This window comes from Salvelinus sp. IW2-2015, linkage group LG1, assembly GCF_002910315.2.
Source record: "Salvelinus sp. IW2-2015 linkage group LG1, ASM291031v2, whole genome shotgun sequence".
NCBI classification, from domain to species: Eukaryota; Metazoa; Chordata; class Actinopteri; order Salmoniformes; family Salmonidae; genus Salvelinus; species Salvelinus sp. IW2-2015.
This window is the reverse complement of record NC_036838.1, coordinates 23367058-23436246: the sequence shown is the minus strand read 5'-3', so window position 1 is coordinate 23436246 and position 69189 is coordinate 23367058. Positions and strand designations below refer to the sequence as shown.

At 43.4% G+C, this 69189-nt stretch overlaps 1 pseudogene; it reads left to right on the top strand.

Moving 5' to 3' along the window:
* Window positions 1-38434: 38434 nt before the first annotated feature.
* Window positions 38435-64344, top strand: LOC111962979 (transketolase-like; annotated as a pseudogene).
* The last annotated feature ends 4845 nt before the right edge of the window (window positions 64345-69189 follow it).

Below are 69189 nucleotides of genomic sequence, written 5' to 3'. Positions count from 1 at the left end.
GTTGCAAAGAAACAAGCCTGAAACCTTGAACAAAGACTGATGACATCTAGTGGAAGCCATAAGAATTGCAATCTGGGAGCTGGAATTGCATATGAAACGAGAAAGAATTTTGAGTTTTGGTACTGGGAGTCAGAGTTGGAAATCAGTCTGTGCACGTGAGACAAAGAGGACACGCACCTGTTAATTGTACTTTCCTATTGAACATACTTCTTTCCGTATTAAATATTATAGTTTAATTACATTTTAGGGTAACTTAGGATTTAATAGAAATGTATTTTGACTTGTTWWAACAAAGTTTAGCGGTAGCTTTTTTGATTCCTTTCTCTGCATGTTGAACGAGTGGATTACTCAAATCGATGGCKCCAACTAAACAGACTTTTGGGATATAAAGGAGGATTTTATCTAACAAAACGACCATGCATGTTGTAGCTGGGACCCTTTGGATTGCAAATCAGAGGAAGATTTTTAAAAAGTAAGTGAATATTTAATCGCTGTTTGTGATTTTACGAACCCTGTGCTGGTTGAAAAATACTTTGATGTGGGGCGCYATCCTCAAACAATCACATGGCATGCTTTCGCTGTAAAACCTATTCTAAATCGGACAATGCAGTTAGATTAACAAGAATTTAAGCTTTTAACCGATATAAGACACTTGTATGTACCTATATGTTTAATATCCATAATTTTTATGATTATTTATTTGAATTGCGCGCCCTCCAATTTCACCGGAAGTTGTCGACAGGTGTCACGCCTATCCCAGAGGTTAAATAATTTAGCCAATTATCTTCAACTGGCTGGTGTACGACCTTGGCAATGTTGGTTTGACTTTGGATAGCCTATCTCTGGGCCTAGAAAGGAACCATCAATATATTATTAAATGTAAATTAGACAATATTTTCATGTTGCATATCTTTTAGTTCTCATTAAATGCTTTCAATATTTCTTTACCACAAGCATTACAATCTAATAGCAGAAATTCCCTAAACCACAGACTATGTTCCCAGAAATTAAACACCAAGACAAAAGAAACATCCACCAAGTGTTCTATGACAGTAGTTGTACACATAGTAGGGGTGCTGAGGGTGCTGCAGTACCCCCTGAAAAATATGAAAAATAATATAGTACCAGTGAAAAGTTTGGAGACACCTAATCATTGTTCTTTTTTTTTTTTACTATTTTCTACATTGTAGAATAATATTGAAGACATCAAAACTATGAAATAACTCATTTTTATTTATTTAACTTGGCAAGTCAGTTAAGAACAAATTATTATATAAAATGACAGCCTACAGTGGAGCAGTAGTTTAACTGGCTTGTTGAGGGGCAGAATGACAGATTTTTACCTTGTCAACTCAGGGATTTGATCCAGCAACCTTTTGGTTCCTGGCCAAACACTCTAACCACTAGGCTACCTGCATATAGAATCATGTAGTAACCAAAAAAGTGTTAAACAAATCAAAATATATTTTATGTTTGAGATTCTTCAAAGTAGCCACCATTTGCCTTGATGACAGCTTTGCACACTTTTGGCATTCTCTCAACCAGCTTCATGAGGTAGTCACATGGAATGCATTTCAATTAACAGGTGTGCCTTGTTAAAAGTTAATTTGTGGAATTGCTTTCCTTCTTAATGCGTTTGAGCCAATCAGTTGTGTTGTGACAAGGTAGGGATGGTATACAGAAGATAGCCCTATTTGGTAAAAGACCAAGTCCATATTATGGCAAGAACAGCTCAAATAAGCAAAGAGAAACAACAGTCCATCATTACTTTAAGACATGAAGGTCAGTAAATACGGAACATTTCAAGAACTTTGAAAGTTTCTTCAAGTGCAGTCGCAAAAACCATCAAGCGCTACGATAAAACTGGCAGAGATACCTCTGCTGCAGAGGATAAGTTCATTAGAGTTAACTGCACCTCAGATTGCAGCCCAAATAAATTCTTCACAGAGTTCACATAACAGACACATCTCAACATCAACTGTTCAGAGGAGACTGCGGGAATCAGGCCTTCATGGTCGAATTGCTGCAAAGAAATCACTACTAAAGGACAACAATAATTTGAAGAGACTTGCTTGGGCAATCTAACACGGCGGTTCCATTAAGAACCAGTGTATCTTTCATTTGCTGTACAACATGTATTTTTTAGTAAAGTTTATGATGAGTTCTTTGGTCAGATTAGGTGAGTGTMCAAAATAGCTCCTGACATTCTGGGGAAATGTTGCTACATTTTCACAATGTATAACCACGGTTTGCAGCTCTAAATATGCACATTTTCGAACAAAACATAAGTGTATTGTATAACCTGATGTTATAAGACTGTCATCTGATGAAGTTGTTCAAGGTTAGTGATTAATTATATATCTTTTGCTGGTTTTTGCGAATGCTATCTATGCGGTGAATAAATGCGTTTGTGTGTTTGGCTATTGTGGTAAGCTAATATAATGCTATATTGTGTTTTCGCTGTAAAACACTTTAAAAAATCGGAAATATTGGCTGGATTCACAAGATGTTTATCTTTCCTTTGCTGTACACCATGTATTTTTCATAAATGTTTTATTATGAGTATTTAGGTATTTCACGTTGCTCTCTGTAATTATTCTGGCTGCTTTGGTGATATTTTTGATGGTAGCTGCAATGTAAAACTATGATTTATACCTCAAATATGCACATTTTCGAACAAAACATAAATTTATTGTATAACATGTTATAAGACTGTCATCTGATGAAGTTGTTTCTTGGTTAGTGACTAATTATATCTCTATTTGGTCGGTTTTGTGATAGCTACCTATGCGGTAGAAACATGGTGAAAATATGCGGAGTCTTTGGCTATTGTGGTTAGCTAATAGAAATACATATTGTGTTTTCGCTGTAAAACATTTTAAAAATCGGAAATGATGGCTGGATTCACAAGATGTTTATCTTTCATTTGCTGTATTGGACTTGTGATTTCATGAAAATTATATTATATGATATCCCTGTCCCGTTAGGCTAGGCTATGCTAGTCAGCTTTTTTGATGAGGATGCTCCCGGATCCGGGATGGGTATTAAGTAAAGGAATCTAGCGTCAKTTTATGTTTATGCAATTTTATGGTCAAGTAGTCTGTCAACAAGAGATCCCTGAGCGGTTTCCTTCCTTTCCACTAACTGAGTCAGGAAAGACACCTGTATCTTCGTAGTGACTGGGTGTATCGATATACCATGCGAAGTATAATTAATAACCATGCTCAAAGGGATATTCAATGTTTGCTTTTTTTTTTACCCATCTACCAATAGGTGCCCTTTGCGAGGCATTGAAAAAAAAACTGGTATTTGTGGTTGAAACTGTGTTTGAAATGCACTGCTCTACGGAGGGACCTTACAGATAATTGTATGTGTGGGGTAGAGATGAGGTATGCATTCAAAAATAATGCTACTAAAACATTACTACTGCACACAGAGTGAGTCCATGCAATTTGTTACACGACTTGTTAATCACATTTTTACTCCTGAACTTAGTTAGGCTTGTCATAAGAAAAGGATTGAATACTTATTGATTCAAGACATTTCAGTTTTTCATTTTTCATTAATTTGTAAAAATGTCTAAAAAACATAATTCCACTTTGACATTATGGGGTATTGTGTGTAGGCCAGTGACAAAAACAACTAAATTGAATACATTTTTAATTCAGGCTGTAATGCAACAAAATGTGGAAAAAGTCAAGGGGTGTCAATACTTTCTGAAGACACTGTATGCAGAATAATCTGATATATACAGTACCGTACTACTCCCTTCACAGAACAGCACAAACTGGAGGAGGGGAGAGGGGGTTCACACCGAGCTCTATTAAACTATTCTTTAGTAAAGGTTGAATAGTCTATTGTTCAGCTAATGGCCCATCCTGCTATGCTTGTGAAAAACTAATAATAATACTTTTCCCCTTTCCACATGTTAAAGATTCCAATTGATAAAGTGTTTTTAGCCACAATCGGCCCCAACCCCAATTAATACATTTGGGCACAGTCAATAGCGTGCTGGAMTTCGGGCTAGAATGTAGAGGGTTCGAAACCTGCTCCCTGCTTGTTTCATTACATTATTATCCCTGTCTCAGAGCAAATAGCCTGGATTGTTACTCCCATCTTGTTCCTCGCTCTCTTCCACGCATCACTCAGCACGCTTGTGGACCTGCTGGCAGGATGTACTGTTTTTTATTCTGTATATATGAATTACAAAGCAACYTTTACTTAAATCATGTTTCTAGTCTATTGCATAGTTACAATGTGTAGTCATTGATGTCCCAGGAGCAGGAGTGGTAAACACTGTTGAAGTGTATAATTGTAATACATACATGCAGACACAGCATCATTCACAGAATGAAGTTTGATACACCTGGTATTGGATATGACAGAAAACAACTTGCTAAATAGCGATTTTCGTAAATTAACTTTATGACTTCATTTTTCTCTACATTAACTAACACATTCCTCTCAATTGTATTTTTTTTTGCTTGACACGTTATGACATTTACATTTACATTTAAGTCATTTAGCAGACGCTCTTATCCAGAGCGACTTACAAATTGGTGCATTCACCTTATGATATCCAGTGGAACAACCACTTTACAAACATTCTAACTACTTACATTTGCTTCCCCGTAATGTTTTGTCAGCCATCTTTGCTGAAGAAAGTCACCAGGGACGGAGGGCTCGCGTCAAATTCGTCATTGGAACCACTCGATATGATTGGTCATATAAAAACCTTGGGACCCAAATGCACAATGAGTGCTCTAACTCCCCCTTGTGGTGGTCTGGAGCAATGAAGCCGTGACGCTGGGTACCTCTAAGTCCCGCGGTGTAAGCTCACAACTTTTAAAGGAGGAACCACTGTACCCTCGGCCCAGATGTTTGTCCGCCGCTGTCGCCGTACCTGGGAGAGAGCCCAGTCGGCTCTTCTCAAGATCACCTCCAGGTATCGACGGCAAGCGGACTGCTACCGGACCCCTGCTCCCTGGTATCGTCTCGGGCAGAGGGTATGGCTGTCCACCTGAGATCTGYCCCTCCAGGTGGAGTCCCGCAAACTTTCCCCCCGGTTTATCAGCCCTTTCCCCATCTCTAAGATCATTTGCCCCTCTGCTGTTCGTCTTCTGTTTCCCGTACCCTCCGTATACATCCCACTTTTCATGTGTCTAGGATCAAACCCATGTCTCACAGCCCTTTGTCTCCTGTTCATGGACTCTGATCTGGATTACTGACCTCTGCCTGCCCTTGACCTGTCGTTTTGCCTGCCCCCTGTTCTAGTAATACACTTTTGTTACTTCAACACTGTCTGCATCTGGGTCTCCTCCTGAAACGTGATACCTTCTCCTCTTTCCATAACTTTAAGTCATTGTATAAGGGATTCTCCAAATTTAAAATAGTCCATGCATTTATATATAAATTATAGTCTTACTTTATCAAAAGTATTGTCCATGTAAAAAACCTGGCTGCTCATGAGGAATAATATCCAATAACACCTTTTTAATTCTATGTGCTATTCATTTTGCTAGGTCTTTTGCATCACAACGTTGAAGTGTTCGGAGCCTCCAGTTTTTTTAATGGACTGGATCTATATACTTACCAGCTGGGTCCTGATTCAGTAATAGTGCAATCAGACCATCTTGCTGAGTATCTGATTACCTGTCACGGATCCCGCCAGAACTTCATTACGCACACCTGTCCCCTATTCCCACTGATTAGTACTTGTATAAGTGTGCCCTTTGGTTTCCATTGGGCTGTTGATTATTGTTACAATGTCGTTGGTGCGTGTGAGTACCTGTGCTGTGTGTTTTGGCTTTCGTGCCAATGTGGATTGCGCAGATGATTACGGGTCTCGTCCGTGGGTTAATCATTGTGCATGTGTGTTATTTATTCGAGGTACTCCTCGCTCTTTTGTTTTGGGTTTCTACCCTGTGTTTTGATACGTGTTTGTTTGGTCTTCGTCCCCGTGCATAATTTGGGCTTAATAAAAAAAAATATTACACATTCCTGCGCCTGTCTCCCGATCCTTCAAACCGATGTGACATTTTCATTTCATAGTACTTAAAACATGATAATAGTGGACCTTTGAGTACATAACAAAAAGGTTTGATATAACTCAACTGGTATGCCATCAAGCCCTGGAGTTTCAGGACTGAAAATATTTAATGGCATCAAGAAGTTCCTCCTCTGAAATTTGGCCTTCACACAAATATTTCTATGCGGTTGTTCATTTTACACTATTATTAGGGAAAAATCCTTACAGTTAATATCATTCAGTGAAGATGGAGACTGAAAAGAGAACATATGATTGCATTTTTTTGCTTCCTCTTTCACGATATCAGTCGGTGTATAATGGATGACTCCATCATTTGTAGCAAGTTTCTTCTGTAAATAATTTTTGGTAGCATTTCTATGTTGAAGATTCAAAAACAAGTTTGTGCATTTTTCACAATTTCCCCTCCAGTTTGCATTATTTTGGTAGTATATTACACCTGATCGTTCTTCAGTAAGTTTCTCCAGCTATTTTTATTATTTTCCTGTGCCTCTATTGTAGAGTTATTTCTATTGCCCCCCACCTGTGCTATTAGTTCCTTTATTTCCTTTGTTAGTTAAGACGACTAGCTTGATTAAGCCCCCTCCATGTATATCTCACTAGATCAGGGTTTTAAAGCCTCCATTTATCCACCACTTCTAATGTGTCCATGATGTTAGTGATCTCTGACTATCATGGAYACGTGCATGAGGGTGATAGTTTGATAGTTCGTAGTTTGATTTCGTTTATGGTCCATTGAAGTATTTAAAACTGTGTAATCTCCCACCATAATAATAGGATTGTTTGTTACTTGTGAGCTCGATAGATTGTGATAGATATTTTCAAAGAAGTGTAGATCATCATTATTTGGACTGTATAGATTAATGAGCCTAATGTGTTTATCTTCCACCAGCATATTTAAAAGGATCCACCTTCTTGTGGATCTGTTTGTACAATTTGCACATTCTGATTGAAATTATTGTTAATTAATATCATCACCCATTTTGAATTTCTTTGCCCATTACCCATTATCAGTCCGATAATCCAGAAATGATGCAAAAACAAAATTTGCAATTTGTAAATTCAGTTCGGAATTGTCCATATAGTGATATATACATACACACACAAAAAAAAAATATATATATATATATATATACTGTATATAATAATGGACAGTGGCTTGCGAAAGTATTCACCACCTTGGCAATTTTCCTATTTTGTTGCCTTACAACCTGGAATTAAAATGGATTTTTTTGGGGGGGTTTGTATCAATTGATTTACACAACATGCCTACCACTTTGAAGATGCAAAATATTTTTATTTTGTGACACAAACAAGAAAGAAGACAAAAAAATGAAAACTTGAGCGTGCATAACTATTCACCCTCCCAAAGTCAATACTTTGTAGAGCCACCTTTTGTAGCAATTACAGCTGCAAGTCTCTTGGGGTATGTCTCTATAAGATTGGCACATCTAGCCACTGGAATATTTGCCCATTCTTCAAGGCAAAACTGCTCCAGCTCCTTCAAGTTGGATGGGTTCCGCTGGTGTACAGCAATCTTTAAGTCATACCACAGATTCTCAATTGGATTGAGGTCTGGGCTTTGACTAGGCCATTCCAAGACATTTACATGTTTCCCCTTAAACCGCTCGAGTGTTGCTTTAGCAGTATGCTTAGGGTCATTGTCCTGCTGTCCCAGTTTCAAATCTCTTGAAGACTGAAACAGGTTTCACTCAAGAATTTCCCTGTATTTAGCGCCATCCATCATTCCTTCAATTCTGACCAGGTTCCCWGTCCCTGCCAATGAAAAACATCCCCGCAGCATGATGCTGCCACCACCATGCTTCTCTGTGGGGATGRTGGTGATGTGAGGTGTTGGGTTTGTGCTAGACATAGCGTTTTCCTTGATGGCCAAAAAGCTCAATTTTAGTCTCATCTAACCAGAGTACCTTCTTCCATACGTTTGGGGAGTCTCCCACATGCCTTTTGACGAACACCAAACGTGTTTGCTTATTTTTTCTTTAAGCAATGGATTTTTTCTGGMCACTCTTCCGTAAAGCCCAACTCTGTGGAGTGTACGGCTTAAAGTGGTCCTATGGACAGATACTCCAATTAATGCTGTGGAGCTTTGCAGCTACTTCAGGGTTATCTTGCTTCTCTGATTAATGCCCTCCTTGCCTGGTCCGTAAGTTTTGGTGGGCGGTCCTCTCTTGGAAGGTTTGTTTTGGTGCCATATTCGTTCCATTTTTTAATAATGGATTTAATGGTGCTCCGTGGGATGTTCAAAGTTTCAGATATTTTTTTATGACCCAACCCTGATCTGTACTTCTCCACAACTTTGTCTCTGACCTGTTTGAAGAGCTCCTTGGTGTTCATGGTGCCGCYTGATGGGTGGTGCCCCTTGCTTAGTGGTGTTGCAGACTCTGGGGCCTTTCAGAACAGGTGTATAGCTACTGAGATCATGTGACAGATCATGTAACACTTAGATTGCACACAGGTGGACTTTATTTACCTAATTATGTGACTTCTGAAGGTAATTGGTTGCACCAGATCTTATTTAGGGGCTTCATAGCAAAGGTGGTGAATACATAGGCACGCACCACTTTTCCGTTTAAAATCTTTTAGAATTTTTTGAAACAAGTTATTATCTTTATTTCACTTCACCAATTTGGACAATTTTGTGTATGTCCATTACATGAAATCCCAATAAAAATCTATTCAAATTACAGGTTGTAATGCAACAAAATAGGAAAGATGCAAAGGGGGTGAATACTTTTGCAAGGCACTGTATATATATTTTTTTTTAGCACCAAATGTGTGAACTAGGCCTTTATTGCTCCCGTATGAGCGGACAAAAATACTCCTCAGCACCACCTTTCCCCTGCATTCCCCTGCTCAGATGTTGCATGTATCAACCAATGGTTGCGTGCCACGTCATCGACAGACAGATTGCAATTACATATGATGTGGTTAGCGGATACTTAAAATACCTGTCCAGGCATTGTAAGATGTGGTATGCGTCAGCAATGCCTGGGCAGARGAACGCCACCAAATACGTTTAATCATAAGCAATCAAACAAAACAATATATTATTCATGATTTGATGAATCTACTGATCAAAACAATGTCTACAAAAAAGAAACCCAACATGAAAGCAAACTTTCTTTGTGAAGTTATTTTCAATCTATCCCACAATGCAGTTGCAGGACTTGTGATTGAATAGGGGCCCCTATAGTGGTGCATGCAGCAGTTTGAATAGAGGCCAGTGGGCATTCGAGAAGGTAGAGAAGGGGAGGGAGGGTGGTGGTAAAGATCCGCCCAGCCCCAGCCTAAYGGCAGCCTTACTCCCTGGGGTTCGGTTGCAGCCTCTGTCTGTGTTTTTATTTCATTTCCTGAGTAAAAATAAACTACACCCATCTCAAGGGGGTGGGAGGACAGAGGACAGAATTTGTGTGTGGGGAGGGGGGCATTGTAGATTCTGTGTGTCTTACGTTCACACACAGATACACACACCGGGGACGGGGAGTTCATTTCAGGTTGAGGAACAAACTAAAGTATAACTGCAATTTCCACCATCCACTCTCCCTTGGAGTGATCTCTCCAGGAAACATCATTTTGGCAGGTACTGTAGAGAGAGAAACCAGGTCACAAACTACAGGAGATGAGGGAAGAAATATAGGGGTGTGGGAGAAAATAGAGAGGGAGCGGTGGAAGGTTTTCAGGGGCTTAACAATGTTCCATCAACTCATGGCTGTTTATCAGATATTTGTGTAGCATTAAGAACCCAGGATTCATTCTCATGCTTCTACCAGCTCCTACCAGCACTCTGCAGCTGTATGCACACTAAAGCCACCAACATGTTACTAAACAAAAAGGGTAACCTTGTTGTGGAGCATTAGTTACAATTAAGAGTAAGGTCTCAGAGAAGGTGAGGTGATGTTACTTTAGTATTTTCAAAACCCTTCACAGAACAGTACAAATTGGCTCTAACCAGAAAAGAAAKAGGAGTGGGAGGCCCYGGTGCACAACTGAGCAAGAGGACAAGTACATTAGAGTGTCCAGTTTAAGAAACAGACGCCTCGCAAGACCTCAACTGAGGGTTTAATTAAATAGTAYCCGCAAAACACCAGTCTCAACGTCAAMAGTGAAGAGGCGACTCTGGAATGCTGGCCTTCTAGGCAGAGTTGCAAAGAAAAAGCCATATCTCAGACTGGCCARTAAAAGAAAAGATTAAGATGGGCAAAAGAACACAGACACTGGACAGAGGAACTCTGCCTAGAAGGCTGGGGAGTAGTACAACGCTGTGTACTACTCCCCAACTCCTCCCCAACTTGCAACAAATCATTTGTATCTATCTTTCCACATCTACCTACACACGTATCTACCTACACGGTTAATGTTCTGAGAAAAAAATATATATACAGTATATATCTAAAAAGGATACCTTTAATGTTTCACTATTTTTATGAAATTCACTCTGAGGAGCCTCCACTAACTGTCAGACATTTTGAGTGTACCCATGCTTAGGTTCAAGATGGGAAGGTTAAGACAATGGAGTCACAATAATGCAGAGGGTCTACCGCTCTGAATCAACCATGGGACCAGCTCAAGCATTGTAGCTATGTTGCGCAAGCAGTCTGAAGCGGATCTTAAGGTTGGTGAAATAAAATGGCAATTTATTAAGGGCACCCCGGACCGGACCGTTATGCTGTTCTGCTATTCCAAGGATGTGTAACTGAAGAGAGATTTCATAGCCTTCCCGCTGTGGACCGTTTCGCGCTGCTCAGAAACAAGCATGGAGAAACTAAAATGTTCAAATATTCCATGATATTCTTAAGATTTGTGTTGACTGATATATAAGCAAGTGATGTCTGCTAAATAATCAAGTTAGGTTTCTCCAGAAATAACTCATTCTAAACAACAAACTGGCTTTATTTACAAATTAGTGAGAATGTCTCACCCCATGTTCAGGAATTTCCTTTTTCTCGCTCATTCTAGCTTAAATGAAAACGAAATCTCAAAAATATTGTTACTTTTAAACAAAGCGATTATTATTAATTCATTTAGAAGTATATATAAAAGCCCCTTAGATATTCTCACAGATCTCACAGAAAAGCAGGGCCCACCTAGCTTGCCTGGAATTGAGATGCTTGGCGGTGCGGAGATATTCCAGGTTCTTGTAGTCTGTCCACACAATGAACGGATGCCCCCTCCAGCAAGTGCCTCCAATCCGACAAAGCCATCTTCACCGCGAGAAGCTCACAAATCCCCACATCGTAGTTCCTCTCTGTGGCGTTGAGGCGACGGGAGAAGAAGGCGTATGGATGTAACTTGATGTCCAAGGCAGAACGCTGGGACAGGACAGCCCCCACTCCGACATCCGAAGCATCGGCCTCCACCATGAACTGACGGGACGGGTCAGGATGAACCAAAATGGGAGCTGGGATGAAACTGTGATTTGAGATCCCGGAACGCCCGGTCAGCAGCTGGAGACCACGTGAACAGAACCTTGGGAGAGGTGAGTGCAGACAGGAGGGAAGCCAGGGTGCTGTAACCCCGGATAAAGCAGCGATAAAAGTTGGCAAATCTCAGGAAACATTGCAGTTGCACTCTTTTTACAGATGATGCATGCAACGTCTGAGCAGGGAATGCGACCATAATCTCTTGTCATTCCTGTTGTGGCCAGACCATAGAGATAGTTAGAGGATTCAACTTGGATATAACCTATTTTATATGGACATTGCCATTGAGGGCTTCCACCATTTTAAAGTAGGCAACTGGGTGGAGATTCCTATGGATTGGGAGCGATCAGCCAATGATCAGAGCATTGTCTTCTTCTTTCTCAAATTGGGTGCTATGGTTTGTATGCTTTAAGCTATATCACCGCCTTCTACTGGCCAAAATAAATGAATAACACAGAAGATTTGGTTTAGGACTCCAGCACTGCAGGTGATAGTAAATCACCAATATTAGCTTTACACTTTTTTCAAATAAAAGAAGAAGAAAATGGACGACTATCAAGTTTGATCATTCTCTGTCCTTTGATGCAAAACGATACAAAATATCTGCAGAGCATAATTTTTCCATCCAAGAAACATTGCTTGGCTCAAACCATCGCTCTCCCATCCAGATGCAGAGAAACTCTTCCATGCCTTCATCTTCTCCCGGATCAACTACGGCAACGCTCTGTTCGGGGTCCTTCCAGCCAAACCACTTCAGAGGCTACAATTTCTCCAGAATAGTGCTGCCAGAGTCCTGACCAGGACCAAGAAGTCCGCTCACATCACCCCCATGCTTGCAGAACTCCACTGGCTACCCGTCAACTAAAGGATTCACTTTCAAATCCTCCTCCTTGTATTTAAAGCCTTGAATGCATTAAGTCCCACCGACATCAGCGATCTCATTTCTATCAATGAGCCAACTCGCAACTCACCACTGCTTCCAGTCCCCGAGACACGTCTCCGTACTATGGGGAACCGAGCATTCTGCTCCCTTGCCCCTCGCTTATGGAATGCTCTCCCTGACCATCGATTGGAACTTTAAAAACGGCCCTTAAAACACATTTTTACAGAGACTCTATTTCTTATAGTCTTAATCTGGAAAGTCATTTTAGCACCTAGCCTACTATTGCTATTTACTGCCTTGATTCTAAATGTATGTTTTACAGTATTTTTTATTGACTTATAATACATTTTTTTTGCTTATGTATAGCTTTGAGATAGCACTGTAATGAAAAGCGGTATACAAATTAAATGTATTATTATTATTTTAATTTTAAAATGTAGATAGCCTCAATGGAGCTGCCCATGCAGTCACAGTCGCCGTAATGACACAGATCCATCTCTGTGGGTGTCACGCCCTGACCGTAGAGATCTTTTTATGTCTTTGGTCAGGGTGTGATTTGGGTGGGCATTCTATGTTCTTTTTTCTATGTTTTGTATTTCTTTGTTTTGGCCGGGTATGGTTCTTAATCAGGGACAGCTGACTATCGTTGTCTCTGATTGGGAACCATACTTAGGTAGCGTTTTCCCACATGGTTTTTGTGGGTAGTTGTGTTCTGTTTAGTGTTTTGCACCTGACAGGACTGTTTCGGTTTCGGTTATTCACTTTGTTATTTTTGTTTAGTGTTCAGTTTAAATAAAAAGTAATGAACACTTACCACGCTGCGCTTTGGTCCGATTCCTCTTCATCCGACGACGACACCCGTTACAGTGGGCCAGACAGGACATTTGTTGCAAACAAACAAAAGAAGAAGAAGGTTGTTAACAGGCTATATTGAGGCCTAGGTTTAAATCTTGGTTTCGACTAAAAGGGATAGTTTACCCTGTAAGCATTCCATGGACAAGGTAAGACATCAATCCATGCTTTGGTTTTGTTTACATGGTCATTGTCTCCAAAATGCTAACTTTTTAGCATTTATGGCACAATTCCAATGCAAGYCAATATCCCCTATATTAGCATTTTTCGTGCTACATGTCCAAATCATCTTAAAATATCTTAATTGAGCTACACAATGCATTTGACACTTTAGGATTGGTTTAGTGAGACACTTCACAGGCCCTAGGTGTGCACTGAGAGACAAGTGAACTAGACCTGGACCATTATATCAAATATATAAACCAGTCACAATGGCATGCAGCAAGACAGAAATAATCAATCGGGATCTAGACAGTCAGACAGAGAGGAGGCGAATCCTCAACAGTCACCATAGAAATAGAATCCATAGAAAGGGCCTCCCCATTCAAGTCCATGGAATCTATTGCTGTGGGCCTCATTTAGGCCTTGAGTACCCAGAGAAACCACAACAAGGTTATGTTTGGCCAACCTCTAATGGGATTATACTGAGCCTGTGACGGTTCTATTACTGTAATAACAAAAACTGCACAATAAATCTGTTTTTCATTTATTTACATAGGTGATCCACAAGGAACAGCTGTTAATTTTAGCTGGCTCTCTGTCAGCGCACTTTGCACTTATGCAAAAACCTCTTTCCACGCACTCTGTCTCCCTCCCTCCCCCTTCCTCCCCTCCCTCCCTCACTCTCTCTCTCTCTCTCCTTCGTTCTCTGCAGCTCTTTTTTAAACCTCTCTCTTTGGGATCCTGTTTCTATTTAATCCTTCACGTGTGTGGTGTGTGTGTGTGTGTGTGGTGTGTGTGTGTTGTGTGTGTGTGTGTGTGTGTGTGTGTTGTGTGGTGTGTGTGGTGTGTGTGTGTGTGTGTGTGTGGTGTGTGTGTGTGTGTGTGGTGTGTGTGTGTGTGTGTGTGTGTTTTGTGCCACTGGATGTGTGCAGTATGTGTGTGCGCTTGTGGATGTTTAATTGTACTTGACATTGGTTGATGTGTATACTGTAGATTGATTACACTGTAAACCGTTCTATGCTTGTTTGTGTATGTATTACGCCACGGTAATATTCTGTGTGTATGCAATTAGCATAAAGTGACTATACGTATTCATATATGAGGTGTGTGTGTTTTGTACATGGATATTACAGCCCGGTTGCTGTATTACTTGTTATTACAGTATGTCTATGTGCACTGAAGTGATGATCAGTGTTTTTGCATGTTTGGGAGTCCATGCATGAACGTGTTGTTTGTGTATTTATATGTGTKTGTGTCTAAGTGTGTGTGTGTGTGTGTGTGTTTATGCATGTGTGTGTTGGCAGAGGGAGGGAGCTGCTTGAAGGAGAGCAGTAGTGATGGAGCCTGAAAGCCCTGCAGCGCAGCTGTTCTCCCAGTGCATCGTCAACTACACCACTGAACCTGCAACACTCCGCTCTCCTCTGCCAGCTCTTACCCCGACTCCTCTCCTCGCTCTCACGCYGTTCATCTTTCTATCTTTCTYTCTCTCTTCATTGTTATCTCACTCGTTCTCCTCTCTGCTCGCCCTCTCTTCCAATGGCTATCAGGGTTGGGATCAATTCCATTTCAATTCCAGTCAATTCAGAAAGTAAACCCAATTACAATTCCCAAAACACATTTTACTCAGCATTGAAGAGAATTGGAATTGGAGTTTCAGTGTGCCTCCTGAATTGACTAGAATTGAAATGGAATTGACCCGAACCCTGTCGTCTTTTTTCTAGATTCTAGTATGGGTCTATCTTTTCTCGCTCTACAAAATAGGTTTTTAATAGTCCCCCTCTTTCTCGTTTGTTATATTGTATCATTACCATTCCCTGCCTCTCTCGTAGTACTTATTTTTCTCTATTTKCTCCCTTCATCTTCATCTATCCCCTCGCTATTTTCTCCTCTCTTCTCTGACTCTGATAGAGTTAACCTGTCATCATTAAGGGGGTTTACTGGTTTATTCAGATCCCCATTAGCTTTTGCCRAAGCAGCAGCTATTCTTCCTGGGTTGGGGGATGATGAGAGAATAAGAGAGGGGGGAGAAGAGGAGGGACGTTGCGATGGACAAAGAGAAGTCTCGAAATTCCAGCAAAAAATCATCTTTCATATATCTGACTTTCATTTATCTACATCCAGCCCTTATATTTAGCTTCGCAATTAAAGCGTTTCACAATTTTATTTTCAGGACAACCAGGGCTACAAGTAGAACTCAAAACAATTTGACATAAACAGTTTCACTCATGAGATTTATTGACAAATGAAATCAATCACAAAAATGTCAGTCAAAGCAGAAACCTGTTATATGCTGTAAGTACAGAAATGGTTTGCTTACTGGGAAATCTAACCAGTCAGTGCCAACTGTGTGGAGTTTGGATTCTGCGATATAAACTCTGTGAGCTTATTGCAGTACTATAGACACTATGTGCTGGGATTTCCTATGATCTTCTATGTAGAATACCCCCGTTATCTTCCAACAACTCTTGTGTAGAAGGTAAGGGCAAAACGTGTGCATGTTCGGGAGATTTGCAGCTTTTCATAGATGGCTTTTAGTAGTATGTCGCTCAAACCATTCGGACTCTACAGACRTTTYTGTATAAAAGACCCRGACCAGGGCTCTTCGGGATCTGCCCTTGTCTCACAAACACCACTCTAGCTCAGCCCCCATTCAATCAAATCAAACTTTATTTTCCACATGCGCCGAATACATCAAGTGTAGACTTTACCGTGAAATGCTTACTTACAAGCCCTTAACCAACAGTGCAGTTCAAGAAGAACAATATTTTTACCAAGTAGGCTAAAATAAAAAGTAATAATAAAAAGTAACACAATAAGAATAGCGAGGCTATATACAGGGGGCACTGGTACCGAGTCAGTGTGCAGGGGTACAGGCTAGTTGAGGTAATCTGTAAATGTAGGTGGGGCGAAGTGACTATGCATAGGTAACAAACAAACAGCGAGTAGCAGCAGTGTACAAGGGGGGGTCAATGTAAATWGTCTGGTGGCGATTTTTACGAATTGTTCAGCAGTCTAATGGCTTGGGGGTAGAAGCTGTTGAGGAGAYATTTGGTCCTAGACTTGGCTGCTTGCCGTGCGGTAGCAGAGAAAACAGTCTATAACTTGGGTGACTGGAGTCTCTGACAATTTTRTGGGCTTTCCTCTGACACTGCCTATTATATAGGTCCTGGATGGCAGGAAGCTTGGCCCCAGTGATGTACTGGGCCGTTCGCACTGCCCTCTGTAGCGCCTTACGGTCAGATGCCGAGCAGTTGCCATACTAGGCGGTGATGCAATCGGTCAGGATGCTCTCGATGGTGCAGCTGTAGAACCTTTTGAGGATCTGGGGGCCCATGCCAAATCTTTTCAGTCCCCTGATGGGGAAAAGGTTTTGTTATGCCATCTTTACGACTGTCTTGGTATGTTTGGACCATGATAGTTTGTTGGTGATGTGGACACCAAGGAACTTCTCGATGCTCTCCTCTACAACCCCGTCGATGTTAATGGAGGCCTGTTCGGCCCGCCTTTTCCTGTAGTCCACGATCAGCTCCTTTGTCTTGCTCACATTAAGGGAGAGGTTGTTGTCCTGGAGTTGTGAGTGACTGCCTCACCTTTTCCTGTAGTCCACGATCAGCTCCTTTGTCTTGCTCACATTAAGGGAGAGGTTGTTGTCCTGGAGTTGTGAGTGACTGCCTGCCTGCCTGCCTGCCTGCCTGCCTGTCTGTCTGTCTGTCTGTCTGTCTGTCTGTCAGAATTTGACACACACACACACACACACACACACTGACACTGACAGACACACACACTAACACTAACACACACACGTGCACACATGTTGTGATATAGAGAAGTATGGGAGTGTTGGCCGTCAGAAACAGGCCAGGTGTACTTCTACAGTTTGTCCATAAGGAAAAGGTATAACCCACCACATAAATCACCTGTCACCGTTTCAATCTCACCTCTTTGTCTGTGCTAAATTCACACGTGTGTCTGCAGCTGCCCTTACCAACAACGAAATATTACTGCAATATTACTGCACGTACGGGAAACTGGGATCCAAAACWCAATCAATAGCTTCATGTAATTGTAATCAAAAGTTCATGTGCAACTAGAGATTTTAAATGACATAAAATGTAGAAACAGTGGAGATGTTACACTGAGAAAAGCAGTAGTCAGGATAACTTTCTGTTAGATTTGTTTTTCTTCTTGTCCATTTACAGTTAACTAAATTGCACACCAGTTGTATATACTTGTTTTAAACACGTTTGGAAAGCTATTGACACACAATGTTTAAAAGGGGTTYGAAGTCCAAAAACGCTCCAGCGTCATGGTGGGACTCATTGGGCTAATAGAGCTGTGAGCCCTGTGAGTGAGTGACTGCCTGTCTTCCAGACTGAGTGACTGCTCTGTTGATTACTCAATCAACAGTCGTCTGGTCTTGTCATATTCTGTCAGGGGCGGGGCCAGTGAATGACGGACAGCYGTCGGAGAGGCGTGTAAGCGATGTGTCGCTGTGGTGACCGCACAACGATTTAGGGAAATGGAGTGATAACATCAGAKTGGAAGAGGCTTAGGCCTGGAGGAGGAGCTGGCATTAAAGCAATGTGTTTAAGAGAAGGTTTGTGAATATGTCTGTGTATATAGGAATAAGAGAATACACATACAGATGTAGGATCTTAATTTGATCCAGTTTGCAACAGCAGGAAAATATTCCTGCAGCAACAGGAAATTTGAATTATTATGTGTATTATAATGAAAGTACATTTTGTAGGGGTCTGAAATTTCAAAGTTGAAATTACAAACTTTAGAAGGCCTTTTAAAAACTCAAATACACTACAAGTTAGCATCTCAAAAATTCTCAGCAAAAAAAGAGTTAAGATCAAATTAAGATCCTACATCTGTAGGTTAACTAATGCATCTGAGAAAGTGTGTGTGTGTGTGCCTGCGTGTGAGTATTATTCATACTTCTTTCGTGCTGATCTACAGCCCATTAATCAGAAGGGCCCAGCCGTGCACTTGTTCAGTGCAATTCTTTCTCCACTGTGTTATATTACGGTATTGCTTTCAAAGTGGTTCTCCAGCTCCTTTTTTCTGTCAGAGTGAGTAAAAATAGAAACATTCATGCTCTCTCAATGTACATTCCCTCCAGGAAGTGTGCATCTGTCGGCGTCTTGGATTGGCTGCTCAATATCATCTGGTTCCCACATTCTCAGGCTCCCTTTGGCTGGCACCTGTGGGTCTCTTTGAAGGAAAGCGTTTCTGACGGGACTCAGGAGCCAAGAGGAGTTGCTGTGGAAGTGGGAGAGGAGGACAGTGTTGGTGTGTGTGAGGTAGCCTAGCGGTGAAGAGCATTGGGCCAKTAACCGAAAGGTTGCTGGTTCCAATCCCTGAGCCTACTAGATGAAAWATCGGTCGATGTTCCCTTGAGCAAGGCACTTAACCCTAATTGCTCCTTTAAGTCGCCCTGGATWAGAGTGTCTGCTAAATKTAGTTTTTGGAAGGACTGATCTGATGTCATTTCCGATCACAACTTGTAGACTTGTTTACGTGCTGCTGCAGGCGGGTTTGTTGTTAACCTTACTTTGCTACCTGCCAACTTTACCGTTTTATATTTTTATTTTTTCCCTCGCTCRACTTTTTTCATTATACATTATACAGGAGAACGATTACCTTATGGCGAGGATAGCTGTGCTGCAGGCCCAGCTTCAGGCAGAGGTAACTTAAGTGTAGGAAAGGATGAAACAGCGTCTGTGGCATCTGGAGGAAATGCTGTAAGAATGCTCAACCGGTGTCGCTCATTCAGCCGACAGAAACTTTCAACCGGTTCTCCCCATTAGGCTCCCATTTTGGCTGTAGTGTTTCCAAGCGCGTGGAAGAGAGCGCGTTCTTTGGTATTTTTCTCTGGTAAAGACAATAACGATTCTCCGTCTTAAATGTTATCGTTTATTTATGTATTAGGATACCTAAGGTTTGATTATAAACGTTGTTTGACTTGTTTGGAAAAGTTTTTTAGTAACGTTTGGGATTAATTTTGTATGCATTTTGATGGAGGGAAACTGGGTGGATTATTGACCGAAGTGCCTGCTAAACTGAGTTTTTATGGATATAAAGAAGGACATTATCGAACAAAAGGACCATTTGTGACGTATCTTTGACCTTTTGGAGTGCCAACAGAAGAAGATCATCAAAGGTAAGGCATTTATTATATCGCTATTTCTGACTTTCGTGGCGCACCTGCCTGGTTGAAATATGTTTTTCATGCTTTTGTATGTGGGGCGCTGTCCTCAGATATTGCATGGTGTGCTTTCACCGTAAAGCCTTTTTGAAATCTGACACAGCGGCTGGATTAACAAGCAGTTAAGCTTTATTTTGATGTATTACACTTGTGATTTTATGATAGTAAAATATTTAGAATTCTGTAGTTTGAATTTCGCGCTCTGGTGGGACGCTACCGTCCCACCTGCCCATAAGAAGTTAAGCAACGGGTCGGAGTCTGAGACGGGATCTGAGACACCGAAGCCTCCCACCATTACCTCTGACAAATTGAAAGCCCTAGTCATTGGTGACTCCATTACTAGCAGTATTAGACTTAAAACGAATCATCCAGCGATCATACACTGTTTACCAGGGGGCTGGGCTACCGACGTTAATACCAATCTGAAGATGGTGCTGGCTAAGGCTAGAACTGGCGAGTGTAGAGAGTATAGGGATATTGTTATCCACGTCAGTACCAACGATGTTAGGATGAAACAGTCAGAGATCACCAAGCGCAACATAGCTTCAGCGTGTAAATCAGCTAGAAAGATGTGTCGGCATCGAGTAATTGTCTCTGGCCCCCTCCCAGTTAGGGGGAGTGATGAGCTCTACAGCAGAGTCTCACAACTCAATCGCTGGTTGAAAACAATTTTCTGCCCCTCCCCAAAAAATGTGTAGATAATTGGCCCTCTTTTTGGGACTCACCCACAAACAGGACCAAGCCTAGCCTGCTGAGGAGTGATGGACTCCATCCTAGCTGGAGGGGTGCTCTCATCTTATCTACGAACATAGACAGGGCTCTAACTCGAACATGGCGGTGTTCGCCTTAGCAATCTCACTAGAATAAAGACCTCCTCCATTCCTGCCATTATTGAAAGAGATCGTGATACCTCACATCTCAAAATAGGGCTCCTTAATGTTAGATCCCTCACTTCCAAAGCAGTTATAGTCAATTAACTAATCACTGATCATAATCTTGATGTAATTGGCCTGACTGAAACATGGCTTAAGCCTGATGAATTTACCATGTTAATTAAATGAGGCCTCACCTCCTGGTTACACTAGTGACCATATCCCCCGTGCATCCCGCAAAGGGGGGGGGGGGGGGGGGGGGGGGGTGCTGATGACATTCACGATAGCAAATTTAAATGTAAAAAAAAAAAAAGAGCTCTTATTTATTTTTATTTATTTTACCGTTATTTTACCAGGTAAGTTGACTGAGAACACGTTCTCATTTGCAGCAACGACCTGGGGAATAGTTACAGGGGAGAGGAGGGGGATGAATGAGCCAATTGTAAACTGGGGATTATTAGGTGACCGTGATGGTTGAGGGCCAGATTGGGAATCTTATGAGCTTCTAGTCATGAAATCTATGCAGCCTACTGATGGGGTCAAATTGGGGTCATGATAGGGGCTGCACCAAATGTTTGATGTATTCAAATAATTGATTATGCTTATGTTGTATTAATAGAAGGGGAGGGGCTATGGGCTGTCTCTTATACACATCTAGATGTGTATAAGAGACAGCTGTAGGGGAGTAGACGAGATAAGAGGCTAGTCAGACAAACCTCTATAAATCAACTTGGGGGAGTGGACATTTACTGCTGAGGCCTTAGAAAACACTGGAACTATTGTATCTCTTGCAAGTTTGTATAGCTGTGTATGCATGGGCTTGGTCTGAGGAGTAGCAGGTAATGACTTATGCAGTGACATCACAGGGGGTTGACTACAAGCATGATAAAAGCAACTTGGACTTTTCCTATTTTGCAGAACTTATGAGAGACATCAGTTGTATATGTGATGTTTGATCTTTGACTTCTGTCTACAGCTGTAGTTTGATTAAAAACTGTTATGATTTATAAGTGCACATTTTGAGTGTTCCTTATTTGTTAAGTAAATAAAACGGAGCATAGAAAAACAGAACCAACACTACTCAATCCCTTTTTATAGCTACTGTTTACAGGCYTCCTGGGCCATATACAGCGTTCCTCACTGAGTTCCCTGAATTCCTATCGGACCTTGTAGTCATGGCAGATAATATTCCACTTTTTGGCGACTTTAATATTCAAATGGAAAAGTCCACAGACCCACTCCAAAAGGCTTTCATCATCGACTCAGTGGGTTTAGTCCAACATGTCTCTGGACCTACTCACTGCCACAGTCATACTCTGGACCTAGTTTTGTCCTGTGGAATAAATGTTGTGGATCTTAATGTTTTTCCTCATAATCCTGGACTATCGGACCACCATTTTATTACATTTGCAATCGCAAAAAAATTATCTGCTCAGACCCCAACCAAGGATCATCAAAAGCCGTGCTCTAAATTCTCAGACAACCCAAAGATTCCTAGATGCCCTTCCAGACTCCCTCCACCTACCCAAGGACGTCAGAGTACAAAAATAATTTAACCACCTAACTGAGGAACTCAATTTAACCTTGCGTAATACCCTAGATGCAGTCTCACCCCTAAAAAACTAAAAACATTTGTCATAAGAAACTAGCTACCTGATATACAGAAAATACCCGAGCTCTGAAGCAAGCTTCCAGAAAATTGGAACGGAAATGGCGCAACACCAGACTGGAAGTCTTCTGACTAGCTTGGAAAGACAGTACCRTGCAGTATCGAAGAGCCCTCACTCCTGCTCGATCATCCTATTTTTCAACTAAATTGAGGAAATTAAGAACAATCCAAAATGTATTTTTTAAAACTGTCGCAAATGAACATTCCCCAAGAGAGGATGGCTTTCACTTCAGAAGTGATAAATTCATTAACTTCTTTGACGAAAACATCATGGTCATTAGAAAGAAAATTACGGACTCTTTAAATCTGCGTATTCCTCCAAWGCTCAGTTGTCCTGGGTCTGCACAACACTGCAAGGACCTAGGATCAAGGGAGAGACTCAAGTTTTTTTATACTATATCTCTTGACACATTGAGGAAAACCATCATGGCCTCTAAACCTTCAAGCTGCACCCTATTCAAGCTGCACCCTACTGGACCCTATTTCAACTAAACTACTGAAAGAGCTGCTTCCTGTGCTTGGCCCTCCTATGTTGAACATAATAAACGGCTCTCTATACACCGGATGTGTACCAAACTCACTAGAAGTGGCAGTAATAAAGCCTCTCTTGAAAAAGCCAAACCTTGACCCAGAAAATATAAAAAACTATCGGCCTATATCGAATCTCCCATTCCTCTCAAAAAAWTTTAAAAGCTGTTGCACAGCAACTCACTGCCTTCCTGAGGACAAACAATGTATACAAAATGCTTCAGTCTGGTTTTAGACCCCATCATAGCCCTGAGACTGYACTTGTGAAGGTGGTAAATTACCTTTTAAATGGCGTCAGACCGAGGCTCTGCATCTGTCCTCGTGCTCCTAGACCTTAGTGCTGCTTTTGATAACATCGATCTCCACATTCTTTTGGAGAGATTGGAAACACAAATTGGTCTACACAGACAAGTTCTGGCCTGGTTTAGATCTTATCTGTTGGAAAGATATCAGTTTGTCTCTGTAGATGTTTTGTCCTCTGACAAATCAACTGTAAATAGTGGTGTTCCTCAAGGCTCCGTTTTAGGACCACTGTTGTTTTCACTATATATTTTACCTCTTGGTGATGTCATTCGGAAACTTAATGCTAACTTTCACTGCTAGGCGGACGACACACAGCTGTACATTTCGATGAAACATGGTGAAGCCCCAAAATTGCCCTCGCTGGAAGCCTGTGTTTCAGACATAAGGAAGTGGATGGCGGCAAATGTTCTACTTTTAAACTCGAACAAACCAGAGATGCTTGTTCTAGGTACCAAGAAACAAAGAGATCTTCTGTTGAATCTGACAATTAATCTTGATGGTGGTACAGTCGTCTCAAATAAAACTGTGAAGGACCTCAGCATTACTCTGGACCCTGATCTCTCTTTCGACGAACATATCAAGACTGTTTCAAGGACAGCTTTTTTCCATTTACGTAACATTGCAAAAATCTGAAACTTTCTGTCCAAAAATKATGCAGAAAAATGTATCCATGCTTTTGTCACTTCTAGGTTAGACTACTGCAATGCTCTACTTTTCGGCTACCTGGATCAAGCACTAAATAAACTTCAGTTAGTGCTAAACACGGCTGCTAGAATCTTGACTAGAACCCAAACATTTGATCATATACTCCAGTGCTAGCCTCTCTACACTGGCTTCCTGTTAAGGCTAGAGCTGATTTCAAGGTTTTACTGCTAACCTACAAAGCATTACATGAGCTTGCTCCTACTTATCTTTCCGATTTGGTCCTGCCGTACATACCTACACGTACGTTACGGTCACAAGACGCAGGCCTCCTTACTGTCCCTAGAATTTCTAAGCAAACAGCTGGAGGCAGGGCTTTCTCCTATAGAGCTCMATTTTTATGGAATGGTCTGCCTATCCATGTGAGAGATGCAGACTCGGTCTCGACCTTTAAGTCTTTATTGAAGATTCATCTCTTCAGTAGGTCCTATGATTGAGTGTAGTCTGGCCCAGGAGTGTGAAGGTGAATGGAAAGGCACTGGAGCAACGAACCGCCTTTGCTGTCTCTGCCTGGCCGGTTCCCCTCTCTCCACTGGGTTCTCTGCCTCAAACCCTATTACAGGGGCTGAGTGACTGGCTTACTGGTGCTCTTTCATGCCGTCCCTAGGAAGGGTGCACTACTTGAGTGGGTTGAATCACTGACGTGATCTTCCTGTCCGGGTTGGCGCCCCCCCTTGGGTTCGTGCCGTGGCGAAGATCTTCGTTGGCTATACTTTCAGGATAGTAATTGGTGGTTGAAGATATCCCTCTAGTGGTGTCGGGGTTGTGCTTTGGCAAAGTGGGTGGGGTTATATCCTGCCTGGTTTGCCCTGTCCGGGGGTATCGTCAGATGGGGCCACAGTGTCTCCCGACCCCTCCTGTCTCAGCCTCAGCCAATAGTTTGTGTCGGGAGGCTAGGGTCAGTCTGTTATATCTGGAGTATTTCTCCTGTCTTATCCGGTGTCCTGTGTGAATTTAAGTGTGCTCTCTCTAATTCTCTATTTCTCTTTCTCTCTCTCTTTTTCTCTCTCTCTCTTTCTTTATTTCTCTCTCTCGGAGGACCTGAGCCCTAGGAACATGCCTCAAGATTATCTGGCCTGATGACTCCTTGCTGTCCCCAGTCCACCTGGTTGTGCTGCTGCTCCAGTTTCAACTGTTTTGTCTGCGGCTATGGAACCCTGACCTGTTCACCGGATGTGCTACTTGTCCCAGACCTGTTGTTTTCAACTCTCTAGAGACAGCAGGAGTGGTTGAGATACTCTGAATGATCGGCTATGAAAAGCCAACTGACATTTACTCCTGAGGTGCTGACCTGTTGCACCCTCTACAACCACTGTGATTATTATTATTTGACCCTGCTGGTMATCTATGAACATTTRAACATCTTGGCCATGTTCTGTTATAATCTCCACSTGGCACATCCAGAAGAAGACTGGCCACCCCTCATAGCCTGGTTCCTCTCTAGGTTTCTTCCTAGGTTCTGGCCTTTCTAGGGAGTTTTTCCTAGCCACCGTGCTTCTACACCTGCATTGGTTGCTGTTTGGGGTTTTAGGCTGGGTTTCTGTACRRCACTTTGTGACATCAGCTGATGTAAGAAGGGCTTTATAAATACATTTGATTGATAGAGGTGGAGTTGGGGGGGCTGGAGCATGGTGATGTGATGGTATGTCTGTGCGTTCATGTGAGTGGAGAAAGAGAGAGAATCACTGTGGCTTTGAGGGGGCAGAGGTGCAGGGTGATGACGTCGCTGCCATGTGCATTAGATGCGATGAAGGGTGATGACACTGAACAGAGAGAGACAGGCTCCAGTGACCCTACTGACAATAGAGGAAGCACAGGTACATGGCAGGAGCACAGCCGCTATAGCCTGCTCAGTGCTCACTCTCAGTCCATTTACTTTCCCGATGGAAGAGTAGCATTAAGTCTTGTGCTGACACAAAACAATTGTATACAGTGCTCAAATTACACACTGACTGGTGGGTTGTGTATGGGGGTTGGAAGAGCCCAGCATCTCCCAGAAACCTTTGTGATTCGAGCCTTATGAAATGTGAACTCAGCATATTGACACACGGAGTATGTCAACCTATTACTATCTATGGGCAACCCTGCACCAACTTTCATGTGGAGTTAGTTTTAACACAGCAAAGCACATGTTTTGTTTTATGCATACAATATTACACTACACATTTGAGCTATATTTTAGTCCATGGTAGGTTCATATTCAGGGGTTGGTTGCCCAGACAGATTAAGCCTAGTCCTGGGCTAAAAGGCAAAATCAATGGAAATTCTCATTGAGAATTATTTTTAGTCCAGGACTAGGCTTAATCTGTGTCCGAGAAACTGCCCCTAGTTGTTTCTGTATCACAKAATCAGTCCTGGCCATCTCTACTCTGGAATGGAGTGTGTTGCTATATAGAGGAACATTTTATGGGGAGACAGTGACCTCTAGTGTGTAACATTACATACTGCTGCACACAGGCAAGGCACTAAGGCAACTAACATGTCATTACAGTTTTTTTCTGAATGCTTAAACACTAACAGTGATTCTTGAAGCAATATCTCCTAARCCATTAACACTTGTAGCCAATGCATTTACCAAGTGAGCCAAACTGAATGCACATTCTCTGCTTTACACTCAGTTTGTAATTTTATAACACACTTTTTGCAAAACTGTAAACACAACTCACTGCTTTACACTCAGTTTCAAATGTAATAACACACTTCTAGCCAAACTGTAAACACTGGTCTCTACATTGCTACACTATTTCGCAAATTGCCTTTCCACATTGACACATGTGAAAACACTTTTAGATAATGAGTTCACTTACAAATCAGAGCTTGAGCACTATAAATAGGCTACAGGTAAACATTTGATTTGGACAACAATGGAGGCCAATATTGGACAGAGAGAAGAGGGGTGAGAACTAGAGGAAGACGGGGAGCAGAAAGAGGAGGACGAGGAGGTGAAGAAGTAAAAGGAGGAGGAGGAGGAGGAGGAGGAGGAAGAGGTGAAGTAGGACGGGGGAGAAGGAGAGGAAGGGGAAGAGGAAGGGGAGTCAGGATCACAATAACTGATGAAATCAGACCGACTGTGGTTTACCATGTTGTCAACCATGGGATGAGCAACGGGTTCAACCAAATCTGAGCCGCTATACTGTTGCAGGTATCATCCAGATATTTCGAAATGAGAACCGGTAAGTAACTGTAAGTGCTGTAGTCTTACTGGTACAGTAATATGTACTGTACTTTCATAATGAGAAGGATCTATCGCTAAAACCATTCAAATGTTTTAACAGAACTGCAAGAAAACCAGTATCTGGTGGAAGAGTTTGACTGTTCACCCCAATAGCAGGAGACCCACATTGTAAATACGGTCATTGCAAATAACTGCATCAGACTCAGAGAACTGCAGGACCACATAATGGCAGATAACACCATATTCCAAAACGTCAACAGAGTGAGTCTCTCTGCACTGTCTCGTCTACTGAAACACAATAGAATTAGGATGAGGCAGCTGTACAGAGTCCTTTTCGAAAGAAACTCAGACCGTGTAAAACAACTGAGATATGAATATGTGCAGGTAAGCTATACTATCCTTTCATTGATACTGGATCTGGAAGTGTCTGGTGCTACATCATATTGACTGATCCCTGTCTTTTCATACTGTGCTACATTGTTTTGTCTTGTCTCTTTCAGAGAGTCATGGAGCTAGAAGCAGATGCAGTGCATCATGAGCTAATATACTGTATGTGGACGAGGCAGGTTTCAACCTTGCAAAAACAAGGGGCCATGGCAGAAATATCATCGGACACTGTGCCATCATCAACGTCCCGGGTCAAAGTGGTGGCAACATAACAATGTGTGCGGCTATTAGTCAAAACGGCGTCCTTCACCATCATGCAATCCTAGGYCCATATAACACTGCACACATTATCACATTTCTGGACAMCCTCCACAACTGACTAATCCCTAATGACCAGGGGCCAGAGKAGCCCAGGTACGTTATCATCTGGGAAAATGTTCGTTTCCACCTGGCTGTTGTGGTCCGCAATTGGTTCACAGGTCACCCACTTTTCATCGCACTCAATCTCCCCCCATGCTCTCCGTTCTTGAATCCTATTGAAGAATTATTCTCTGCATGGCGTTGGAAGGTGTATGATCGCCAGCCCCACCAACGCATAMCCCTTCTACAGGCAAYGGAGGAGGGTTGTGGAGACATCGATCAGGGGTGATGCCAGGCCTGGATACGGCCCTCCGGGCAATACTTTCCACGCTGCCTAGCTCAAGACAACATCGCATGTGATGTGGATGAAGTCTTATTCTTCTACTGCACTTTTGTTGTTTGAGGAGTGTTAGAACATTTTGAGAGAGAAAAAAAATATTTTTATTTGTATTGATAGTGTGTTATGTTCAGAATACACATCCATACTTTACACATTTGGATACCTGTGTGTATGTGTGTTCAATACATGTATGACAACTTTATTGCAAACTGCTGTGCCCTGCACACAGAAAAAGMAAAAGCCACAAGTGTTTTTCATTTATACTATCCGTGCGTAGTTGGTGCTTCGTGTGCTTATTCAAATGATGGTTTGTTTGTACTGTACTGACGCAATTTTTTTATATATTTTTTAAGAGTTTGAAGACTTTTGCAAGAATTGTTTGCTTTTGCAAGAGATGTATAATGTTTTGCTGGTTTGGTGTATGGTTTTGTGGTTAGTGTGTAGAGTTTTGCAAAAATAGCCTATAGTTTCAAAGATAGTGCATAAGCAATCAGAAAAAAACGGTATTACTAAATGCTGTGTGTGTGTGTTTATTTACTTAAACTGACTGTTTATACATTTATTAAATTATGCTTGTTTGTAAACTGATGCTTTATATTATCTCTGGTTTGATATAATTTTCTCWGAAAAARAAAWWKWTTMTACATTTTTGTATACCCCTCTTCCCTCTAGCTTCCTCTAGCTCAGTGGTCTATTCTGGGCTGTAGCATGAAGCTGTGACGTCTGCTTCCARCTCACACTCTCAAACATGTAGATCCCCTAAATGCATCTCACTTTCCAGCTCACACTCTCAAACACATAGATCCCCTGAACGCAGCTCACTCTCCAGATCCCAATTACCTGAATTCTGATCATCTATTCACCCCCCTGTATGTCATTTACACACACTATTTAGTTAAGTTCTTTGCACCCCATCATTGTGAGGTATTGTTTGTTTTGATACATATTTTTATTCAGAGCTTAGTTTTTTTCCCATATTAGTCCTCCCGTGTATCGTAGTTTTGGCTATCTTCACTAACGACGCCTTTTTGCCTATTCCCTGACTTTACTTTTGCCTATCGGATTTCCTGTCATCAACCTCTTGCCTGATGTCCCGGACGACGTTATTAGCCTTTTCCCTGCCTGTACTGTTGCCTTTTTGGACCCCCTGTGTATGACCTTCTGCCTGCCCCTGGACCCAGCTACCTGCCTCCTCCTGTGGTCTTCACAAATAAACACCTGCTGCGCTTGAAACCAGCTCTCTGTCTCCAATCGTATTTATTATAGAATACCTCACCAAAGAAATGCCAGAGGGATTCAGCGGAGCTGCAGCTACGTCTAACCCGACAGGAGGAATGAATCAATGAACTCTGTGACCTCCTTCGCCGGTCCATTCCTTATCAGCTGCCACAACCTCCTCACGTTGATCTCCCCCCCCCCCGCCATATCCGTGCCTAATAAATATGACGGCTCCCCAGGGAAATGTCAAGGATTTCTCATGCAATGTAACCTGTACATAGACCAGCACCCCGCTGACTTCACCTCTGACAAAGACAGGGTGGACTTCGTCAACTCCCTACTCACAGGCAAAGCTATGGATTCGGGCCGCTCAAAGTTCTGATCTTTCCTCTGAATGACGTTTCCACTCCCTCTTCAAGGAGSTGTTCAGGTCGTCACACCGGGGACCTGTTATGTTACAGGGCCGTCGCTCCACCACTGAGTATGCCCTTGAGTTCCGCACCATGGCTGCCAGCAGTGGATGGAGTGAACCAGCGCTCCTTACAGTCTACCGGAGGGGTCTAAATCAGCAGAGGAGATTTAACTGACCTAAACCAATACATCCGGATGTCCATATCCATTGGCAACCTACTGGTGGACCGCAGACCTATATAGTCGCCCAATGCCTACGAGTCTTCCACGCCCATCTCTCGTCCACCAYGGTCTAATAGCCCCGAACCCAAGCAACTCGGCTGCGTCTCACGCCTGCCRAGAGACATCGGAGGTTACGTGAAAAMCTGTGTCTCTATTGTGGAGAGAGTAACCACCTACTCAATAGCTGTCCGATTCGCCCCACATGAAGGGATGACCACAACCCCTCCACTTTCGCCCAGGTAGGCATCGCTACGTTTTTGAATATTGCCAAAAAGCAGTTTTTTGTCCCGGCTCTTCTTTCTGGTAATGGGATCACTCAGTTTGTGGAGGGACTAGTGGACTTGGGTGCCGCAGGTCATTTTATTGACGGACAATTGGCACAACAGTTAAGACTCAAACTAATCCCTGTTAATCCTCCCTTTAGGATTAATGGACGGATATCCTCTCGGAACTGGTCTTGTGACTCCAATGACCGACAGTATCACCCTTCAGATTGGCCTCCTTCACTCTGAGGTCATTCAGTTAATGGTATTGTCTTTGCCTAAAGAAACCCTCATCCTCGGTCACCCCTGGCTAAGCCTTCATGACCCTGCCATCTCCAAGCGACAAGGGGAACTGCTGTGATGGTCTCCCGCCTGTTTTGAGAACTGCTTCAATCCACCCTGTTGAGCCACCTCTATAGAAGAATCGGAGTCTGCCATTCCAACCCACATCCCACCTGTATATGCCCAGTTCCAGAGTGTCTTCAGCAAGAAAAAGGCGTCCATTCTGCCCCTCATCGCCCGGAGGACTGCATGATCTACCTCCTTCCTGGGGCATCGCCTCTTAAGGGTCAGATCTATCCCTTGTCCATCCGAGAGAATGAGGCTATGGACACCTACAGTATATAGAAGAGGCCCTCAACTTGGGATTCATTGGTCCATCCACGTCTCCGGCTGCATCCAGTTTCTTCTTTGTGAAAAAGGATGGTAGTCTCCGTCCCTGCATAGATTACCGACCCCTCAATGACCTTACCATCAAGAATCGCCTCCCTCTGATTGCAGCCGCACTAGAACAAGTTGGACAGGCTACCATCTACTCTAAACTGGACCTACATAGTGCATACAACCTGGTCCATATCAGATGTGGGGATGAGTGGAAGACTGCGTTCATCACTGCTAGGGGTCACTACGACTACCTGGTTATGCCCTACGGTCTCACCAATGCTCCTGCAGTCTTCCAGTCCTTCATGAATGAAGTTTTCCAGGACATGATCAACCAGTTCCTCATCGTGTACTGTACGTTGACGATATCTTGATCTACTCTCATTCCATTGCAGAGCACGTACAACATGTGCGATAGTTCCTCCAACGGCTACAGTACCACCATCTTTATGTCAAGGCTGAGAAGAGTGCCTTTCACGTTACTATGGTAACTTTCCTATGTTTCGTGTTGACACCAGGAGGGGTCAACATGGACAAAGGCAAAGTCACGGCCRTGCTTAWCTGGCCCAAAACTACCACCGTAAAGGAACTACRGCGTTTCCTAGGACTTTCCAACTACTRCCGCCGGTTCATCCAAAACTTCAGCAGCACAACCTCTCCTCTCTCAGCTCTCACCAGTCAAAAAACCTGTAYCATCAAATGGACTGGCACCGCCCTTACTGCTTTCGAGACCTTGAAACAACTCGTCACCTTTGCACCCATCCTTAGGCAGCCAGATCCTACCCTTCMTTTTGTYCTGGAGGTTGATGCATCCGAGGTCGGTGTAGGAGYGGTTCTCTCTCAGCGGGTAGGGACACCTCCCAAATTACACCCATGTGGCTTCTTTTCCAAGAAACTGTCACCCGCTGAGGGGAACTATGATGTCAGGAACCGAGAGCGCCTCGCCATTAAGCTGGCTATTGAAGAGTGGTGGCACTGGTTAGAGGGAGAACATCACCCATTCCTTGTCCTTACCGACCACCGCAATTTGGAGTACTTAAGAAGTGCTAAGAGGCTCAAGCCCAGATAGGCTCGCTGTGCACACTTCTTCACACGCTTCAACTTCACCATCACCTATCTGCCWGGCAAGAAAAATGTGATGGCTGATTCCTTATCCCATTTATTTGACTCCCCTTCCTCTAACCCAAGCCAATCCTGCCTCCGTCTCGTGTCGTGGGACACGTACAGTGGGAAATCCAATCAGCCGTCCAAGATGGCCTATGTCCCGACCCAGCACCTCCGACACCCCTGCAGGCAAGACCTATGTTCCGGCGTCCGTCAGACCCCAACTAATGCAGTGGCGCCATACCTCACTGAGTTCTGGCCATCCCGGGATCACCCGGACCACAGAGCTACTGACACGCAAGTTCTGGTTGTCATCCCTAACAGCAGACTTACAAGATTACGTTATTTCTTGTCCCGTCTGTGCATGGGCTAAGAGCCCTCKCCAACTACTTACAGGTGAACTYGAGCCTTTACCTACACCACACAGACCATGGTCCCACAGTGCCATGGATTTCCTCACTGATCTGCCAGACTCTTCGGSCTTCACTACTATTTTAGATGTAGTGTGCCGGTTCTCCAAGATGTGCYGACTCATCCCCCTTCCGCATTTACCTAATGCCATGGAAATGGCCGAGTGCMTGTTCCAACAGGTGTTCCGTCTGTATGGATCCCGGAAGACRTCTCCAGGGTGTGGCGAGCCTTCTACGMCCGACGGGGGTGTCCATCAGCCTATCCTCCRGATACCATCCCCAAWCCAACAGGCAGACGGAACGCCTGAATCAGGAAATAGGGAAGTACCTTTGCCAACACTGCACCCCACCAACCACACGAGTGGAGTCGCTATCTAGCCTGGGCTGAATACGCACAGAACTCCCTGGTGCATTACTCACTCCATCTCATTCCTTTTCAGTGTGTCCTCGGATACCAACCCCCCGTGTTCCAATGGGAGACAGAGCCTGGAACTGTGCATGTCATCTGAGTGGTTTCGATACGTAGTGAACAGGTTTGGGAGACCGCACATCGGCACCTCCAATCTTACCTCTCCCAGATACGGTTCGCTGACCGGCGTCGCCGACCTGCTCCACTCTTCCACCCTGGGTAACGTGTGTGGCTCTCTACCCGGGACATCCGGCTTCGTGATCCCTGCAAAAAGTTCTGTCCCCGGTTCATTGGTCCCTTCAAAATAACACACCGCATCAATCCTGTCACCTACCGTCTCCAGTTGCCCCGCCATTACCAGATCTCCTCATCCTTCCATGTGTCCCTTTTCAAGCCTGAGGTACAGCCCTCTCCATCTTTCAGTGGCGCACCTCAGGGCACCCCCTCCGTTTGACATCGGCGGTGCACTGGCTTATGCCGTCCAATCCCTCCTTGACTCCAAGTGCCTGGGTGGTCGCATCCACTACCTGGTGGATTGGGAGGAGTAAGGACCTGAAGAACGGTCCTGGGTCCCCGCCCAGGACATCCTTGACCCAGCCATGATCCTGTCTTTCCACCGTAACCGTCCTGACCGCCCAGCTCCACGTCCCCGTGGTAGGCCCCCTGCTCAGGTTCCTAGGCCTTCAAGAGCCGCCCGTGGGGGGGGGGGGGGGGTGGGGGGGGGGGTACTGTAACTTCTGCTTTCAACTCACACTCTCAAACACGTAGATCCCCTGAACGCAGCTCACTTTGCAGCCCACTTTCCAGCTCACACTCTCAAACACACAGATCCCATGAACGCAGCTCACTCTCCAGAACCCAATCACCTAAATTCTGATCACCTATTCACACACCTGTATGTAATTTACATACACTATTTAGTTAAGTTCTTTGCACACCATCATTGTGAGGTATTGTTTGTTTTGATACATATTTCTATTCGGACCTCTGTTATTTCCCGTATTAGTCCTCCCGTGTATCGTAGTTTTGGCTATCCTCACTAACGACGCCTGTTTGCCTATTCTCTGCCTGTACCTTTGCCTATCGGATTTCCTGTCATTAACCTCTTGCCTGATCTCCCGGACTACGTTATTAGCCTTTCCCTGACTGTACTGTTGCCTTTTTGGAGCCCCTGCGTATGGCCTTCTGCCTGCTCCTGGACCCATCTACCTGCCTCCTCCTGTGGTCCTTTCCAAATAAACACCTGCTGCGCCCTGTGCCTAAATAAGCTCAGTTCAATTTGCAATTAACAAGTCACAATCATTTGCATGGACTAGTGTTTAACATAATTTTTGAATGACTACCTCATCTTTGTATTCCACACATGCAATTATCTGTAAGGTCCCTCAGTCGAGGAGTGAATTTCAAACACATATTCAACGACAAAGACCAGGGAGGTTTTCCAATGCTTCAATAAGAAGGGCCCCTATTCGTAGATGGGTAGACATTTTTAAAACGCAGACATTGAATATTCCTTTGAGGATGGTTATTAATTACATTTTGTATTGTGTATTAATACACCCAGTCACTACAAAGATACAGGCATCCTTCCTATCTCAGTTGCCGGAGAGGAAKGAAAGCGCTCAGGGATTTCACCATGAGGCCAATGGTGACTTTAAAACAGTTACAGATTTTAATGGCTGTGATGTGAACTGAGGCTTGATCAACAACATTGTAGTTACTCCACAATACTAATCTAAATGACAGAGTGAAAAGAAGAAGCCTGTACAGAAAATATGCATACGGTTTKCAATAAGGCTCTAAAGTAAAACTGCAAAAAATGTGGCATGAAATTTACTTCATGTCCTGAATACAAAGCGTTATGGGGAAAATCCAACACGACACAACTAAGTACCGCTCTTCATATTTTCAAGCATGGTGGTAGCTGCATCAAGTTATGGGTATGCTTGTCATTGCCAAGATTGCCAAGGACAAGTGAGTTTTTTTAGGATAAAAAGAAACTGAGCACAGGCAAAATCCTAGAGAAAAACCTGCTTCAGTCTGCTTTTCTACAGACACTGAAAGACAAATGTACCTTTCAGCAGATAAATCATCTAAAWCAAAGCCAAATATATATTGGAGTTGCTTACCAAATCAACATTGAATGTTCTTGAGTGGTCTATTTACAGATTTGACTTAAATTGGCTTGAAAATCTATGGCAAGACATGAAAATGGCTGTCTAGCAATGATCAACAAACAACTTGACAGAGCTTGAAGAATATGTTTTAAAATTATGTGCAAATATTGTGCAATCCAGGTGTACAAAGCTCTTAGAGACTTAGCCAGAAAGGTGAGTCTCTAAGAAGGTGATTCTAACATGTATTGATAAGGGGGTGAAAACTTATGTAAATTGTATATTTTTGTATTTTATTTTCAAAAAACTATATCAGTACATTTTTAATTCAGGCTGTAACACAACAAAATGTGAAATACAGTGCATTCGGRAAGYATACAGACCCCTTGAATTTTTACACATTTTGTTACGTTACAGCCTTATTCTAAAATGGATTAAATAAATACAAATTGTCATCAATCTACACACAATTACCCATAATGACAAAGCAAAAAATGTTTTTTAGAAACGTTTGCAAATGTATTTCAAATTTAAAACAGAAATACCATATTTACATAAGTATTCAGACCCTTTGCTACGAGACTCGAATTTGACCTAAGGTGCATCCTGTTTCCATTGATCATACTTGAGATTTTACTACAACTTGATTGGAGTCCAACTGTGGAAAATTKTATTGATTGGACATGATTTGGAAAGGCACAYACCTGTCTTTATAAAGTCCCACACTTTACAGTGCATGTCAGAGCAAAAATTTGAACCTGATCGAACATCTCTGGAGAGACCTGAAAATAGCTGTGCAGCGACACTCCCTATCCAACATGACAGAGCTTGAGAGGAATGGGAGAAACTCCACAAATACAGGTGTGCCAAGCTTGTAGCGTCATACCCAAGAAGATTCAAGCCTGTAATCGCTGCCAAAGGCGCTTCAACAAAGTACTGAGTACAGGGTTTGAATACGTATGTAAAAGTGATATTTCAGTTTTTTTATTTGTAATACATTTGCAAACATTTCTAAAAGCCTGTTTCTGCTTTGGGGTATTGTGTGTAGATTGATGAGGGGGGGGAACAATTTAATACATTTTAGAATAAGGCTGTAACGTAACAAAATGTGGAAAAAGTCAAGGGGTATGAATACTTTCTGAAGGCAGACAAAATGTATATGGATATCATTAAGGTGAACTGTTAGAGGTCAATAATAATCTATAAAAGATTAAATCTGCTGGTAATGTATTCCCAGTGTAATTTTAATGACACTTTCATCCCAAATTACTAAAGCCTATGTTACTTATGCTCACAGTAGCTCTAGAGAAATGAACTTCCCTCGTCACTATGTTTGACTAAAATCACCCTAMTTAAAAAGAAAGATAAGGATCCATTGTCATGCGGATTCTACTGCTCAGTTTCACTCTTGAATGTGGATTATAAAATCATTGCTAAGGTATAGGCTTTTCGCATAGAAACATTAAAACAAAAGTTAATGATTTCCGGTCACAACTTGTTTACGTGTTGCTGTGCGTTTTGTTGCCAATTCATTTTGAACATGTCTGCTATGATGGATCACTACTGTCATTCAATCAATTACAAGAAATCTTTGGATTATCCATCGCCGATTTCCTTAAATTCTTACAATTTAGAAATCGTTGTCAACCACTTCCACAGGATCTGGACTACCTTAAGCATCTAGCAAAGAAAAAATACTGGATGAAGCTGCTACGCCAAAAAGTTGATTGCCAAGATATGCCAAGGGTTGATTGACACTCTACCTGATGGTCTAGAACCTAATAGTTAAAAAAATAGGAAACCGATCTAACGGAAGAAATTGAGGAGAAACATAGGTCACAGACATGTGAAAATGCTCATACCTGCTCCTACAACATRAGACATAAACGACTGCAATTTRAGATMATTCATAGGACGGCCAGCATGCATGTAATGCACCCAGACATGTCACATCTCTGTTGGAGATGCTAAAGCACAAAGGAACCCTATTACATATGCTGCTGTCCTGTGATAAACTGACACCATGTTGGGATACTGTCTGTGCTATCATTTCATTGTGTCTAGGAATGTATATCCATCCATCTCCACACGTATGTCTGTTGGGAAATGTAAATATTGGTGATCAATATCAGAGAAAGTTTTGTTATCTAAGTCTAATTGCTGCTGCTGCAAAGAATGTATAGCCATCAATTGGACAACCTCATATTCACCCTCAGTAACAAACTGGAGGACTGAACTAGTTACGTCCCTTTAGATTTGATATATTATAAAGTTAATCAAAAACTGGATATATTTGATAGACTTTGGAAAACATAGAGTATGTTGATCTCTTGTATAGTGGGCATTTTGTTTTTGTGTTGTGTTGTTTGTGAAGTCCTGTAGAAAAACAACAACAGGTGTAAACCATCGCTACAGTGAAATGCTTACTTACAAGCTCTTCCTCAACAATGAAGAGTTTAATTGACATTCTCCACAGTGGAAACCTKGGACTACTGCATCACTACTGCATTGACTACAAACACACTGGATAATCTGATGGAGAGGGTTACTGGCTGGGTTAGCACCGTCCAGATGATTTGGTCATTAGTTTCATGAGATTTTGCTGCATGGATGTGTTGAGGAGTATCTCTTGGTTTAGCATCTTCATTAATCCCCTCACCTGATCTCCAACACCCCTCTCTCCCAAAACAACACTTTCTCTCTCTCACTTACYCTCTCTCACTCCCTCACACGCATTCAGTCTCCCTCTCTTTCTCTCTCACWCCTTCCCTCCCTCTCTTTCTCTCCCTTTCTTTGTCACTGTCACGCGTACTCACTTTTTCTCTCTTCCCCTCCCTCCCAAAAAATCAAGAAAAGCACTTTCTCTCTCTCACTCTGTCTCTAACTCACTGAGGCTCTCTCACTGTCTCTAACTCGCTTACTCTCTCTCACTCTGTCTCTAACTCACTGAGGCTCTCTCACTGTCTCTAACTCGCTTACTCTCTCTCACTTGTCTCTAACTCACGTACTCTCTCTCACTCTGTCTCTAACTCATTCTCTCTCACTCTTGACTCTAACTCACTTACTCTCTCTCACTCTGTCTCTAACTCACTTACTCTCTCTCACTCTGTCTCTAACTCACTTACTCTCCATCACTTGTCTCTAACTCACTTACCCTCTCTCACGCTCTTTCATCACTCTCTCTCTCTGCCAATGAAGGGTTAAAAAGTCTCTCTCTCTCTCTCTCTCTCTTTCATCCTCCCTCTCTTTCTTGTGTGCATGCTCGTTCTCTCTCTCTTTCTTGCTAAAAGCCTCAGTAGGTTTAGGATTAAACAAATTAAACCTTGGCAAGCCACTTAAATGATTTCACTTCCTCTCTATACAATACCCCTCTCTCTCRCACACACAAAACAAAGCCATGATCGCGAAGTCACGCACGAGGTAGACAGGAACAAAGGACAAGACTCACAAATCCCAAATCTGGTAATGAGTTTAGACACTAAAGCCAAAGACAATTGTGGGCAGACGCTTTAACTGTGGGCAGATGCTTCCCGGGTCCCCCTTTCTGTGGGCAGACTCCCCCCTCCTTTCTCTCTCTCTCTTTCTCTCTTTCTCTCTTTCTCAGACACACACACCCCTAACACACACCCCTCCTTGCACACTCACGTGCAGTCCTAGCCAACATAGAGTGCGATTTGACCTCTGTACTCAGACCCGCCCCACACCGCTAGTCCCATCCTCCCCCTACTGTGTACACGTGCCAGGGATAAATCCTGCCTCTCCTCCTTTCTCCACCTCTTCTCTCTGCCACTCATATACACAAGCAGGGCTCCCTCTGCCAACCCTCACTCACACCCAGCCTCTGTGCAGTCTAGTTCACTTTCCTGGTGCTTTTGGTGCTTAAACATTTTGCCTTCATGGAGGACTACCACAAACCCGACCAGCAGACGGTGCAGGCACTCCGGAACATCGCCAACCGCCTCCGAATAAACTGCATCAAGGCTACCACTGCAGCCGGCAGCGGGTAAGACCCTTTAACTCAAACTGACACAGACACACACACACAAACACATACACACAGTTGTAAATCTAGGGAAGAGTGTATAAAGACTCATTCATCCACACAGGTGCACATGCACATCCATGTAAAATACAAAATGAAACGGCATGTTTTCTTTTTGTTCTCGTGTGAGCGATGGAAAAATGTAACTGAGTTGAAGATGAAATGTAGGGTAACTGGRGTAACTAGCCCCCTGGGGTAGACTGTGACCGCTTATTTCCCCTCATAGTTTGTTTGTCTAAGCACGACCATCCTCCACATACCACATTTTTTTWAACAAAATKTTGCTTTTTTGTGTCAGCAATGGGACACTGTTCTTAAGGGGGGCTAGTTACCCCATGTTACCCTATGATGCTGTGAGTCACTGCACATATGTGATGCAGATCAAAACGATAACGACTTTCCATAACAATAACATAAAGAGTTTATATTTTCGTCATTATCTGTATGTATTGATTTTTATATAGACATACAGTAGTGTAAAGTTAGGTAATCTGTTTATATCGTTTAATTGTAGAACACTGTATTCTTGAACAATTTACGGATTATTCTGTTTATTTCTGTTGAGCAAGATTGATGTATGGCCATTGTGGCTCAACATGAGATTCTTTCGTTTTTTTCGATATTAGAAAATGTTCCATTGTGAACAGCATCAGTTCATGAAAGGATAYATGGTGCTGTGGTGTCTGAAATTAACTCCTGTATCTTGGGGAAAGTATAGCRCGTCTTCATTTGTCTGACCGCAGGCAGGTAAGTGATGTAGGAGCCCTCGGAGCTTGCGCGTCAGTTGTTGGCACGAGACAAAGCGCATGGAGATAACCCTGGCTGGGACGTGCCCTCCGCCATCTTCGTTGAATATTATGAATAATTACTCCGCAATTACTCTTAGAGTGAACACCCAATTTAAGTTTATTATTARGCTAGAGTGTTATTATTGAATTAAATAGAGAGCCCGCGCGCAAACAAGTGCGCACGTTGGGTAATTCTGTAAAGAACATATTTAATTGTGATTTTTGTAGAGAAATCACACGTTTATTTGAGAAAGGCTATCAGTCATCATCTATTGCTCTAACACAAACTCCAGCATCCATTAATTCCATCATGGCTCCATCATTCGACCGTAGCCTATCCACAAATCATCCACAAATAGACCAAGTGCGCAAGCCTAGACAATGAGCAAACGCCACGCGGTTGGTGATTGGGGAAAAACCACTCTACCAATTTCAATATGGTGAAAAGTTAAGTGTATTTTTTGTGTGTGGTTAGGCTAGGGTACTTGCCAGAATTTCTGAGTTTTGTTACGTTTTTAGAGCATCTTACGTAAATCGCCGACTGGAAATGGGAKCTAAATGTTACAAAGGTTTCCACTAGATACAAAGTTAACATTTGCTATAGCGTAAAAATGTACATAAAATAAAAGCTTTTTGGTCTTATTTTAAGGTTAGGGTTAGGCGTAAGGTTAGCAGTGTGGTTACGGTTAAGGTTAGGKTTAAAATCACATTTTAAGAAGATAAATTGTAGAAATGACCTTGTGGCTTTTGTAACTAGTGACGACCACAAGGTTATAAGCCCGGTGATGAATGTGATTCCAAATGGCGCCCTCTGACTGATTGACTAACTGGCTGTCTGACTCTGCGCTCATRCCAAAATGGTCCACATATCTCCAAGGCCGCCCATCAACGTACCCCTTGGATGTTGACATCACTGTAATTGGGAAAAAGAGGGAGCCAATGGGGCATCTCGGTTTGAGCATGGCCCCCTCATCAGTATTTTGGATAGACTATTCCACTCACTATTTCCCCATTGTCCCATTAGAATTCCTTGGCAAGCTCAGATTTTAGACGTGCCACTTAAAACCCAGTTAGACTCTGATTGAATTCTGAGTGTTTTTGAGTTTGTAAAGTTATATTTATGTTCTCTGTGTGTGTGTCTGTGTGCGTGCGTGCGTGCATGCGTGCGTGTGTGTGTGTGCGTGTGTGTGTGTCTATGAGTCTGTCTGCGATGTGAACACCTGTCAGTAACGGGTTCTAAAGGGTTCTATCTGGAACCAGACAGGTTTTTCCTATGGCGACAACCAAAGAACCCTTTTGGAACCCTTTTTCCTAAGCGTGTACTCCTTGTCTCCCAGATATCCCACATCATGCTGCAGCGTTGCAGAGATCATGTCTGTTCTGTTCTTCCACACAATGAAGTACCGCGCAGAGGACCCCAAGAACATCAACAATGACCGCTTCATCCTATCGAAGGTGAGWCTATTGGAATTAAATAGAACACTATTGTTGCATTCTATTACTGTTGTTGTCAGATCCATGTTGTGAGATCCTCCAGCTCACCTCCACTGTTTTGGTTGGATACAGGTCATRTAACGGTCAGGATCTGCTTCTGTGAAGTTGTATCATGCATATTGACTTACGTAATACACTTGTGTTACAGCTGGTGTGCGATTGTCATATGATATGGCTACAGTCATAAGACGCAATGTATTTTACACTCCCTGGTTGTGAAATAGTTACGTGGTTATGTCTTGGGTTGTATTAGAGTAACACGGGTTTTCCTCTCCTTAGGGTCATTCTGCCCCGGCCCTGTACTCCATGTGGACAGAGACTGGTTTCCTGAAGGAGAGTGAGCTGCTCTCTCTGTGCCAGGTGGAGTCCAACCTGGAGGGACACCCCACACCTGTGAGTGATAASTACTACACATCACCTTTGCTAACCTAAAGGTTAGCGTACACCTCACCTTTAATAGCCTGACAGCTAACCTACGCCTCACCTTTAATAGCCTAGCAGTTAGCACCGTAGCAAAACTGAAAATGGAAATGTGTGTTCTTCTTGGACAAGTTCAGGGAGTACCTCACTGAACTTTGACAACTTGTAACCTATAATAATAGCTAAAAGTTTTATAAYCTACTCAACACATCCTTGCTCTCTATGGTGATAGTGACAGTCCTGTTCCTGTGTATGTGTTGGAGTTTCAGAAGCAACAGTTTGTGGATGTGGTCACTGGCTCTCTGGGCCAGGGTCTGGGTGTAGCCTGTGGGATGGCCTACACCGGGAAGTACTTTGACAAGTCCAGGTAGGAGTTCACACACATTCACACACAAATGTGTGGTCTTTGCAGGCCTCTGAATTCTAAAGTGTTAAGTATGGACTCAAATACACAGTGAGGTATTTTAGAACTCTTAGAGCATAGTGATGTATTTTAGAGCTCTTTAGAGCACAGTTATTTTAGAGCTCTTTAGGGCATGGTGAGGTATTTTAGAGCTCTTTAGAGAATAGTGATGTATTTTAATGCCCTTTAGAGCATTGTGAGGTATTTTAGAGCTCTTTAGAGAATAGTGATGTATTTTAATGCTCTTTAGAGCATAGTGAGGTATTTTAGAGCTCTTTGGAGCATAGTGAGATATTTTAGAGCTCTTTAGAGCATAGTGAGCTATTTTACATTTACATTTAAGTCATTTAGCAGACGCTCTTATCCAGAGCGACTTACAAATTGGAAAGTTCATACATATTCATCCTGGTCCCCCTGTGGGGAATGAACCCACAACCCTGGCGTTGCAAGCGCCATGCTCTACCAACTGAGCCACACGGGACCGTGTGGTTCTTTAGGGCACTGTGAGGTTTTCTAAAGTCCTCTGGGTGCGCAGTATCTGCATGCTCTGCTCTTCCGATTCTTCTGCTCTAATAACCACAGCCCCGGCGGCCACAACTCAGTTATTTTCACCGTCCAGACAGATTCTGTCTCAGAATCCAATTCAGACACTACATTAGCATTCATCACTCAGTCTATTGTTCAAAATCAGACTCACATTCCCCAGTCTAATTCAGGGTTTGTCTCAGAATGAGGAATGCGAATCTCTGATATGTGGTATGCGGATATTGGCAGTCCTGAAAATGTGCCCTGCCCTGGATAGATTTGTACTAGAGGAGGATGTTGTGTGGGTGGTGGTTGAAAATSATGACATAAGCAGATTATCAGGCCATTTGATTAAAAGATGAGCATTTGCTTTGTTCTAAGGAGTCTGTGTGGCTAGAAGCCTCAGTCAGCGTAGATGTGAGGGAATGCAGTAAGTGGGATAGAGGGAGGGGTAAAGGTAACCAATTTCCCGTTGTGGGAGAGGGCTTTCACAAATCCCAGGGGGCGTTCAATCCGTTCTGTCACTTCAGGGGAAATGGATGAATTTGACTTGAAAGGTTTCATAGAGCACTATTTGGTGTTGGGTAGAATGATACTTTGATCTTACCACTTCTTGAATCTACACTSTTTAATTATAAAAAGGTGCTATCTAGAACCTAAAAGGGTCCTTCGGCTGTCCCCATAGGAGAACCCTTTGAAGAACCCTTTTTGGTTCCAAGTAGACAATTTTCGGTTCCATGTATCACTTTTCCACAGAGGGTTCTCAATGGAACCCAAAGGGTTCTACATGAAACCATAAAAGGGGTCTCCTATGGGGACAGCTGAAGAACCCTTTTGGAAAAAACATTCTAAGAGTGTATACACGCACACATGTACACACACCACACACACACACACACACACACACAACCACACACAACACACACACACACACACACACCACACACACACACCACACACACACACACACACACACACCACACACACACACACCCCTGTCTCACCCTCCCCCCATCCCTCTCTCTCGCCTAGCTACCATGTGTTCTGCCTTCTGGGGATGGGGAGCTGTCTGAGGGGGCAGTGTGGGAAGCCATGTCCTTTGCCTCTTACTACCAGCTGGACAACCTGGTGGCCATCTTGGACATCAACCGCCTGGGCCAGACGACCCAGCGCCCCTGCAGCACCACGTGGAGAAGTACCAGAAACGCTGCGAGGCCTTTGGGTGAGTATGTGTGAAAGTGTGTGTATGTGTGAAAGTGTGTGTATGTGTGTGTGTGTGTGTGTTGTGTGTGTGTGTGTGTGTGTGTGTGTGTGTGTGTGTGTGTGTGTGTGTGTGTGGTGTGTGTGTGTGTGTGTGTGTGTGTGTGGTGTGTGTGTGTGTGTGTGTGTGTGGTGTGTGTGTGTGTGCGAAAGTGGGTTTACGAGTGAGAAGGACAAAGTGAGTAAGAGAGGTAGAGATCCTCTTTTTCAATGTAATGACAGCGAGAGAGAGTCTATGAATGTGTGAAGGCAATGTCAACATTAGTGGGCCTATGAGCGAATTGTTTGTTCATGCGTGTAAGAGAAAGTGTGTGAATGCCTTTCCATATGTGAAATGGGTTTTCTAACGTGTGTGTTGCTGTCTACAGTTGGCATGCCATCATCGTGGATGGSCACAGTGTGGAGGAGCTGTGTAAGGCTCTGAGCCAGGCTCGTCACCAGCCCACTGCCATTATCGCCAAGACCACCAAGGGCAAGGGAATCCCAGGTACTCTCACCCTCATATGGCTATTGGCTACATCCAATCACTCATACCTKTTGATGGGCTAACCTCTCAGTATGGTGTGTAAAGTATATAAGGTGTTGGGCCATTGATTTTTCCTGACCATGTGACCTGACTCCAGGTCTGGGGGTTTTCCCCGTCAGGAGATCACATCGTCAGGCTAMAACCCCTGGGCCTATATATCCATTCAAATGTTACTGTGTATCAGTGGTGGAAAAAGTACCCAACTGTCATACTTGAGTAACAGTAAAGATACCTTAATAGAAAATKACTCAAGTAAAAGTAAAAGTCACCCAGTAAWATTCTACTTGAGTAAAAGTCTAAAAGCATTTGGTTTAAAATATACTTAAATATCAAAGATTAAAGTATAAAACATTTCAAATTCCTTATATTTAACATCCAGATGGCACCATTTTCTTGTGTGGTTAATTTACGGAAAGCCACRGGCATTCAGACATCATTTAAAATGAAGCATGTGTGTTTAGTGAGTCCGCCAGAKCAGAGGCAGTAGGGATGACCAGGGATGTTCGGTTGATAAGTGCTTGAATTTGACTATTTTCCTGTCCTGCTAAGCRTTCAAAAGGTAACGACTACTTATGGGTGTCAAGGAAAATGTATGGAGTAAAAAGTACAATATTTGCTTAAGGAATGTAGTGAAGTAAAAGTAAAAGTAGTCAAAAATATAAATGGTWAAGTAAACTACAGATACCCCCCAAAAAACGACTAAAGTACTACTTTAAAGTATTTTTACTTAAGTACTTTACACCACTGCTGTGTATACAGCATGTGTGTATTCTAACATTCTGTTGGTCTGCGTTTACCAGCCGTGGAAGATAAGATGGGCTGGCATGCCAAGCCCCTGTCCAAGGACATGGCTGAGGGAGTCGTGAAGGATCTGCAGGCGCGCATCACGAACAGCAGCAAGCGCCTKTACCCCACCACGCCCATAGAGGACGCCCCGCCAGTCAGCCTGCGCAACGTCCGCATGCCCAGCGCACCCGCCTACAAGCAGGGAGAGAAGGTAACATACAGTACATGCATCTCACCATATACTGTACATATGTGGTTGTACAATTATCCCAGGAATATTGACTCCACTGGGGCTCACCCCATAGTCGCAAACAGTATATCATAATAGAAGCAGTCACTCACACCTTAGATTGACTACTGTCAGAGAGAAGGTGGTATAATGATACATGAATACACAGGCAGAAAAATGTACTTATTAATGACTGACTGGTTGATTAAKTMATTGATTCRTTGATTTATTGATTGACCGGTTGTATTTTTCTACAGATTTCCACCAGGAAGGCCTATGGCATGGCCCTGGCTAAGTTGGGTCGTTATAATGAGCGCGTGGTGGTCCTGGATGGAGACACCAACAACTTCACTTACTCAGAGATCTTCAAGAACGAACACCCCAACCGCTTTGTGGAGTGCTACATCGCGCAGCAGAACATGGTATGAAATTAACCCTAACCCTAACCTTAACCCTTACTCAGACCTTAACCCTATTGAGTTTTTCTTGATTTTCTCTTTATCACATACAGTACCAGTCAAAAGTTTGGACACATCTAATCATTCAAGGGTTTTTCTTTATTTTTACTATTTTCTACATTGTATATAATACTGAAGACATCAAAACTATTAAATAACACATATGGAATCGTGTAGTAATCAAAAAAGTGTTAAACAAATCAAAATATATTTTAKATTTGAGATTCTTCAAAGTAGCCACCCTTTGCCTTGATGACAGCTTTGTACACTCTTGGCATTCTCTAAACCAGCTTGACCTGGAATGCTTTTCCACTAATCTTGAAGAAGTTCCCACATATGCTGAGCACTTGTTGGCTGCTTTTCCTTCACTYTGCGGTCCAACTAATCCCAAACCATCTCAATTGGGTTGAGGTCGGGTGATTGTGGAGGCCAGGTCATCTGATGGAGCCCTCCATCACTCTCCTTCTTGGTCAAATACCCCTCCACAGCCTGGATGTGTGTTGGGTCATTGTCATGTTGAAAAACAAATGATAGTTCCACTAAGTGCAAATCAGATGGGATGGCGTATCGCTGCAGAATGCTGTGGTAGCCATGCTGGTTAAGGTTGCCTTGAATTCTAAACAAATCACTGACAGTGTCACCAGCAAAGCACCCCCACACCATCACACCTCATCCGTTCACCTACTCTGCGTCTCACAAAGACACGTCGGTTGGAACCAAAAATCTCAAATTTGGACTCATCAGACCAAAGGACATATTTCTACCAGTCTAACATCCATTGCTCGTGTTTCTTGGCCCAAGTCTCTTCTTTATTTGTGTCCTTTAGTAGTTTTTTGTTGTTGCAGCAATTCGACCATAAAGGCCTGATTCACGCTGATGTTGAGATGTGTCTTTTACTTGAACTCTGTGAAGCATTTATTTGGGCTGCAATTTCTGAGGCTGGTAACTYTAATGAACTTATCCTCTGCAGCAGAGGTAACTCTGGGTCTTCCTTTCCTGTTGTGGTCCTCATGAGAGCCAGTTTCATCAGAGCTTTTGATGTTTTTTTTGACTGAACTTGAAGTAACTTTCAAAGCTCTTTACAGTTTCCGGATTGACTGACCTTCATGTCTTAAAGTAATGACAGACTGCCATTTCTATTCTTGCCATAATATGGTCTTGGTCTTTAGAAGGAAAGGAAAGAAATTCCACAAATTCCACAAATTAACTTTTAACAAGGCACACCTGTTAATTGAAATGCATTCCAGGTGACTACCTCATGAAGCTGGTTGAGAGAATGCCAAGAGTGTACAAAGCTGTCATCAAGGCAAAGGGGGCTACTTTGAAGAATCTCAAATATAAGATATATTTTGATTTGTTTAACACTTTTTTGGTTACTACATGATTCCATATGTGTTATTTCATAGTTTGGATGTCTTCATTATTCTACAATGTAGAAAATAGTAAAAATTAAGAAAAACCCCGGAATGAGTAGGTGTGTCCAAACTTTTGACTGGTACGGTATATGTAGTCAGGATTGGGAAGGACCACTCTATAAGCCAATTATGACCATTCTATAAACCCAGACAACACWCTTTCTAACTAAACCAAGCTTTTAAAAGCCAACCTGTTTTAAAATGACTTCTAAATTATACTTTTTGTTTAAAAAAAATCTRTTCCGCATTGTTGAAATATTTACTCAATTGCAGCAGCATTTCGTGGCTCAGCTTAGCTGTCCTCTCTCCTCTGCTGACGTCTCTCTCGCTGATGCTCAACCGAATGCCCTGTCCCTAGACCTGGGTTCAAATACTAYTTGAAATCTTTGAGATACCATGAGCATTTTTTTCTCTAGCCTGTTTGAAGGGCCAAATGGCGGGGCTTTACAGTTTCTGGACGAATCTATTGGTCCATTAAGCCAGACAAGCTCAATCAAGCACAGATAAAGTATTTGAAATGATCTCAAATAGTATTTGAACCCTTGCTCTGCCTGTCACTAATTTTGCTGATGCTGATTCGCTAGAACAAAATGCCTCTTTACTTCTGTTCAGACCACTGACTCGCTGAGCGAATTCCCCCTCTCTCAGGTCTGATTGCCTGAATAAAAACGTTTCTCTCTCTCAGTGTTACAGAGGTTGGCCTGATGAATAATRGATGTAGGTCCATCCATAATGTAACGCTGGAGAGAGAGGCAGAGACATGACCCACTTACAATACACCATGCCAAACATCCTCTCTCCCACATTGTCCCTCCGCTGTGCTTCCTCCTCCAATGCCTCACCACGCTTCCTCCATCCACCAYGCTCCCTCTCTCCGCACAGCTGGCTGGTTTGTCGTCTTGAGGATTTGAACCAGTGACCTTTCAGTTACAGGCCCAGCACTCTAACTGCTAGGCTACCTACCCTCTATTCATATCCTCTCATTGCAATCTGACATTAGATGAACATTTTGGGAGAGTTGTCATTCAGGCCTGGCTGTATTACTGTACTGCTGCTGTTTGGCTGGTTCCTCCAGCAGCAGCAGCCTGGCAGCCTATTCAGGTCAGGGCTGTGTTTGATGAACAGCCGTTATGACAGTTATGCTGAGCTAAGTGAAATATGAATCAGTGTGAGGAGGGTGGGTGTGGTCGTCTGGCTGATCTGACTGACTGGTTGGGTGACTGACTGACTGACTGACTGACTGACCGGATGGATGGCTGACTGGCTAACTGAATGACTGACTTTTTAAATTTATTTTAATTTTATTTTACTAGGCAAGTCAGTTAAAAACCAATTCTTATTCATAATGACGGCCTAGGAACAGTGGGTTAACTGCCTTGGTTCGTGGGCAGAACAACATATGTTTACCTTGTCAAATCAGGGATTTTATTTAGCAACCTTTCGGTTACTGGCCCAACGCTCTAATCACTAGGCTACCTGCCGCCCCAAACTGACTGACTGACTGACTGAATGGATGGCTGACAGACTGTCTGGCTGACTAGCTGGCTTGTTGGCTGATATACCATTGTTATAAAGATGATTGTGTAGAATAAAGCTAGAATGGCAGGTTCAAATGAGACAGACAGATTGTCTAATAGGGAATCGTTAATATTGATAAGAGAATAATGASAAAATCAGAGGCACTGCTGTTCATGTTATGATTGATTTATGACTGCATTATGAATGGCATTGTTGAATACTCGTTTCKGATTGGCTTGAAGGGCATTCTAGAGCGTGYATTATTTCCCTTTATAAACTGGGTGGTTCGAGCTCTGAGTGTTGCTTGGCTGACAGCTGTGGTATATTAGACCATATACCACGRGTATGACAAAACATGTATTTTTACTGCTCTAATTACGTTGGTAACCAGTTTATAATAGSGATAAGGCACCTCGGGGGTTTGTGGCATATGGCCAATATACCACGGCTAAGGGCTGTATGCAGGCACTCTGCGTTGCATCTTGCTTAAGAACAGCCCTTAGCCGTGGTATATTGGCCATATACCACATGCCCCTCGTGCCTTATTGCTTAAATAATGCACGGTATATCAGCAAGGTAGAATTCTATGGCTATAGTTCGTTCTTGTTCTACGTTTGASMYGCTTTTGAAAGAAAAAGTCGAATTGAAAACATTATTGGCATTGTTGAATTCGATTCTCATAATAGTTAGTTAAACTAGCAAGTCTGTTTGTTTGGTTACCAAGGCAACTGCTGTAGCTATCTAGTAAACTTGCTAGCTACTTCAGTGGAGGTTGAACACATTTCTACCTGCAAATGAACACATTTCCAGCAGCAAATGTGTTAAATTATAGCCATGGTATAGTATAAAAGGGATAATCAACTGGGGCTCTATGCGTTTTATGGAAGATAATGCAACTCTGTGAAGGTCAGTTCCACTCCGCTAGCACGTTGTGGAACACACCGTCCACGTCGTTCATTATTTTCCATAGAAGGCATTGTCCCTCGTTGATTATCAGTTACTTATGTCATCATTGGAGTCATGTGTATTTGAATAATGTATTAAAGGGGCAATCTGCTGTTCAAACAGTCACATAGAGAGAAAGAGACAGAGACACATAAAGAGAGAAAGAGACAGAGACACACAAAGAAAGAGAATAATGATCATGTCAATGGCAAGAGTGCTACCCTCTTTGTCCAGGTTAGAAGTGGGGCAGAAGGAAATTGGATAATAGTACTTCTATCTGGTACTGATATGGAATAGGAATGAGTCCAATGGCAACTCAGGTTTAGACAGCGACAGTGAAGAGAAGAGCAAGGGGATCGGGGAGAGCTTTTGAGATATGAAACAGGAAATTACAACTTGTGAGAGAGAAACCWCACATACCAAGGGGGTTTTCGAGRGAAGCACGCCGCTGATTCCTCTCATATGGAACCATAAACTCGTGTGCTTTTGGACTGACTGACTTCTCACTGACTTTCACGTAACATAGGTCTGGGTTTCTGGGAGGCGTGACCCCTCGTTTTGATTGTGATTCGCTCAGCAGTCATTGTCGCCATGGAGACCTCACTGAACCCCTTTGTATTTTCCAGTCTAGGGTGGCCACATGTCTGCATTTTGGCCCTTTATCCCACATCTCGCAACCAAACAATCATGTGCCGCAYTTTATTAACAAATTAAAACACTACTAATTTACAAAAACAGATTGTCCTGTATTTCAATCAAACTTCCCATTTGTTTGATGACAATTGACATTTCAACCTGTCTCTTTTGCAGTCACATTGCACTTCTCACAAGATATACAGGGCCTTTAGAAAGAAGCCGCACCCATTTTCCACATTTAGTTGTGATTTTAAAATGGATTAAACATAGATATTTTTGTCACTTGCCTACACACATACCCCAKAATGTAAATGTTGAATTATGTTTTTCAAAATGWTTACTAATTAATGAAACATGAAAAGCTGAAATGTCTTTAGTTAATAAGTATTCAAGCACTTTGTCATGGAAAGTCTAAATAGTTCAGGAGTAAAAATGCGCTTAACAAGTCACATAATAAGTTGCATGGACTTTCTCTGTGTGCAATAATAGTGTTAACATGATTTTTGAATACCTACCTCATCCCTGTACCTCACACATACAATTATCTGTAAGGTCCCTCAGTCGAACAGTGAATTTCAAACACAGATTCAACCACACATACCAAGGGGGTTTTCAAATGCCTCACGAAGAAGAGAACCTATTGGTAGATAGGTWAAAAAAAWACTARAAACAGACRTTGAAAATCACTTTGAGCATTGTGAAGCTATTAATTATCTCTACCTGTCACGGCCGTCAAAAGGAGGAAACCAAGGCGCAGCATGGTATGCGTACATTCTTCTTTATTATAAGAATGAACACTGACCAAAACTAACAAAATAGCAAAAACGAACCGTGAAGCTATACAAATGAGCGCTGACAGGCAACTACACATAGACAAGAACCCACACACACCAAAAGGAAAATGGCTACCTAAATATCATCCCCAATCAGAGACAACGATAAACATTGGGAACCATATCAGGCCACCATAAACATATAAATACCTAGACCTACAAAACTCTTGACATACAAAAACCCTAGACAATACAAAACTAACGTACCCACCCTAGTCACACCCTGACCTAACCAAAATATAAAGAAAACAGAGATAACTCAGGTCAGGGCGTGACACTACCATGTAACCACGCCAGCCCAGGACCTCCACATCCGGCTTCTTCACCTGCGGGATCGTCTGAGACCAGCCACCCAGACAGCTGGTGAAACTGAGGAGTATTTCTGTCTGTAATAAAGCCCTTTTGTGGCGAAAAAACTTACTTCTGATTGGCTGGGCCTGGCTCCCCAAGTGGGTGGGCCCTATCGCCCTTCCCGCAAGCCACCAATGACCTGTGCCCTGCCCATCAATGTGAAACCATGGATAAGGCGCCTAATGAGATTATTTATAACTTGAACTGATTTCGCTATATTCGAACTTATATAACTCAGGAAATCTTGAAATCTGGTTGCATTTTGCCAGTATATTCTTGTTGTTTTTTGTATATAACAGTACCAGTCAAAAGTTTGGACCACACCTACTCATTCAAGGGTTTTCTTTATTTTTACTATGTTCTACATTGTAGAAAATAGTTGAAGACATCAAAACTATGGAAAATACACATATGGAATCATAAAGTAACTAAAAATGTGTTAAACAAATCAAAATATATTTTATATTTGAGATCCTTCAAAGTAGCCACCCTTTGCCTTTTGACAGCTTTGCACACTCTTGCAAATCTCTCAACCAGTTTCATGAGGTAGTCACATGGAATGATTACAATTAACAAATGTGCTTGTTAAAGTTAATTACGTACAGGCAGGGAATAGGCAAAGGCGTCGTTATTAAGGCAGGCCAAAACTATCATACATGGAGGATTAAAATTACAGGACAAACATAGCTCCAATTAACGTGTGTCACATAACAAACAATACCTCACAATGGGGTGCAAAGAACTGAAACTAAATAGTGTGATAACGACATACAAGTGTGTGAACAGGTAATCAGAATTCAGGGGATTGGGATCTGGAGAGTGAACTGCGTTCATCTATGTGTTTGAAGAGTCGGAGCTGGAAAGTGGGCTGGAAAGTGAGCTGCGTTCAGAGCTACGTGTTGAGGGTGTGAGGTTGAAGCAGACGTTACTGGTACCCCCCATCCACGGCAGCTCTGTGGCCTAGGAAGCTGAGCGGGGGGGGGGACGTGGGACGTGGAGCTGGGTGGTCATGACAGTTAACCGGTGGAAAGCCAGGATCATGGCTGGGTCCGAGGATGTCCTTTGCGGGGACCCAGGACCGTTTTTCTGGTCCGTACCCCTGCCTAATCCACCAGGTAGTGATGTGACCACCCAGCGCTGGAGTCAAGGAGGGCTGGACTGGAATAAGCCGTGGTGCACCACCGACGTTTCAAAAACGGCGCCGAGGTGCGCCACTGGAGGATGGAGGGCTGTATCTCACAGGCTTGAGGAGGGACACATGGAAGGATGAGGAGATCTGGTAATGGCGGGGCAACTGGAGACTGTAGGTGACAGGATTGATGCACTGTGTTATTTTGAAGGGACCAATGAACCGGGGACTAAACTTTTTGCAGGGATCACAAAGCCGGATGTCCTGGGGAGAGAGCCACACATGTTGTGCCCAGGGTGGACAAGTGGAGTAGGTCGGCGACGCCTGTAAGCAAACCGTTTCTGGGAGAGGGAAGCTTGATGGAGGTGCCGATGTGCTCCGTCGAAACCACTCAGACGGCATGCACAGTTTTGGGCTCTRTTTCTTATGGTAACACGGGGGGTTGATATCCGAGGAGACGCTGAAAAAGAGTGAGATGGAGTGAGGAATGCACCAGGGAGTTCTGTGCTTATTCGGCCCCGGCTAGATAGCAACTCCACTTGTGTGGTTGGTGGGTGTAGTGTTGGCAAAGGTACTTCCCTATTTCCTGATTCAGGCGTTCTGTCTGCCCGTTGGTTTGGTGATGGTATCCGGAGGATAGGCTGATTGAGACCCCCAGTCGGTCACAGAAGGCTCGCCACACCCTGGAGACGAACTTGCATCCCCGATCTGAAACGATGTCTTCCGGGATCCCATACAGACAAAACACCTGTTGGAACATGCACTCAGCCATTTCTATGGCATTAGGTAGATGCGGAAGGGGGATGAGTCGGCACATCTTGGAGAACCGGTCCACTACAACAAAAATAGTCGTGACGCCTGAAGAGTCTGGCAGATCAGTGAGGAAATCCATGGCGATGTGGGACCATGGTCTGTGTGGTATAGGTAAATACTCGAGCTCACCGGTAGGTAGTTGGCGAGGGCTCTTTGCCCATGCACAGACGGGACAGGAAAGAACGTAATCTCGGACGTCTGCTGTTAGGGATGACCACCAGAACTTGCGTGTCAGTAGCTCTGTGGTCCGGGTGATCCCGGGATGGCCAGAACTCAGCAAGGTATGCCACCACTGCATTAGTTGGGGTCTGACGGATGCCAGAATGTAGGTCTTGCCTGCAGGGGTGTCGGGAGGTGCTGGGTCGTGACGTAGGGCATCTTGGACGGCTGATTGGATTTCCCAGTGTATGGGTCCCATGACACAAGACAGAGGCAGGATTGGCTTAGAGGAAGGGGAGTCAAATAGATGGGATAAGGAATCAGCCTTTTCTTGCCAGGCAGATAGTTGACGGTGAAGTTAAAGCGTGTGAAGAAGTGTGCCCAGCGAGCCTATCTGGGGTTGAGCCTCTTAGCACTTCTCAAGTACTCCAAATTGCGGTGGTCGGTAAGGACAAGGAATGGGTGATGTTCTCCCTCTAACCAGTGGCACCACTCTTCAATAGCCAGCTTAATGGCAAGGCGCTCTCGGTTCCCAACATCATAGTTCCTCTCAGCGGGTGACAGTTTCTTGGAAAAGAAGCTACATGGGTGTAATTTGGGAGGTGTCCCTACCCGCTGAGAGAGAACCGCTCCTACACCGACCTCGGATGCATCAACCTCCAGAACAAAAGTTAGGATTTGGCTGCCTAAGGATGGGTGCAGAGGTGAAGAGGCGTTTCAAGGTCTCAAATGTAGGAAGGGCGGTGTCGGTCCATTGGAGGATATGGGTTTTTTGACTGGTGAGAGCTGAGAGAGGAGCGGTTGTGTTGCTACAGTTTCGGATGAACCGGCGGTAGCAGTTGGAAAATCCTAGGAAGCGTTGTAGTTCCTTTACGATGGTAGGTTTGGGTCAGTTAAGCATGGCCGTGACTTTGTCTTCGTCCATGTTGACCCCTCCTGGTATCAACACGAAACCTAGGAAGGTTACCGTAGTAACGTGAAAGGCGCTCTTCTCAGCCTTGACATAAAGATGGTGGTCCTGTAGCCGTTGGAGGAACTGTCGCACATGTTGTATGTGCTCTGCAATGGAATGAGAGTAGATCAAGATATCGTCAACGTACAGTACACGATGAGGAACTGGTTGATCATGTCCTGGAAACTTCATTCATGAAGGACTGGAAGACTGCAGGAGCATTGGTGAGACCGTAGGGCATAACCAGATATTCGTAGTGACCCTTAGCGGTGATGAATGCCGTCTTCCACTCATCCCCACTTTGGATACGGACCAGGTTGTAAGCACTACGTAGGTCCAGTTTGGAGTTGATGGTAGCCTGTCCAACTTGTTCTAGTGCGGCTGGAATCAGAGGGAGGCGATTCTTGATGGTAAGGTCATTGAGGGGTCGGTAATCTATGCAGGGACAGAGACTACCATCCTTTTTCACAAAGAAGAAACTGGATGCAGCCGGAGACGTGGATGAACCAATGAATCCCATGTTGAGGGCCTCTTCTATATACTGTAGGTGTCGATAGCCTCGTTCTCTGGGATGGACAAGGAATAGATCTGACCCTTAAGAGGCGATGCCCCAGGAAGGAGGTAGATCATGCAGTCCTCCGGGCGATGAGGGGCAGAATGGACGCCTTTTTTTTGCTAAAGACACTCTGGAACTGGGCATATACAGGTGGGATGTGGGCTGGAATGTCAAACTCTGATCCTTCTATAGAAGTGGCTCAACAGGGTAGATTGAAGCAGTTCTCAAAACAGGCGGGAGACCATAACAGCAGTTCCCCTTGTCGCTTGGAGATGGCAGGGTCATGAAGGCTTAGCCAGCGGTGACCGAGGATGAGGGATTCTTTAGGCGAAGACAATACCATTAACTGAATGACCTCAGAGTGAAGGAGGCCAATCTGAGAGGTGATACTGTCGGTCATTTGAGTCACAAGACCAGTTCCGAGAGGTTGTCCGTCCAGCGCATTAATCCTAAAGGGAGGATTAACAGGGATTAGTTTGAGTCTTAACTGTTGTGCCACTTGTTAGTCAATGAAATGACCTGTGGCCCCCGAGTCCACTAGTCCCTCCGCAAACTGAGTGATCCCATTACCAGAAAGAGCTGGGATACCAAACTGCCTTTTGGCAATATTCAAAAACGGGGGGGGGGGGGCAATGGGACAGCTATTGAGTAGGTGGTTACTCTCTCCACAATAGAGGCACAGGTTTTCACATAACCTCCAATGTCTCTCGGCAGGCGTAAGAGGGTCGCGGCTGAGTTGCATGGGTTCGGGGCTATTAGACCGTGGTGGACGAGAGAAGGGCGTGGAAAACTCACAGGCCATGGGCGACTGTATAGGTCTGCGGTCCACCAGTAGGTTGCCAATGGATATGGACATCCGGCTGTATTGGTTTAGGTCAGTTAAATCTCATCTGCTGGCCAGTTCGGTCTGTAACTCCCGATTTAGACCCCTCCGGTAGACTGTAAGGAGCGCTGGTTTACTACATCCTCTGCTGGCAGCCATGGTGCGAAACTCAAGGGCATAGTCAGTGGTGGAGCGACAGCCCTGTCGCAGCTCACATAACAGGTCACCGGTGTGACGACCTGAAACTGAATGGTCTAACACCTCCTTGAAGAGGGCGTGGAAACGTCATTCAGAGGACAGATCAGAACTTTGAGCGGCTGTAACTCAATCCAGAGCTTTGCCTGTGAGTAGGGAGAGGATGAAGTCCACCCTGTCTTTGTCCGAGGTGAAATTAGCAGGGTGATGGTCTATGATGTACAGGTTACATTGCATGAGAAATCTTTGTCATTTCCCTGGGGAGCCGTCGTAATTATTAGGCACGGATATGGGGGGGGGATGAACGAGAGGAGGTTGTGGCACCTCATATCGGTGAAGCAGGAATGGACCGGCGAAGGAGGTCGCAGAGTTCATCGATTCGTTCCTCCTGTCGGGCTAGACGTAGCTGCAGCTCCGCTGAATCCATCTGTCGTTTTTGGTGAGGTATTCTGTAATGAACACAATGGGAGACGTAGAGCTGGTTTCAAGCGCAGGGTGCAGCAGGTGTTTATTGTTAAAGGACCACAGGAGGAGGCAGGTAGCTGGGTCCAGGGGCAGGCAGAAAGTCATACACAGGGGGTCCAAAAAGACAACAGTACAGGCAGGGAAAAGGCTAGTAATGTCGTCCGGGAGATCAGGCAATAGGTTGATAACAGGAAATCTGATAGGCTAAAGTACAGGCAGGGAATAGGAAAATAGGCGTCGTTAGTGAGGCAGGCCAAAACTATCATACACGGGAGGATAAAGTACGGGCAACATAGCGCTCCGACTAGACGTGTGTCACAAAACAAATTACACCTCACAATTATGGTGTGCAAAGAACTGAACTAAATAGTGTGTGATAATGACATACAGGTGTGTGAACAGGTGATCAGAATTCAGGTGATTGGGATCTGGAGAGTGATCTGCGTTCAGGGGATCTATGTGTTTGAGAGTGTGAGCTGTAAAGTGGGCTGAAAAGTGAGCTGCGTTCAGGGGATCTACGTGTTTGAGAGTGTGAGTTGGAAGCAGACGTTACAGTGCAAAGCTGTCATCAAGGTGGCTACTTTGAAGAATCTCAAATATAAAATCTATTTTGATTTGTTTAACACTTTTTTGGTTACTACATGATTCCATATGTGTTATTTAATAGTTTTGATGTCTTCARTATTGTAATACAATGTAGAAAATAATAAAAAATAAAKAAAAACCCTTGAATGAGTAGGTGTGTATATAGTTTTTCTCACAAACCTAGTGCACTGGCCCTTTAATAGTCCTGTATTAGCAGACMAATATAGTGGTCTGTAGCGCGGACAAAAAATAAGTCATAGAGATAGAATAAATAGTGTTCTATGTGATTCTGGGTTCCGCTCACCTTCAGCTGAAGCTAATTTATCTACAGTAGCCTACAAAGCTATGTCTCTGCAGTTGCGGGACCACCATAGAGATGAACTACATGTTCCTGTAAGGATAGATAGGGRCTAGATTTACTGCCGAGCTCCGGATGATGCTCATTCAGGGATGAAGAGGAAGATGGTCTTCCTGAATCTATGTCTGCATCTTAAATAGCACCCTATTTATAGCACCCTATTTATATTCCCTATATAATCAAAATAATAACTGCACTATATAAGGAATAGGGTGCCATTTGGGACGCACCCCTTGTAAATGTATTGAGAGTTACTTGGAAGATGAAATATTGTTCTGCCATCAGCTTCATTAAAATAATGTCCATCCATTATTCTCAGTAACTAATCTCCCTAAAGTCACCAGCCGCCACTGTTATAGTGTGATGTAACTCCTTTCTTCCCCTTTTCCCTCTAGGTGAGTGTTGCCACTGGCTGCGCTGCCCGTGAGAGGAACGTTGTGTACGCCAGCACCCTGGCCTCCTTCTTCACCCGGGCCTACGACCAGCTCCGCATGGCTGCCATCTCAGAGAGCAACATCAACTTGTGTGGCTCCCACTGTGGCCTGTCCATTGGTGAGTCTGTCTGACCCTCCCCCAAACAAACCCCGGGCACACCCCCAAATCCTCACTCCACGCCACGCCACTCCCACTCCCACAACCACCCACCATCACCCCCATACACTGCAACCTGCAACCTGTCACCAAAGATGGTGGATAAATTAAGATAGTTCACTCAAGCCGTTTACCATTGAAAAAAATCTATTATGTTCCTGTCTACTTAACTGGGTGAGTCTCACATAAACAACAACGCAATAGCAGCTGGGTCTGGTTTACTTAGTTAATTGACTTTCATTGAACCTGGGGAAAAAAACAGCAAGTGGGATGTCTCGCTTCCTCTTCCATCTCTGTCACCTCAASGAATGTTCCCTCTTAACTGCCTGTGTGCGTGGTCRTGCACCTCCTCCAGGACTGCCAGGAATGCCAGGTTGCGCAGAGACGCAAKAGATTGAACGCAAGAGAGTTCACCCCATTAGTTTTCACTTTATAGATCAACGTTTTTTCTGTGATTGAATCAACATTATATCAGCCCCTTTTCAATGCAACAAACCAAAACAAGTCTAACTTTGCAAGATTTGGTCTGTGATTTTGTTGAAGGGAGAGCGAGAGCGCAACGGAGTAGAATTATATTGGCAGGGGTAGCACAAAACGTGTAGGTTACATTTCAAGCTGTATTTGAAAAGCCAGTCAGGTAAAAAGCTTATGTCTTAATAAAAAGGAGCAATGTTGTATTTTGAGACAGGCTTGAATATGCAAATAAGCCAATATGCAGAGGGATAGCCTACATTGTCTAATTCTCTGTATAGTAATAATAATACATTTTATTTTGTAAAGTGGTTTCTTGTATCATACAACACAATAAAATGCCATTTACAGTCACCTATTTGGCCCATGGTGTAAAAAATCATTAATGTCAAGCCCTTCGTAATGTAAAAATGTTTTTAAATGTCTCATGCAATGTAGGCCTGCATTGAACACCACACATAGGCTACTGTAGGCTATATCATGGAAATCAAAAGCTATTTCCGTGTGAAAATGTTATAGGATTTGATCAATTGATTTTGTTGGTAGGCTTACATTATGCTGAAATAGCCTCAATAGCCTAATGGCTACTGTCTAAAACTGTAAATTTGCTCAGTGCCCCCCAAATATTGAGGGAACATTGGTCACACAACCCCACTCTTTCTCCAGTGACTCTACCCCCTCTCTCACTCTCTTCACTCTTTCTATTGGCTCCTCAAGTCAAAGCACCCTCAAATGGTACTGAATTYCCAACGTGACTRTCCATCTTGTGCAGTTGATCCAAGYTCCTCTCTTTCTTTTACCCCACTTCTGTGTTTTCCTCCTCACCTCCTTCACCCCCTRAGGTCCCCTAACCTCCCTCTCCCCCCTGACCCCTGACCCTGTMTGTCCTGGATGCTGTCACCTTCACCAGGGGACCTGATGTCCCTCTCCTCTGTTAGTCCCTCAGGTACACYGCATGCCACGCTCTCTACGYCCGTCTGTCCTACTGTCTGTCTGTCCTATTGTCCGCATTCTTGTCTGTCTGTCTGCCTGTCTTATTACACCTGCATGTCAGTCCAATAGCCTTTAGCTTTATATTGGGTTGAAATAATATTTGAAATCTTTCAAATATCTTGAAAGTTTGCTTGAGCCTGCCTGGAGTCTTGGCTGGATGTGGTTTGCACCAGGAAATCTCAATAAAGAGCAACAAATAGTATTTTCTTTCTAYGTTACAACATTTTGGAAGGATATTMATCTATTTGAGTGTTCCAGGAGAGGACGGGCCGTCTCAGATGGGTCTAGAGGACATAGCCATGTTTAGGGCCATCCCCATGGCAACCATMTTCTACCCCAGCGATGGTGTGTCTATTGAGAAGGCCGTGGAGCTGGCTGCCAGCACAAAGGTACTCATAATCCYTCCCACCAAAATGCTATTGGTTCATATCCCCTCACACCAAATGTTATTGGCCCTCCAACATTGATGCATCTCCCTACGCCCCTGCCCCAACACCAGGGGATATGCTTTGTGTTCACACCCTAAAATGTATGACCATAGTGTTCCAATCTCTTTTCTAAGGGCGTTTGCTACATCAGAACCAGCCACCCCGAGAACCCGATCATCTACAGCAGCAACGAGGACTTYCATGTTGGACAGGCTAAGGTGAACTCTTTTCTACATTAACCACACAGGCTATCACAGCCTTGGCTAAACCACTTAAGTTTCCTCCTACTTCCGGACAAGAGCTGATTAGTTAGATGATTAGTTTAATCAGTTCTACAGCATCCATATTAGGAACTCCCTCACCGAAGAAGTATTGTCTGACAACTGAAAGAGTTCCTATTATGGATGCCGTACAAATGTTTGAATGGCTGCAAATGAACACAGAGAGGGTTGTCTTCGAAGTGGAGTAAACAATGAATCTCATCCAATAGTCTAGCTTTATGAGATGTGCTGAAACCTTGTTGTTAACTCATCCCTGTCCATCTCAGGTGGTGTACCAGAGCGCGGAGGACAAGGTGACCGTGATCGGAGCTGGGATCACCCTGCATGAGTCCATGGCTGCAGCTGAGATGCTCAAGAAAGGTACAGTACAACTACAGCCAGACTTGAAGAAAGACTTGGAACCCAGAACCGAACTGTATAGGGATTTGAAGATTCCTGGCTGTGGCCATTTGTCACGACTTCTGCCGAAGTCGTTGCCTCTCCTTGTTCGGGCGGTGTTCGGCGGTCGACGTCACCGGTCTTCTAGCCATCATCGATCCATTTTTCATTTTCCATTGCTTTTGTCTTGTCTTCCCACACACCTGTTTTCAATCCCATCCATTACCTCTTGTGTATTTAACCCTCTGTTTCCCCTCATGTCTTTGTCAGGGATTGTTTTATGTCAACTGTTGTTTATTGATGTATAGGTGTGCGACGGGTCCCCGTACCCATGTTGATTTTTACGTATGTACATTGTTCGTGTTTGGAGCATTGTTAAATGGACATTTATTAAAAGTCTCCATTACACTCAGTTTAACTCTCCTGCGCCTGACTTCCCTGCCACCTATACACACGGCTCTGACACCATTCTCTCTTTTCTGCATGCTCTAATATTGGCTACATGCGTTAATGAATTTGCTCTTGAATCCAATCCATTCGTTAGTGTTGGCGCACAACTTCTATATCCTGTAAGTGTTGGCCTTTCTCAATTATATGTTCAAGCTTATCCTGTTTATAAAGTGATATCCCTCTCTATATCTGAACCTCATTGTTTGAAGGTTTTAATGCCATTCTCTGTATAGTTGCTCGAATCTTGTTCTCGTTTCTCCACTGAAACACACTATACTTGGGGTTTCAAAATTACGTCAACTTTCCCAAAATTCCCAGGTTCTCCATAAATCCTGGGTGGAGTATTCTAGATTTTCTCCTTATTCCCTTCTGATTCCAGGAATATTCTAACCATGATTTCTGGAAAACCTGGGGAGTTTCCAATCCTATACACTACTATTGATAAACACCATGTTTCCCACCTTGTTGTTTTCCCAGAGAGGATCTTCATCAGGGTGATCGACCCGTTCACCATCAAACCCCTGGACTCCAAGACCATCATTGAGCACACCCGCCAGACCAGGGGCCGGATCCTCACCGTGGAGGACCACTACTATGAAGGTATGCTTTTCCCGACCAGAGTTCCGACCTCACRTATTTGTTATTTTTGGCTAGAACACCAGGAAGTTAGAGAAGGAGATAGACACAGAGGGGTTAGACAGGAAAATGACAAAGATGGGGCTCAAACCCGTTGCCAGCGGTATGCTTGGTCCGGAGTCAGGAGCCTTTCTGCTACACCAGAATCYAGCACTCAAGAATACTTTTATGTCATTTAGCCGTATATATTGCAACCTGGCAACCTGTCTTTTTTTCKGCATTATTTATTTATACAGACGGTATCCTCTCATTGGCTCAGAGTGGCTGAGACGTGATGCGGTGGCATGTTCTCATTGGCTTGAGAGGCATAGCGGGTTTTGCGCTGTCATAGTGGGCGTGGGCCAGATATATTCTGTTCTGGTGCATTTTGTTTGCTGAGGAGGAAGACTGTCTGTGTGTGTGTTTGTGTGTGTGTCTGTGTGTGTGTGCATGCGTGCGTGAGTGAGTGTGTGAAGGCCAGGGAGGCAGAGTGCTGTCAGATTTCCTYAGTGGAGCRTGTGCCGATGGGGCTTCTGTGACCTAGATCGACGACGTGTAGCAGTAGCAACCCCCTAAGGGGGGAGAGACTGCACTCTTAGAAAAAAGGGTTCCAAAAGGGTTATTCAGCTGTCCCCCTACGAGAAGCATTTTTTGTTCCATGTAGAACCATTTTGGTCCCAGGTAGAACCCTTTTCAGTTCCATGTAGAACCCTTTCCCACAGAGGGTTCTACATGGGACCCAAAAKGATTCTACCTGGGACCAAAAAGGGTTCTACCTGAAACCAAAAATAGTTATGCAAAGTGTTCTCCTATGGGGGCCACCAAAGAACCCATTTAGGTTCAAGATAGCACCTTTTTTCTAAGAGTGTAGGGATAGCAGGAGAGAAAAGAGAGTGAAAGAATGAGAGGGGGARAATATGGTGGGGGAAAGATGGAGAGAGAGTGTGCGCGCGCATAGCGACAGATATAGACCAATGGCTTCATCTTCAAGATCTCAAGACCAATGAGTGACTTCCGCTAGGCATCTCCAGGCACAGATCTAGGATCRGTTTATCATCTGGAATCAAAAAGCTTTACTAATAGAGGGGGGGAAAAGCTRTCTGAGCTCAATGTCATTCTAAATTACTCCTGGGGAGTGTATCAGAGCTGGGGGAAGGATTACTGTCATTTCAAATTKACTTAAAGAAATTGGATTGACCCCGATCCTTTTGCAGCGATGCTTCCTTAGTCTTCTCACTCTCATGYATTTCATTTAATGTTGCTGTTCCTCAGGTGGCCTGGGGGAGGCAGTATGCTCAGCGGTGGTGAATGAGCAGGGCTTCACCCTGCAGCGTCTGGCGGTGGCCCACGTCCCGCGCAGTGGCAAGCCCAGCGAGCTGCTCAAGATCTACGGCATCGACCGCGAAGCCATTTGCCAGGCCGTCAGGAAGATGCTCAGTGGCTCCGCCAAYGCCAAGTAGCTCCACCCCTTCCTGTATAAGCTACGCCCCACCCAGCCCAGCCCCCATTCTACCACCCCTGAGAAAAATAGAGACATCGTTCCATGTCACCACCCACGCCTGGTAAACCCACCCCTCACTGTGAAAGCCCCGTCCCTTATGTGTTTACTAAAGTAACGTGAGTTCGTGCTGTATGTACATTTTTGAAGTAACAGTCACACATTTCACTTTTTTTCTCACGCACATGCATACAGTACACACACAACCCTACTCCCACTTCCTGGTAATTATGGGTAATCCCAGGGTCAAGGGGTCAACGTCAGAAATTAAAGTGAGAGGTCGTGAAACTCGGCTGGCAGGTGTAGACGTTCTGCAAACCGTACAATGCAATAAAGACTATACATGCTGTGACTCAATGTAGGCACCATTATTTGATGCTCATGTGTTTTTAAACTCTTCCTATTTGATATGTTCAACCAAAAAACAACCAGCAGCAGTTTGTTTGAATACTTTTATATTGTTCTGATGATGTAACTCTGAAGACAGGGTGGGGCAGGTGGTAGTGAAATGTAAGTGTCGTCTCCATGACAACCGTCTCAGAAAAGGTCATGTTTGTAAAACGTAGTCCAAGAAGGGAAAAAAAAAAATGAACAAAAGATGATCAAATGAAAATGTATGTGGGCTACAAATATCAGTAAAGTGAAAAGTCCATACAGTTCGATCCATATGTCTCTCTTATACCACAACCCACACACGTTACTGGACAGCTTGTGTTAGCACACATGTTGGTTTTAAACGTCCTTTTATCTCTACAACTCAGGTGTAGACTAGCTAAACATATGGGGTCAGATAACTGCCAAAATGTTGTGCGTAAAAGCTTTTGGCACATATTTAACTCTATATTAACACCTTTTACCTGCATGAGCAAACCAAGCAGTGTGTTAAAACGAGCTGTCTGAACATACCAATAATGTTTCTATGAGCGATGTGTTCACCATAGCAAACAGTTGGACCTGGAGGTGAGGAAGAGGGACACGGGGCCAGCTAGGACTTAGAGCAGGGTTGGGGTTAATTCCATTTCAATTCAGTCATATCAGGATGGAAATGGAAATGGAATGTACCCCAGCCCTGGCTTAGAGACTGTCTCTGTGCTTGTGGTCATGGTGATGTTGGGAGCATGCCGTTACATCTGAACTGTGAAGCTAAAACAAACATTTGTCACTTGAACTTTTGTATGTACCTCATACTTTCGTCTATTAAAGCCCTCTGCATTTGAGTTTGAGAGTTCACTAGTATTTCCGGGTGTTTCTTCGACTGTGTGCGTGCAAATGTATCATAGCGTGTCTATTGAAAAAGGCAGGTTGGCGTAAGTATTTGCTTATGCAAATTTTTTTATTCGAATAATGATCCAAATCAAGGAAGACGAAAATGAATAACATCATTATAAWTGACCACAGAGAGAATTCATTCTAAATCAATTCTAAATAGATAAAACAATAAGTTAAACTTTAATATATTCGKAGAGTGTTAGTTTGAATATGATTAGAATTGCAGCAGGTTTCTCTTCATTTTTGATTCTGATCAGAACCAACACCCACAGTGAGTATCCAGATTTGATCGTGAAAGATTCCGACAGATGACCGAGCAGAGTTGGTCCATTGGTCACCATGTTTACGCTGAGATCCTATCAGCAGACAGTACTAGTCTGAATATATCAGACATCTGTTTGTCTAATGGCAGCTCTGCAATATGACCTTGTAGGTAGCACAGTAAAAGCCATTGCCCATTTACTGAGTCTTCTACAGTTGACAACGGCATGGCTTTGCCACCTGGGTCACCACCTTTCTCTTATGTCCCTGGACAAAACAAACAGTGCATCACGTTTACAGTGTTAATTAGATGACTTAGAGGKGATTTAGACAGGATAACTGTGATATGTGGTTGTTTTCCCTACTAAACTTAGTTGACTAAGTCGCTCTGGATAAATGATTAAAGTGTAAATGTAAAATATAAATGTAGCTTTAAAAGTTATTTTGGCTATATGTTCCATTTAGCGTTCTCTATTTAAGCAATAAAGCCTGAGGAGGTGTGGTATATTGCCAATATACCACAGCTAAGGGCTGTTCTTAGGGACGACGCAACGTGGATCCAGCCATTAGCCGTGGTATATTGGTCATATACCACAAACCCCCGAGGTGCCTTATTGCTATTATCAACTGGTTACCAACGTAATATGAACAGTAAAAAAAAAAAAATGGGTCATACCCATGGTATACGGTCTGATATACCACAGCTTTCAGMCAATCAGCATTCAGGGCTCGAACCACCCAGTTTATAATGTCAATTTTACCACAGTTTCATCACAATTTCACAGCATATACAACACACAATGTAACACTTTCTTGTACAGGATAACATCCTGTATCACAAGCGTCTCTGTCAATTCACATGAGTTAGGAGAGCTTTCATTGTGTACTACATAGCTGTGTTATATACAGTAGGTCTGTTGTCATTTACCTACCATAGAGAGCTGTATTTCCTCTTGGCTCCTCGAACTGCAAACACCATGATTCCACATCCATAAGACAGTGTGTAGACTCAGGGAAAGAATAATGAACATTCAATAAGATTCAAGCGATTTCAACATTATTTCATTTGTATCAAATTGTTACGGTATTCCATCCATATTACACTGTATTCAACACCCATTACTTCAATGAATAATCAGTTGTACCATGATATGAGTCGAGGTTTAAGACAGCCACAAGCAGAGCAGCACACAATCCCCAGAAGGCATCTGAGAAGAGACAAATACTGTGAGGTTATTAAAGATACCAGGCTGTGTCCCAAATGGCACCCTAGCCCGATGGGTCCTGGTCACAAATAGTGCACTAGGGCTCTTGCCAAAAGTAGGGAATAGGGTGCCATTTAGGATGCRACATAGAAATGGGAACGAGTTACTTTATCGCTGCTTTCATCAACAGTTTTGTTGAAGTGCACTCTGGAAATGAAATGAGAGGTTTGGGCTTCCTCTAGTTCTGTATTTCRGATGGACTTGGGGTGGGTGTGGGAGTTAGTACTTTATATGACATACCTCTTCTATGATAGGGAGGGCCTTTGCATCTTTTAGTGTGAGCTGGCAGATCTGAGACGGAATATATTGTTCTTTCTCATTGGTAAGCTATTACACACATATGACTAAACACATGCGACTACAGTAATCCCTCGTTTATCGCGGGGGTTACGTTCCGAAAATGACCCGCGATAAGTGAAATCCGCGAAATAGAAAACTTTTTTTTTTTTTACAATTAGCAACTATTACATGTATACAAATACAGTGACTCACGTGTAGGCCGTTTCGTCGACATTATGGGTTTAGGAGATGTTCGAAATTACAAGATAATTTGGCCAACTTAATGTAAATTTGCCAAGCTGTTTTATGTACGTACACATAACTGCACGAGACGACAAAATGATAGCACAATTCGTAGCATGTTTTGATACAAGAAGCGGGAGTGAGTTTTTAGCGAATCAGAATGCAGAGCACAATGCACCAAAAAAAAAAAAAATATGCATTATGAAAATCCGCGAAATAGCGAATCCGCGATAAGTGAACCGCGAAGTGGCGAGGGATCACTGTATATACAACTTTTCATATATACGACCATATACAAATTACTTTGCATCATTTAGAGGAAACTGGCAGGTCTAACATTGAAAGTATTGGATTATTCCTCATAGTTAAGTTATTACATACAAACACTAAACACTTCAAATAACAACATAAACCAACACAAGAATGTACAGTACAGTTTACCTTACCAGAGAGCATGCCCACAAATTCAAATATAAGAGTGGAAATCACAGACAGAAGTGCCGGGGTCAAAATGTCTGGAAAGATAATGGCACTGATTGTAGACAAAAACAGCCAATATTGAGTGATGAAAACCTGAGTAATTGTTATTTTTTACTTGAATAGTAAATAACATTTACTCACGGTGATATGGTCGGTAGACTGCCATTCCACAACCCAGTCCAAAGCAAATTGAGAAGAAATGGTAAAACTTATCTTCAAAAGAGAAGCATGTTGGTGAAACGATTTTTTGAAATCCATCATTTTCTACTGTTACTTTCAATTGAAGCAAATATGCAAACTTACAGTGGCAGTAGAAGCCATTCATGAATTGTCCTGGATCCTGAAAATGTATTCAATTCATGAAATACAAAAAATGGAAATGTTGAGAGATTGATTGAGACAGACAGGGAACAGATGCAAACCCATGGCTAGGAACCAAAATCGAATTCCCAACCGAGGGGCTGCGCATGGTGAAAGGTACCTACCATGGAGGAGCAGCAGGCTGTARGCCCCTAGCTCCTGGTCCTTCAGTGTCTGATGGGGTGGTAGATAGCAGGTGAAGCAGACATCTTGTGGACAGACAGACAGGCAGGCAGTGTTAAACTGGCAGAGCTTGTCAGACTGGTATGCAGCATATTGTTACGACACGAGGAGAGACAGTGCAAGTCCCAGACAGAAAAAGAGATTTCACTTTCATATTCACCAGAGAGAGTAAAGTACACGGCACGGGTCGARAAGTGATTGACGACCTATTTTATGTGTCATGTGGTTATGCCCATATGTACAGTGAGGGAAAAAAGTATTTGATCCCCTGCTGATTTTTGTACGTTTGCCCACTGACAAAGAAATGATCAGTCTGTAATTTTAATGGTAGGTTTATTTGAACAGTGAGAGACAGAATATCAACAAAAAATATCCAGAAAAACGCATGTCAAAAATGTTATAAATTGATTTGCATTTTAATGAGGGAAATAAGTATTTTACCCCCTCTGCAAAACATGACTTAGTACGTGGTGGCAAAACCGTTGTTGGCAATCACAGAGGTCAGATGTTTCTTGTAGTTGGCCACCAGGTTTGCACACATCTCAGGAGGGATTTTGTCCCACTCCCTCTTTGCAGATCTTCTTCAAGTCATTAAGGTTTCGAGGTGACATTTGGCAACTCGAACCTTCAGCTCCCTCCACAGATTTTCTATGGGATTAAGGTCTGGAGACTGGCTAGGCCACTCCAGGACCTTAATGTGCTTTTCTTGAGCCACTCCTTTGTTGCCTTGGCCGTGTGTTTTGGGTCATTGTCGTGCGGGAATACCCATCCATGACACATTTTCAATACCCTGGCTGAGGAAGGAGGTTTTCACCCAAGATTTGACGGTAATGGCCCTGTCCATCGTCCCTTTGATGCGGTGAAGTTGTCCTGTCCCCTAAGCAGAAAAAACACCCCCAAAGCATAATGTTTCCACCTCCATGTTTGACGGTGAGGATGGTTTCTTGGGGTCATAGGCAGCATTCCTCCTCCTCCAAACACGGCAAGTTGAGTTGATGCCAAAGAACTCCATTTTGGTCTCATCTGACCCAACACGTTCACCCAGTTGTCCTCTGAATCATTCAGATGTTCATTGGCAAACTTCAGACGGGCATGTATATGTGCTTTCTTGAGCAGGGGGACCTTGCGGACGCTGCAGGATTTCAGTCCTTCACGGCGTAGTGTGTTACCATTGTTTTCTTGGTGACTATGGTCCCAGCTGCCTTGAGATCATTGACAAGATCCTCCTGTGTAGTTCTGGGCTGATTCCTCACCGTTCTCATGATCATTGCAACTCCACGAGGTGAGATCTTGCATGGAGTCCCAGGCCGAGGGAGTTTGACAGTTATTTTGTGTTTCTTCCATTTGCGAATAATCGCACCAACTGTTGTCACCTTCTCACCAAGCTGCTTGGCAATGGTCTTGTAGCCCATTCCAGCCTTGTGTAGATCTACAATCTTGTCCCTGACATCCTTGGAGAGCTCTTTGGTCTTGGCCATGGTGGAGAGTTTAGAATCTGATTGATTGATTGCTTCTGTGGACAGGTGTCTTTTATACAGGTAACAAACTGTAACAAACACTCCCTTTAACAGTGTGCTCCTAATCTCAGCTCGTTACCTGTATGAAACCTGGGAGCCAGAAATCTTTCTGATTGAGAGGGGGTCAAATACTTATTTCCCTCATTAAAATGCAAATCAATTTATAACATTTTTGACATGCGTTTTTCGGATATTTTTGTGGTTATTCTGTCTTCTCA